Source organism: Sceloporus occidentalis, unplaced genomic scaffold, assembly GCF_023333645.1.
Source record: "Sceloporus occidentalis isolate IW3139 unplaced genomic scaffold, rSceOcc1.0.p SCAF_43, whole genome shotgun sequence".
NCBI classification, from domain to species: Eukaryota; Metazoa; Chordata; class Lepidosauria; order Squamata; family Phrynosomatidae; genus Sceloporus; species Sceloporus occidentalis.
Window position 1 is genome coordinate 3,973,744 of NW_028317023.1, and position 72,089 is coordinate 4,045,832.

Below are 72,089 nucleotides of genomic sequence, written 5' to 3' on the forward strand. Positions count from 1 at the left end.
ACTGAAAGCTATTTAATAAACTCACTTAAAACATCTTGAATCCATTATCATTTCATGATTCCCCATTTTGATCTTATACCATGACACACTATTCCAATTTAAAAATGTGTTTAGCTAAACACAATGGAATCTCTTCTGAACTATAGTCATGCTTGATTTACATTATAACTAAATATCTACTCGCATTTAACAATCAAGCCTTTCAAGTGGTGATGAGATCTGTTTTATTTTACAAAATGGCACATTAAGCCATACTTCTAGATTGACTACTGAATTATTCGGAGTACATTTAACCACTCAGTGCTGTTTCAAGGTCCAATCTTTCTAGCTTCCATACCATAGAGCACCAGAGGTCACCATACTGATCATTTTACAATGTTTACTTTAAAATGCAGTCATATAAACCTGACTTTAAAAGTCTTAGTTGGATACTGTACCTAGAGGCTTCAGCCCTGGAAACAAACCCATAACCCAATGGAACACCAAGCTGCATCATTTAATACACAGGCAGTATGACCAAAACCTTTTTCCCACCTAGACCAGGATATTTCACAGTTGGTTGGGCTTCTAGCTAATAGTTAGAATATCAACAAAGAGGGTGAGATCGAAAGGAATGTAAATATTGATTCTGCATCCTCCCAGTTTCCCAGTTGCGCCTCATCATTAGTCTTTGTATCACTTCCTGATGACAAAACAATGCAAAGAAAAAGTGAACAAGAACATGTTGTATGCCACTCTACTGATAAAGTCCATTACCATTCGATAAACACTCCAGTATCAAGGTGTGTAAAAATGTAGTTCTGATTGCCAAGTTGTTCTGAGGGTTCTTAGATATCAAAAAACATAATAGATTTTCAGATTATTATCCTAATGTGGATTTATATATTTTCTGTGCTGGTCCTATACAGATCATGATTGAGTGCATTTTTTGTACAAAGTATGTGCTACCTGGATACAATTTTGCTGTTTATGTGTTAAAGGTGACTTTCTTTTTTTTTTAAGTTTGGCTGCGTCCTCCATATGGAATGGCTCCAATTCATGTTTGTTCTGTGTGTCTGACTGGCTGTGTCATATGAATATGCACTGGGGTGTCTACTAATTGACCCTAAATTCATATTTGTAATAAAACAGAGTCCACCACTCTCCTGCAGTCTGAATGTTGCCAGCCCCCTGTTGGCTCGTACTCAAACCCTGGCTAGGCCTGGCCCAGCGAAAGTAGAGAGAAAAAATTGCAAGCTGGAGAAGAGTCAGCTGAAACTCTTCCTTCTCCACTCATGTGCAGTTCAATGACTCAAGCTCACAATCTGACTTAACCTCAGCTGAGTTCCCGCAGCATAAACAGCTGGCTTTCTCACTCTCTCCAGGGTATGCAGGAGACTTATGTCCCTGTGTGGTGCTTATAAAATGTCTCTGCCCCTCTCATATTTCAGCTCTCCACTAGTAATTCCATAAGACCATAAGTTGCTGCCAGCACAATTAGCACAAGGACAGAGAAAATGAGGTTAAATAAGGATGCTTAAGTAGAAAGCTATCCTATACTTACTGGATACACATGTAACTGCGGCATAACAGCGAAAACAGTCATGTTTTTACTTTAATATGTACTTTTTTTTACTTCTTGTCACCATGGTCAACAAATCAGACTGTGCTCTATGTATAAAATCCATTTTTTATTCATACCTCTCATTCAAACCTCTCAGCCAGGATATATTCATTACCCATCATACCTTATGCAGTGTTGCACTGATAGGACATCTGCACACTAAGTATTCCCTTTAATTTGTATTTGTGTGCATTTGCCAAATGTGTTTGCTTCTTGCCACACACACATAAAAAAATGAATACTAAAGACACTAGACTATCAATTTAACATGAAATGCTAACCTATGTGGTACATGATGATTCTCTGATGATTAGTATTTATATAGTGCTATCATACACCAATCAGCCATAACATTATGACCACCTACCTAGAATTGTGTAAGTCCCCCTTTTGCCGCCAGAATAGCCCTGACCTGTCGAGGCATGGACTCCACTTGACCTATGGTATCATGTGTTCTCCAGGTAAGCGACGCACACACACCACATCATCCACGTGTTTTAAAAGAAAATGTGATTCATCGGACCAGACCACCTTCTTCCATTGCTCTGTGGTCCCATTCTTATGCTCACATGCCCATTGTAGGCACTTTCGGGAGTGGCCAGAGATCATCTCCCGTTTTGGAGATGCTCTGACCCAGTTGTCTGGCCATAACAATTTTGGCCCTTGTCAAAGTCACTCAGATCCTTATGCTTGCCCATTTTTCCTGCTTGTGAAACATCAACTTTGAGGACAAAATGTTCACTTGCTGCCTAATATATCCCAGGCTCTGACAGGGGCCATGATAACAAGATTATCGGTGTTATTCCCTTCACCTGTCAGTGGTCATAATGTTATGGCTGATCAGTATATTCCATAGGGCTGTACAAGGGATCAGGCTCTATTTGCCTTACTTTATAATTTTTACTCCCTTCCCTAGTGGTGTTTTCAACCGAGACATACAGCCTCAAAAGCTGCCAAGTGAGTTGAAAGCACAAGATACATTAACCCTTTGAGTGCCAGTGAGCTGCATAGCAATGCAGACAAATAAATACCACACATTTCCAGAACAGAAGTAGCCGAGAAGTTTCACTTCAGCAGTTGGTTACCTACATACAACTCCTACCGCCCTGACCCAGTCTTTATCTGTTCAGTCGGAAAAACTGCGCTGAGGCATATACAATCAACCATTATCTAGATTTACACCCTAAAAAAGCATGAATTGTCCATTTTTAGTGTATTGGAAAACCACACATAGAAAATTACATTTTGGGGCTGGGAGGGCATTAAGTATAAAAAGTATTTCTAGTGAAATGCTTGAAAAGTGGTCTTATCACCATAGCAACAAACAGAATGAACAAACTAGCACAAACAATTGGTTGCTATGGCGACAGAAGCACTTTTCACACGAGGATCACTTTTTATTTATAACCCCCTATGTTGTTATCAGGAAGTAATACTGTAATACCAGCCCTTCATATTTGACTTTCTTTTTAAAAGAAAGAGGACAAAATATCCGTATAACTACATGTTTAACTATTGTCACTTCTACAAATATTTGTCACGCTAAAGGTTTAATGAATTAAAAATATTTCAAATGATGTAATGTGAACATTTTTTTTAATCATTTACTATTTTTTTCTGATAGTGTAGGTAAGATATATACTTGGAAAATGTTAATTATTTATAAGTGGAGGTTAGGTGGGTTAATGTGTTGTAGTTATGGCATCTAGGAAGGTGTCTTTTTTTTTTTTGTACATGTTTTTATTCTGACACTGCTGCTTTAAGAATTTCCCTTCCCCTCGGGTGCTGTGACATCAGCTGCACCTGATTCAGATATAAAGGACAGGTTTCAGGATCCGTTACACACCTGCTACTCCGCATAAAGCAGCTCGCAGGCAAACTAGGTCCGCCTACTCATTACCTGAAGGATATTAAATACAAGCTAATCTAGGCAATCATCCAGAAAGAGCTTTCAACTCAAAGAACCAACAGGTACTGGGGAGGTACATAAGAAATAATTGCAACGCTGAGAGAGCCACTGGAAAGGGAAAAGAAGACAAGGCATCTTACAGACAAAGCAAACTTTTCTCTGGAAAAGAACACATTTCCTCTACTTAGACCATTCAAAGAGGACATTCCAAAGAGAGGATTTTTATCTAGACCAACCTACACGACCAGAGATCTAAAGTGATTTCCGTTCCAGATTTTATCACCCTTCAGAAAAATATTTCTTCACCAACATGTCTATGGGACTTGAGATCCTTGGTGTGGCCCTATCAGTTCTTGGATGGTTGGGTGCTGTTGTCTGCTGTGCTCTTCCTATGTGGAGGGTAACTGCCTTCATTGGTAACAGTATTGTGGTGGCTCAGATCATCTGGGAAGGACTATGGATGAACTGTGTGGTGCAGAGCACTGGGCAGATGCAGTGCAAAGTATATGATTCTCTGCTGGCTCTTCCCCAGGACCTGCAGGCAGCTCGTGCTCTTATAGTCATATCCATAGTAATAGCTGTTCTGGGAGTCCTCATCTCCATCATCGGAGCCAAGTGCACCAACTGCGTCCAGGATGAGTCGGCCAAGGCCAAGATCATGATTGTGTCTGGGGTTATTTTTATCCTTTCTGGTTTGATGACTCTCATTCCTGTTTCTTGGTCAGCCAACACTGTTATCCGAGATTTCTACAACCCTTTGGTGGTAGATGCTCAAAAGAGGGAGCTTGGAGCTTCCATGTACATTGGGTGGGCAGCTTCGGCACTCCTTATGCTAGGAGGTGCCATGCTCTGCTGTTCTTGCCCTCCCAAACAAGAAAAATACCCTGCATCACGAGTGGCTTACTCAGCTGCCAGGTCTACAAACCCTGGTTATGACAGAAAAGACTATGTTTGAAGCAGAAAGGTGTGTCTCCACAAAAGGACTCCCTGGCTCACATGAGGAGACTTAAAACTAAATAGGACATCATGTCCTATAGCATAACACAAACGTTCTTCTTGATGTTGAAATTGTGTATGTGTTATATATTATATATTTTAGTCAACATTGCTCTTTTTAAAGTCACCATGTATTTCTGTTCCGTGTGTGTGAGTACGTGAGTATAAATGTAACGGAGATGGACGCTTTCTATTTGTCTTTGCATTGGTAGAATATTCTTGAACTGGGAGGGGCAGATTCTGGCAGAGATGATGTGGCTTTAGCAATGTAACCCTTTCTATGCTGGACAGGCATCATGTTTCCCCCAGGTAACAAAGGAACACCTTGTATATCTATAGAAGAATATGAGCTACTGCAGCACGGTTCTCTAGGGGAATTCCCTCCTCTTTGCATCTAGCTTCCTGCTCCTCGCATGAAAGGCTACCATCAGGTGGAGAAAGTAATGACTTATAGATAAATGTGAAAATGTATATAAAACTTTAGCTATATGATGCCGAACGTTCGTGCAGTTAGTCTGGGACAAATCCATGGCATAGAAAAATGTAGTATCAAAGTAAAAAAAAATAAAAATCTATAGTACCTTACTACTGTAAATGCAAGACAGCTGAAAAATATGTAAAATTCTATTACAAACTAAGCAAAGCATTGAAATAAAAAACATGACAAACAGTTTACAGGTATTTATAAGGCTCTTTTGTTTTTGATCCGCTTTTGATATTACTTTTGATCCGTCCAATGCTATGGTTTAGTAGTAACTAGTAGGCGCTCCTGACTGTGCGTCATGGGAGTGGTAAATCAACAACAGTTGGAGTGTTACAGATTTGCCACCCCTGTTCTTACCCTACCCTAAGACCAAATCCTTAACATTTGAATGACGCTTTCTCTGTACTTCTCAACAAAGACCATGCACCTGTAGACTACCTTGCATAATGGCATAGCTCTTAAGCACACAAGGGACAAAAAATATATTTTAATTACAAACTGTATCCATTTTTTTTATACTTTACGTCTGAACAGTGGAACTTGGTGCATTATTTAAAATTTTGAACAGCAACATGTTTTGTCCTTTGTCCTCCTGACATCTCCCCCTCCTCCTTCCTTTCTTCCTAATACCCTCTTGCCAGGCTGGAATTTGACCCATTTCATCTTGTTTTTCACATTTTTTTTTAATTCCTCTTTTGTTTACCGGTTTCTATCAGTATATTGCATGGAAACATTGTGTTCTCACAGTAACTTCCTCCCCCTTAATATAAAATGTGCACAAAGTTTTTTTCCGCTTCATTGTAAACTCAATGTTAGTGTTCTTGTTATTTAGAAACCGTATGTGGCATGGTAGCAGTATTTTTGTTAAAATGTAACAGTCACAATTCCCCCCCCCCCCCTCCACTCCCAAGGGCATGTGAAACAGATGAAGCTGGGGAAAAAAGTTCAGAAACATTAAACTATTTTAACCTGTGCACTGCCTGGACGACCTGCAGAAATCAAGGTCCATGACACGTCTGAATGGATCTACTTAGCGAAGCCTGGTTTGGCATTTTCTTTCTTAATTAACGGAGTTAACCTTGATCCTTATAATGTGTGACCTGGAGTCGTGCGTTTTCTGTTTGAATGGAGAATTTCCCTTAGTAATACACGGTAGAAATATAAATAGATGTGTACATTTTCTGCTGTGTTACTTTGAACACAAGGGGATAGGTGATATCCTGTATAATGCAATATTTTCTTTTATAATATTGTGTGGCGTATAATCAATCGTTATAAGGTGGAGATATACAAAAACCTGGTGTAGGTAAGATAAGATACCAGGTCTCCTGGTTTGAGGAATACATAAAAACAACTGGCTTGCTGGGAAAATATTGTTGTATGTCAAGTTTAACACTTGCCATGTTGTCCTGATAAAGAACTGGACTGTCAGCTTGGCATGACCCTTCTAAAAATTGATAATACTTTTTTTTTTTTAAATAAATATTTCAATGTTGTATGACTATTAAGTAGAAAAAGTAAAAATGAGCAGCTTTTCATAGTTTATAAAGTAACATCATATATATTTGCACTTTGTCTTGGATTTGGATTTTTATGTAATTATGTACTTTCTATATGTGATTGCTCTCTGAATGGAGAATTGGATTATGCGGCAATACATTTTCAATTGCATGATTACCATGGCTGGTCAACGGCGTATTGAAGCCAGACATTTTGCTCTGTTACCAAATTGCTGCATTTTGATAAGAGTAATGTTCTCTAAACCTGGTTGCTTTATACTTTGAGCTTCCATCTTATTGACCCTGAAAGGGTTAACAAATCCTCTAAAACTAAAATTTTCCAATTAATTTTGACACTAACATTCATAGTTTATTGAATTTTTCCCTGGCCAATTGGAGGTTGATTTACAATCCACTTAAGGGCACAAAGTCCAAAATAAGGCAAACATTGGATATTAGTACCCTTGCGCTGTTTGTAAACTCCCATCACCCCCATCGCATTGTAACATTATGCAGGCATCTCCACTCATGCCCTAACATGTAACAGGTTGCAATGATATATAGCCCACTATGTAAGATTTTTTGTACTTGTTTATATAGATGCTTAAGTATTGAAATTGTGTGTAACTCATTGATTAATCAAGCCAAGAAGCAACTGTAAAATCGCATGAACACCTGCTTTGTACACCATGTTGTGAAACCAGTTTGCTTTAACTTACACTCTTCAATAAAATGTGTTATACTACACACTTGTTATACCGATATTTTCCAGTTGTACATTTCTTAAAGGTAATCATGAAAGGAGAGAATAGGTAATGAAAGATATATGAGCCTGACAACTCAATGTGTACTAATTCAGTACACAGGAAAATAAAGTAGCCTTAACAATTCATACTCCAGAACGAAACTTCTGTTAAAGCAACAGTCAATTTCTTCTTGACATTTCTGTTCCTTGACTAAAGCCTAGCAGTCCCGCACCTTCCCTGTTCACTCTTCTGCATGAAATACTCTGCAGAACTTGGCTTCTGACATTTTGACTTATTATTATCTTTCATTTATATCAGGCATGTCCAAACTTTTTTCGAAGAGTGCCAGATTTGATGACGTGAACATGTGCGAGGGCCGACCATTTTGCCTGACATTCTTTGAACCATTAAAATTAAATGCAAATTAACTATTTTATGCAAAGTTTATTGAAAACGGCATACTTTTCATTTTGTGACTTGGATGACAAATCTAAACAGATGTTAAATCACTCTGCCTTTAATATAAAAAAAAACGATCTATATTTGGGCAACTTATCTGGGGGGCCTTATCAGTCCGGAACGCGGGCCGCAATTGGCCCTCGGGCCGGACTTTGGACATGCCTGATTTATATAGTACCAACACTTTATGCAGCGCTTCTTACAATACAACAATTAAAGGGTTATGACAAGACTAGAATTGACAGACTTAGACTTCACGACACATTAACCTGTTAAGCATGTAGTGCGGCGCATGCATGATTCTGAGCACAGACACTAGTGGAAGATTTATCATGATCACAAGGATTAAAAAAACATCACTGTCCCTTTTAAAGGAATTGCATGGGGTTAATTTTACAAGGTCAAGACCAATTGAAGACTTATCTATAGTACTTTCTGTCCCCAAGCAGATTTATTGTGTATAATATACAAGTTATGACCTGTGAGCCATAAATTACCAACTCTCCATTGTTAAGCAAGGTAGTGGATCATATAAACCGAATTACAGACATATCAAACAATAGCACACCAAACCTTCCCATCTCTCGTGCCATATCCAGGCCTTTAGTCTACAGCAGTGGTTTCCAGTCCGTTTCTATAAAGGGATCAAAGTGGGGGTACGTGTAATACTGGATTTAGACTTAACTGGACCTAGCCTTGGTAATACTATAGGATTTAGATAAACAACACATTTATTTCAAATGTTTATTCCCACATTAAATATTCCGACAGCCATGTTTACTTTAGGAGATGCAATACTCCATTGGAATCCAGATAAAATGTTATGAAGGCAAAATTAATGCATGCATGAAATCATTTAAGAAATAACAAAACCTGGATTTTATACCACATTACCGAAAGAATATAAAGAAACAAAGAAAAACAGAATACCAGGAGAAAAAAATAGACCCAACTATATTAAACATTAGTGACCCATCTGGACCTGGAAAAAGCAATGGAACCAACAATAAATGGAGGAGATAAACATGCAAGGCCGAAGCATCAACCCTAAGCATCCAGCGGCAGCATATAAAGATCCTCATATATATACAAACATTGTTTTCCGTTTGTATGGAAAATCCTGTCTATTCTATTTTTTTAGTGTGGAATATCTTGGACCTGTTTTAATAGTTTATGTAGAAGGAGTCCTAACGCCACTATATCTCTTGCTGCTGCTGTCTGAGGTATATTACTATTAAACGTTTCTCGTGTATGCTGTTGCCTCTATAGCAGTATAGTAAAAATACCACAGTCTCTATTGATCAGAATATATTAACCGAAACGGCTGCTAGGTTTGCATCTTTCAAACATGTGACATGTTTTTAACCTATATGGGGCAGAAATCAAGAGATAAAAGGGAGTTAAGATAAGAGATAAGTGTATTTTTATGATTACCATTATGAGGTTAATGGTGGTGGTTGGATTGGAATCTGTCATTAAAAACAAGATAAAAACAGGTAACAGCCTATAAACGGTTTCCTTGCCAATGGCACATATATGTACATATTATGGAATGTATTATGGAAAATTTTAATGGCAAAGTTCTCTATGGACTTTGACTAAACCATGTTCCTTGGCATTGGTCTGCATTCTCCCCTATGGACAGGCTTGGGATTGAACCCTGTTATAAAACATCCACATACCCCCGAACATGTGTAATGACCAAAGAGAAAGAGCCATGGCACGAGCCAGGGCTTTACTAAGACTTTTGTATGTGACATTGTGCAAGACATAAGCAAGAGCAATAATTAAACTGCAAACCCATGTCCTGCTCTTTTTATACTCATTATTGTGACCTGTGATACCCTTATTCCCAGCAAATATTCTGAGGTCCTAAAAACAGGGATATCAGGGAAGTTAAAAAGGATAGGGAGATTTGGTCCTGAAGAGGGACTGTCCTTCCTGAATAGAGACACCTGGGAGGTATGCTAGATCAGTCATATTATATCTGCCAACACAGACCTCTACACTATTGATTCTTTGCAGCATTTCACCATCTGAGTATTAGAATATGACCTCATATCAAATCCACATTTATGTTCAAAAGACTTAAGACTCTATGTCATATACAAATGTATAGAAATATTAATGATTAATACTTAAAGTTTTTCCTTAATTTAGTACACAGACATGTAGATGGAAAAGATGCCTGTTTTAATAAACCAAAAAGGTTAACACTTACACGGAGCGGATTTACCGCTTGCTAGAGAATCAGTGGGAATTTTGACGGAGCTGTTAGACGTTTAATAAGTAACTAACAGATAAACCTACACACAAATAGACATATTACCCAACTCATGCTAATAGTACATCTCCATCATGGTCAGACCAGAAATGGAAGCACACTGTTATATCTCACAATATGTAATCTTAGCAACTCTCCGTAACTTTTTCCACTGAACAGATATAAAAAGCGTGCATGTTGTTTATCAACAAGGAAGTTGTCACGTCTCACCTATGCCAATCGAACTTAAATACGATTGATCTCAAAGGAAAACAGGAAATGATGGGTTTTATCATTGATTAAAGTCAAAGATATGCAGTAGAATAACTTATGGTAGTACAAACGAGCCTGGTATCATTTATAGGGTGATGATGACATTGTTATTAAGAGTATTAGGGAACTAATACAGAGCTTGCTATCTGTGTTAACCCCTTAATGACAAAGCCCGTACATGTAAGGGCTTAAAATGCATTGTTTTCAATGGGTTTAGGGACCGCCCATTGTCCTTAAGGGGTTAAATCCTGTAAACATTAAACTTTGACAATAACTGCATTATTTGGCATTTGCTGGTTGACCTTTTGGGGAAACGAGGTACATCTATGATACAAGACATTTTCTGTAGCTGTCTAATTGACAGATGACAGGTGAGTCAGCTGAGACAAGATGCCAACTCTCTATAGTCACTGTAATAGACTTTTGTTTGAACTTCAAATAGGTAGATGCAATACGGTTAGAATCCCCTTTGGCAATCTAGACCACAATAGTGTCCTCCACTGTATTTTTTTGCCAGAGGTGACATACTGGTTCTTTAATTTAGTAGTAATTGTTCTACACGTGGGCAAATATATGCAAGACTATCTCTATTTTTGTAAAAGCAATCATTTCTCACAGGGATTAATTTAAATGGCATTATCAATACTTCCAAAAGATTAACGTAGAAGAAAAACACCCTACTTATGTTTTTAACTAAAGTAAAGTGATTTCAGATAAACTCTTAATGCTTATGACTAAAGGAGAGATAAGAAATGCAAACTTAGTCGCATGGAAAACTTTATCGCAGATATAATTGTTATGGACATAGGAAAAGTAGTGGCAGTACTCTAATGCGGACTAAAATGTCACGCAAAAGTAAATTAGATACAGTGATGAATAAACAATCAGTAGTAAAAAACTAGAACTGTCACCTAAGATAATTATAAAATGAATATGTTGTTGTGTCTATCAAAGAGGCAGTAATGCTTTTTCTAGGCAAACAGTAGTTTGTCGTGTTATTTCCAATATATTATCTCCAGAAGGAGAGATCAAGAGACCAGAGTTCAAGTATTGCATACTACATACACAAATATATACACGTGAACACACAGACACATACATACACTACCATACCTTTGGTATAGGGCCTGCAAATTTTACATTTTGAACGGTACCCTAAGAAGAATGGCAGCCAGCTAACAGTCAAGAGCCCCACCAATACAATAAGCATGCTCGCACTTGGCCACACACACGTAGGTAAGTCGGGTTACCTCACATAGTGTAAGCTGTCGTTCTCCTGCTGTTGTGTGAAATAATGCCTGCCCCTGCCTCCACTACTGCTACTGTTCCAATTAGAAAAAATATGTTTAAATGCCCATACAGTACATACCATTGACCTCTTCCCCTGAGACTGGAAATATTGAAAACACATAAAATGCTGATATTAAAATTGTATGTATATATATATATATCCCACGCGATGGTCATGGGATGCATATTAGCAGATGAGTGTGGAATATCTTGGAACTGTTTTAATAGTTTATGTAGAAGGAGTCCTAACGCCACTATATCTCTTGCTGCTGCTGTCTGAGGTATATTACTATTAAACGTTTCTCGTGTATGCTATTGCCCCAGTAGCAGTATAGTAAAAATACCACAGTCTCTATTGATCAGAATATATTAACCGAAATGGCTGATAGGTTTGCATCTTTCAAACGGGGCAGAAATCAAGAGATAAAAGGGAGTTACTGTAAGAGATAAGTGTTTTTTTATGATTACTATTATGAGGTTAATGGCGGTGGTTGGATTGGAATCTGTCATTAAAAACAGGTAACAGCCTATAAACTTTCATTGTCAACTGCAATGTACATATTACAGAATGTAATATGGAAATTTTTCCTATGGACTTTGACTTAACCATGCTCCTTGGTGTAGGTCAGTAAGACAAAAATAAAAAACACAAATGACAATTATTTATTAAAACAAAAGCAGAGCAGGGGTGCTTAACATGGAGGAATCAGCATGAAATCACATTGGTGAGCCTTAAAAAACTGCAGTTTAGACTGGATAAGTATCATGCCCACACCTGGGAACTCTCCAAGTTTGACCTGGAGTCTCCAGACAAAGCCCTGCTTCCCAGGGATCTCAGGGTCAGTTTCTTCTTTGGCTAGCCATCTCCCTACACAAAAGCAATTCTTCCACAATGTGTAGCCTACCCAGGGAAATTCCCAGGTAAGATCATGGATTTTAATAAAATATTTACATACTGGATGCAATTATATTCTACTCAAAGCACTTTATATTTGTTCAGTAAGGCTAAGGAAAATTAAAGAACATAATAGTGATTCTTTTACCAGCCTTCTGTTTGACAACATCATACAAGGTTTACTATTTTATTCTTTGTCTTGAATGGATCTGCAAAATGCCAACAGACAGGCACTCCAGGTTAACTAGTTGGCAGAGTCTTTTGTGTACAAAGCAATGTGTTTGCATTAGCCCATTAGCTTTATCATTTCCTCCTACAATCGCTTAGGTGTTTGCTGTGAAAGATGAGGAATGGAAGGGATACGTTGATGGCAAGCAGTAGGTTCTGCTTTAAAGGGCAATGTTGCCATATCTGAGCACTTTACGAGCTGATCCAGACGCTGTTTCACGTATCAACTATTTAACAGCCCATTACAAAGAAAATATTGTAGTGGCTTGTTGATTGTGCCAACCATTATGACAGAGGCCCATGTCATGTAGTAAAGATCTTCTGAATTAAATGAGTATTTAAGTGAGATGCTCAGTTAAATCAAAATAAAACACAAAGAAGTCAGCGCCAGACCATGAGAAACTGCCCATTGACCCTTTGTTATTGGGGGAACCATGAGAATCATTGGTAAACCTTAAGTGGTCCAAGGCATTGGGTCTACTATTAATAAAAACACTTTATTTGGGTGCTATTACACTTTGACAAAACATTAAGCTCTATAGCAAGTTAAGCAAATAAACTTTAGCAAGCAGCGGTATATTTTGCAGTGTTGCCCCAGGCCTGACTGAGGGCAGTGCACCCCCTACGAAAGAGATCTCTGATCTTCTCAACGAGCCAATGGAGTCCCGACACCGACACAGAAGGAAGCCAAGGTGATCTGCCCCATTTATGCACCGGAAGAATTGCTGCTCCCCTGGACTTCCTGGTCTGGGCATGGTCGACCTGTGTTGTTTTGTTATTATCTTGTTTAATGCAACACATAACCTTTTTAGAACATTTTTATATTATTATTTATGTTATTATTTAGCAACCTTTATTTATTAAGTGCTAACATCAGTCCCAACAATATATCAGTGCAAGAAAAAATATTAATGAGAAAACTTTGCACAATTAAAGAATTATTTCTGCGAAGGGAGTGGATACGTAACAGTACCAGAAATATTGTTTTGTAATGTTTTATAAAGCAGAGTATGAATCTTAAAACATGAAAACACACAAACATGTGAAAACAAATATTTTCTACAACTCTTTCCAGCTCTTGGAAAACAACTGTGTATAATCTTACACCGTATTTCTCCCCCACTCAGATGACTTCTGCCAAGAGCAAATTCTTGACATCTTTGCTTCTTCTTCTTCAAGACTATGGAAAAGAATAACCAAATAAATCATATTTTTTATTTTCCAACTATCCTTATGGAAGAAAAGTAGATGTGTAATCTAGATTAAAGCTTACTACAGAATGAGTAGTACAATTAAGGGTTAACCAACAACTCATTTGCTCCCTGGCTCTGGGAACTAAGGTGGACTCAAGTTTCTTCTGTTAGGGTCTTTTGTCCCTAGGAACCACCCCGCAGCAAACAATGTCAACGTCAAGACGAGACTAAGGAACTGCATTACATGGAGTCTGTAACAGTAAACTCAACGTAGTTAAAAGGGTCGGTAAATGACTACTGAACAACTTTTTATTTTGCTTGTCAAGAAAAGCTAAATTTGAATTCAGAATGCGGGGAGGGGCAGTTATAGAGGTGTAACTGCAATTTGTGTTATTTATTGCAGAACAAAGGTCTTGAGGTGCTACTAGGAGTGAAACATGTTAGTTCAGTTACTAAAACCAGTGGCAATTAACTTTTGTCAATTGTTTACAGCAAAGCACACTTTCTACTTTGCTTGTGCTTATAAGCATACTCTGCAAAGGAAAATATTTAAGTAAAAAACATATATTGTAACTACATTTATATCCTGTCCACAAATTTCCTTGGTTAGAATCCATATATTTCCAACTGATGGTCCGCAGCCCAGATGTGACATTGCTATTTTTGTTTATACGCCTGGCATCTTGCTTGATAATCATTTTTTATTATGAAGCACGATTGATGTCTGGAACTGCAGCCTATAGTTTTTACGGGTATTGGACACCACTGATCATTAGGTATGGACACTGCTGAAGAGCTGTGGTGTGCACGCGTGTGCAGAGATCTGGTTCTAGCTAATTCAGGATAAGTAACCAAGCAGTGTATCTCAGGGAATAGCTGACCATGTACATACAGGGGAACTCTCAGGGTTTTGCCCAGAGACTCCAGGTGAAGAGCTGCTTCTCTGGGTCACTAAGGAGAAAATTAGTTGCGGGAGTGGCGTTGCTGAATGCCCCACACCCGCCCACTTCCCCATTAAAAATAACGCGCCCCCTGCTATGTCAGCGGGACCGCCCACCGACAACCATGAGACCTCCTACCTGCATCCCGCAAGAGCGGCTCTGGGTGGCCGGAGGCAGAAAGTTCCCAGGTACGGCCATGTAGCAGGGGGAGATGGACAATAAAGCAAACATGGGCATTTATGTTCAAAATGTAGTTACAGTCATAAAATATATATATTTATTATTCTATTGGTTGGTAAAAATCCCCTACCACCATAATTTTATTTACAGTTCCTGAAATAATGGCCTAGTTTTGCCCTTAAAGTGACCTTTTTTATTCCTGATTCACCACTAAGCCACACAGACTTTCACAATATTTTCTGCCTCGTTTCTGTTCAATTTTTCTTTTTGCGAACTTGCTTTTCTCTATCTATAGATACGGTATCTATATCATTACTTCCACAGTCTTACAAATCATATCTGTTAACACAATTGCTAAGTAAAAGGTTTCCCTAAAATATATTAATTGATCCCTGAAATTATATTAATATGCACTTCATCTATTCGACAGGAGTTCCTTTTTGCAGTTAAGACCACTGAACCTGTGCATTAATCTTTACCCACTCTATGTGTAATAGAAAACAAAAAAAACCACCTTCACGTGTAGATAGTAAAAATATATATATATACCCTACACGTTCTGCTGCTCCCAAACTCTGTGTAGGAAGGTCCCATTAACGCGGTTGTTTTTGTACATAAAATGCTAACTTTGAAAAGTAGTCTTAACTAATGGAATGGTCCAATCAGTAGGCACAAGTTTCTAAACTCAATGCAAGAAACAAAACTCAATGATTTCATGCAAATGAAACATTTTGACTCTGGTGTGCGACTTTCAGCTTTCAACTGTGTATTACATTTGCGAGGATGCGTCTTGTGAATTCTAGTATGCATCCTGTGCACCCCATTGAATTGCTTAATAAACATAGTAACATAGTTCATAAGGTTGAAAAAAGACCAAAGTCCATCAAGTTCAACCTATATACATATTGTTTTCTATTGCTTTTTTTGAACTTACAATCCACGCCCCGAGTTAAATCATAAACCATTCATGTTCAACCACCATTAAGACCAATTAAGGTTTAGATGGCCATTCAATTGAGCCCCGTAAGACTCCTTTCCAAAGCTGATTTACTATAAGAACAGTGAGCCATGACTTGTTTGACAGGAGCATTAGCAGGGTTTCCAGGATACTAACGGATAAACTTACGTAGACATCCTGCTTATTTGCATCTTCTGCGTGGGGCGAGGTACGGCATCACAAAAGAAAGAGCAACACTTACTGGACATGTCATGGCCCTTGTGCAGTGGCGCCTATTAATCCTCATTTTTACCGTCCTCCACAGAACCAAGTATATCAGTTTTAGGCTGCCGACATCTTATATTTTCAATAACTGCCACGGATTACGAGGAAACGGTAGTCACCCTATTCTAAACTGTTTCCTGCTGTAGAGAAAAAAATGCTGATTATAAAGTATGACTCCACGAGTAGTGTTTATTTCACGAATAAATGACTCACTTAGAAAGAAATTTACTTTAATCTACATAAGTAGTAACTTCTTTTTGTATATATAATCTAAAAATATATTCCAAAATATCATTAACTGTGGGTTCACTTACTGATTATAGTTTCTCAACTAAATTCCCAGCATGCCCCTTTGTCTCGGCTCTTTCTGTTTTGTGTAATTGCAAAGTGTGACCACCCTCCCCCATCTTCTCCGTCTTGCCAAGAGTCCCTCTGGATTATGATCCTCGCTGTGTAGCCAGGTGAAACTGTCATATCACGTGACCGATACTTCAGCAGGTGCAAGAGGGGAGGGGGGAAAACACAGAGGGTTAACCTCTTCTTTCTCTTTTGGTCAACAAAGTATATCGGACGTACAACAGCTTCATAAATCATATCCCTTATGTGCTTTAGGTGGACAGGTGGCAATGTATACCGGTAGAAACCGGAAGAGAAAAACAGTATCAGCAACCCACAATATTGGCGGAATTAGTAATTAAAGGAAAGGTGTGTATTTCGCAGCTTCTGTTTCGGTTTGGTCTGTGTGGCAGCTCGTTTCCACCATGTTGTATTGTATAGCAGTAATAGAGATCAAAGAAAGGTGTCTATGACCCACAACCAAAACGGACAATGGTATACGTTGTTCCGTAAAACACATTTTGTATTGTTAATTATCTGAGGGAGAAAAAAAAACTTGAATAAGCTTAGAACGCTCACTCAGACATTCAGGAACCACTCGGTTTAACTGTATTGTCATCGTGGTAAACGAATGATGATTGTCCTCACACCATAACCTCTAATTGTCCATATGGTGAGTCTTGTATTGTAAAGGGATGTAAAATTTGAAAAGTACAGATCCAGGACTATGATAATGAAACTTTTTTTTTTCCTTATCATAGTCCTTCTGGATCTGCTTTTTCAAACAAAATACGTTGGACACGGTGCCCCTAGGAAGGCCAGAGAAGGTACTACAGCCCACTGGTTTTCATGGAATTTAGCCAATGGCAGACATGCCACTCCATACTCCTGGGCCATACTCCATTTTAAGCCAGAATGAAGTAGTTGGGTTGTTTAGGAAAGTTTACAAAATTATGAGGATTGAGAAGTAGAAATAAATAAAGGTGTGAGGCTGGAAAAGGAGTGACACACAAAAGGTCTGAGTAGCACAATGGACACAGAGGGGAGTGAAGGTGGAAAAAAAGGGAATACGGTATCTCTCAGCCTAATTTGGTTATATACCCCATGCAGGGTCAATAGGGAAGTGGGACAGTCACCCCGGGCTGTGCAACAAGGAAAGTACTCAGGTGCTGACGTTTCATGACCTTTTATTGAGATAGTTCTTTGTTTTAGACAATTCTGCTTTGCATGCCTTTCATAAACCTTTCATTTTATGGTGAATTTGCTTTAGCTCATGTCATGGCAATCTCTAGGAAACACATTATCATGCAGTTATATCATGTAACAAGGACGCTATTTAAATTTTAAACAAACAGTACATTCAGCAGTGTAATTCAGCACAATGCATTTGGCATGGTTACTTCACCTTAATCTGTCACCCCAATACATTGCTTAATAGGAGGGGGAGTGAGCATGTCTAACACAACACCATCACTGGTTTATTGACTGCCTATAAAAGAACTGCGACATTGAAACATGCAGGTGATAGGCATAAGGCTAATCTGAGTCAAGACCAAGGACCAGATACGTTTTGAGTCTTTATAGTAGGAAAAAATGCATAGAGTAGATGGGAAGAATGTTTGTATGTTTTGTGATGACGCATGTTAACAAGAATGCTCTAGTTTCGAAGAAACCTGAATATTAACCCTCTGCTGGTTAGAAAAAAACTCCCCTTAATTTTTTTTTTTTTTTCACATTGTAAATGCATGGAGGGATGCCTCAGAATCCCCCCCCCCCATGTTCCCTTTCTCCGTCAGCCGGTTTGCCACAAATATATTGGGCTGAACACATCTCCAGCTTGCCAGTAAGTTCATGCGCTATACTCACTGCCAGCCAGCTACAGTGCTGGTTCACACAACAGTTCCAGGAGATCTAAAAAGAACCCTCTAGCCCATGCGCAGAAAGCGCTCATAATGTAAAGAACAGACCCTGGGCTCAGCATTTTAAACATTTTTATAATTATTTGCAACTATTTTGGACAAACATCTCCATAAGAATAGAATATTGGATTAGACCCATTATTATTATTCTTTTTTTTATATAGCGCCAACAATTTACGCAGCGCTTAATACAATACATATCTTCAAGAGGTCTGACAAGACGAGACCTGACAGACTAAGTCAAACCATAAGAACAGTCCATGATTTTCTTTCTGGACAAGCAAGCCTGAATGGGCAACTTTACACTCCCAACATTACCATGGGTGTACACAGCCATACAGCAAGGGTTCATATTTGGCATATTTACCTTGGGCTCCGTCTTATAATTCTTTCCCACATAGTTTCATTCAATCCTTCTCTTTCTTTGCTGCTTGGGTTTTGAACCTTGCTTTACACTTAACGTTTTATCTTGAGGATCGTCACCTTCAATGGAAAAAAATTGTATGTGTCTTTTGAACACTGCTGATACCCACAAAACAACTGTTGATAGTGTTTCTCAACCCTTATCTTTCAACCCAAGATAAGGTTTGGGTTAGCACATTTTTATCTATATGTACCAATAGATTTTCTCCATCAAAAAGTTATTATTTGGACCTACTCAGGAATATGAAACTTCTACTGAGTTTCCTGTCTCCTTTTTGAATCTACGGATCCAAACCATTCTGTTGCACCTTTTTTGTGTTCCATAAATAGTATGTACAAGGATTCAAGAACAACACAACAAAGAGCAAATACTTTTAGCACCCATTCTGCAAAATGCCACAAAAGATTAAAAAATTAAATGTGGACATCCACTACGAACACAACAGCAACCCCCATAAAGTATTGTCAGAAACAACAAGTAGAATTTATATTATTTGTAGACCAATAATCACTAGTGGCCTGAACCTGACACACATTTCCAAGCATTAATATAATGCCAAGTAAGACAAACTTGATTTCTCCTGGTGCTAGATGTCCTGACTCTAACTGGGAAACAGTAATAACATCTCTGGAAAATATGAACAGCAGCAATACATAAAGTTGTGTAATTATTTTATTGATGCACTCCTATGAAACAATACATTTTGGTATGAACTTTGTTAAATCTGTTAACATTTGACACTTTTGTTTTTTTAACAATAATGTAATTTATCAGTATTTTATAGAAAAGGGCATAATATTTAGAAAATAGTTATTTTCACAACTGGGAAAGGTACTTGTTCTGCAGAATCCCCTCATTTGTCCCTTTCCCCATCTCCTAGTTTGTCCAAACACATTTGCCAATTAATGGCAAGAATCCTCAAACCATGGAGGAGGAGGGCAGCTGGAGGGCTGCAGCTTCTACCTCATATAAGTCTTTTATTTTTTATTTTCTGTTTTAAAGAACGCGTATTTAAATACTCACAAAATACTTTAATATGCAGTTCCTTAAGGAATCAGTGGGTGCTAGAAGGGGGATCTTGTGAATTATAGTGAAGATTTTGAATCTAATAAATATAAAAATATATATATATATATAATTTTCTTGTCACTAAACAACTGTGTGTTAAAAAATGAATAATAAATATACAGAAAGTGAACAGGCACCATAGTGAATACATACAATTTACCAATTACCAGGGAAAAATAAACAGGATTTTTTTAATTTATTTTTTTTAGATTGGATTATGAAATATTGTATAGTACAATCCCAGTTGCATGTTTTCATTAAAAATAAAAAAAGCTTATAATTATAGGAATTCTCTCAATTTGGAAGTCCAAAACCTTCCAACATCTGTATTAGGGTCATCTAGTTTTCTCTTTAGCCATTTTTTTCTTCTATATCATATTGAAATTCATATTATAATTGGGATTCTGTGCCTTTCAGTGTCAGTTAAACTTCTAACACAGACTGCGGGCTGCGATAATGCCTAAGAATTGTGAGATAATGCCTAAGAGCGATTTGGTTAGTATCATCCAGAATATATATGATAATTAAATATATATATACGGCTACCAACTCATATTGTACCAATGGGATATCATGCCTCTGCTCCTTTTTTTTATTTGCAGTGCCGTGTCAGACAGCTGAGACATAAGGCTACATGTCAGGCTTCATGACTGTTAGCACCTATGATAGATATGTCCATAGCATGCCCTGTGTTTTATGGATGTCTACTGTATACATAGATCTTGCATGCCTATGCTTAGGCGTAAACATTCTTAAAACACAGAACATGCTATGAACACTTTTGGATTCCTTAGCCACATGGAAAAAAAATAGACCTTCATAAGCAGTGACACATTTTATATTAATGCCAACAGTGCCTCCTTGTGGACATATCTTGCAACTAACAACTTTATCATGATAAAAATGTAAAAGAATTGTTGGTAGTCAATAATCACGAAAGCTGTAATAATGATTCGGCATTATTTATGTAAATATACCTGTATAAATATGTATAACGAGGTGCCAACTCAACCCTTTTCACAGGTGAAACCCAACAGGGTTGGCATCTTACAAGGCAGAGATACTCCTACAACCCAATCTAAATAAGCCCTATGCCAATCTAATGACGTGATACTCATCTGGGTTACCTTTGAATCTTACAGTGAAAGTTTTCAATAACGCAACATAATTTATTTAGCCGTTTATTATGACTCAGTATCAGAGTGGTTATTGTTTTCAGCATTGGTTTTACAGAACAAATAAAAATACCCGCTCTTAGCCTTGCAACAGAGGTAAAGATACATCAGTATAATCTTTCAACATGCCGACCCGGTCGAGATTTGGTTAAATATAATATTGCCAGCAATATAACTGGTTGCTACAATGCATTCGTTTTTAGCCATCAATTGCAGAACACAAATTGCAGAACCGGGCGAGTGGGGCAGTCCTGTGAGAAATATGTTTTATTGTGCGAAAAAAACGTACCATAGAGTGGACTTCTGCCAATGAAGGGCCTCTGAATGTTTTCATTGTTTAGCTAGAATCTTTTTTTTTCACCTTTTAGAAAGTTATGTAGTAATGGAGGCAGCAGGTTTCCGTTAAAACATGACAATGTTTCATTGTTTATTAGAAATGTGCAAATGGGCCAAAAAGTTTCAGATACATTTTACGGTTTGTTTTAGGCCCATTCGTTTTTAGGCAACACAACCGGTGCCCACGTTCACTCTCACTCACTCTAAATGTTTTCCTATCTTCTTTGCTGACCACTTCCGCATCTTTTCCCTTCTCTTCTATCTGCTGAGTTCAACTTAGAGCAAAATGACAGCCCTTTTATCGACATCCTCTCCACCGATTGGCGGATGAGAAAGAGGATTTCACCATTTTGGCAGAAGTTCTCATGGGGTTATGTCCTCGGAGATGTGGATGAAGACAGTACACTGAAGATAGCCGATTGAAGATGGAAGAGAGAAGAGAAGTGAGAAAGTAAAATATGAAGATGCACAAAGTAATAGCAAAAGTGGTTGGCAGAGAAGGTAGGGAAACATTTAGAGTGTGTGAGAAAATGTGTGTGAATGTGGGCCCACATATTTCGGATGGAGATTTTTGCTTCATTTTGATCTGATTTGCGTGTGTGTGTGGGGGGGGGGGGTCTGGCCTCATTTTTGTGGCTTTGTACAAATTGCAGAATTTACCAAAATTCTGTAACTTTGCAATTCAAACAAATTCAAATGTACAAGTCTATTGTTTATTCATGGGTCAACTTTGGCTGTTGGTATTGCCCTGTTTTACTATGAGCCACAACTGAACATTGCACAGGAACACATTCATTGGACATTGTTGGCCCATTATCCGTAACAATCAAGTAGGATTTGACTTGATTTTCCTGACACTAGCTTCCTCTAATGCCCCATTGATTTACTTCTCTGTACTTATCTACTGCAAGCTATGATCATTCTGATGATCCCAATGCTCTAGCTGTGTGGGACTGTGTACCATTAATGGAAAGAGTAAAAATAAGGTAAATATCTTTAAAAGCTCTGTTTTGAAGGACAAGGTAAATTCATTTTTGTTACCATTATCCTGTCGAGAATGTATTTCTGAGCAAGGCTGCCAATGCCACAAACTAGCCTATCTGGAGCGGTCAGCTGGAACTCCATGTACCAGATTCCCATGCGCAGCGCGCTAAAACAATACAGAGCGGGCAGTTCATTCTGATCCATTCTCCATGCATGAGGGATCATGAGAAAAAGATGTAATATCAGAGTTGGAAAATATAAATGTGAGTGACTTAAAAAACAGAACACTCCAAAAAGTAACACTTACCCAAGTGATTTATGGTTTTCTGCAATGGGTTGTTTCATTATTAATGGAAGATGTGACAGTTCCCTTTAATAAAGACAAATACACAAAGCATCATGTTCCTATGACATCTGATGGTCTTGGTTATCAGAACAGCCTGGCTCCAGTTTGTCAGTTTCTTTTTGATGTTTATCTGGTTTGAGCACATCTTTGTGTACTAAGCAAGCACAGCATACAGTCCATTTACAGTCTTTTTATATGTGTGTGACATCCTGGACTGGCCACCTGTCACGGGCAAATGACTTGTGGGCCACTGGCCAACAGTGCTTCATCCAATTAACTATTAATTTGCGTCTCAGTAGTGTATTAGCCTTACAGCCAGCAGATGGTAGCTGCTATTATTTAACCATCTTGAAAGAACTAGACCGTCAATGGCGTCTTTCAAACATATCTAGTTAAGCAAGTTCCATGCTAGAAAACAGTATTGTTTACACTTTTTAACTTCCTGATGGGGGACAACTGACCATCCTACTCACGGAAGTAGTTGTTCAGAGGGGTCATCTATTGCAAAATTAAGTGACCCCATGGTAATAGAGTGGCCACCTTCACAGCATGTGAGCAGCTATAACGGAAACGCTAATGTATAGGCGTAATATATGTGAGGAGTGGTGTGAAATGTGTGAGGTGTAGTAGAGTTACTATGTTTTAGCGTGAGTACATGTTTGCTTTAGTGCATATGCTACTCAGGAAGGGGGGCATGAGCCGGTAGCTACTCAGCTTTACCTGTCACCTTGGAACCAGCCCTCCAGTGCTTCTGAAGTATTAACAGGGTGGGGTCCTGAAATAAACAATATGTATTGTATGTTTGTTTTGTCACTAACCCAGAAAATAGATAAAAAAATACAATTTGTGTCAGTTTATTAGACCAATAACAATAATAAAGCACAAACAAGTAACCAGATTATGTCATCTTGGCTTGAACATCCCTGTATTTTTGGTTCACAAAGCCCTGTGACTGGCGGAGCCATAAAGAAATAAACTTACACTGGGCTATTCCCCTAAGCGGAGCAGGTGTGGTTATAATGAGACATTTTACCTCAAGCAGAGGAGTCATGGTGATTGTATCTTTTGTTTGGTAAATATGACATCACAGTTGCTTCAAATAGACGATTTACTGTCCTTGGCAGTTCTCCTTGTGAGCAATTTAATATGAACTAGGACTGAAATAAACTGACTTATATGGGTGCAAAGATGCATATCTGCAGCTGCCCTCCTGTGGTCTGGCATGGCTAGCAACTGATTGGCTGCTTGAAGCAGCTAAATAAGTGAGAGGAAAGCGTTCCCTTTGAAACCAATTAAATCTCATTGAACCCTCCGTCTGTTGGATTTGAGCACCCTGTTGCCGGTTCACCGCTTTTCCTTCCTTGGGCCACTTTTGACAGGTACTGATCACTGCAGCCCGGGAACACCTCACAAGAGCTGCAGTTTTGGAGATGCTCTGACCCAGTCGTCTAGCCATCACAATTTGCCCTTGTCAAAGTCGCTTCTAACACATCAACTTTGAGGACGAAATGTTCCCTTGCGGCCGAATATATCCCAGCCTCTGACAGGTGCCATGATACCAAGATTATCAGTGTTATTCACTTCACCTATCAATAGTCATAATGTTATGGCCAATCAGTGTATAAATATACGTATAACACAATGATTGTGGGGTATTTATGATGATGCAGTACTGTATCGTGTCATATGCAATTTTGTACATCAGCATGCGTGTTTGTATATGGTTAAACTGGGAAATGATCCACAATCCGTTTGAACGCCCAGCCTCACTGAGCTTCCGCTACCCAGAGCCTTCAATTGTGGGACAGGGCCAGGACTGCCCAATGACGTCGGTGGACGGTCCCGCTAACGTTAGCTGCCCTAGTTGCGCACATCGTATTAGTAAAACGTTTTTATTGTGTAATCAACTATAAAACAGCAGATTACAGTTGCATAAACACAACATCAAAATCTCTCGTCAGTAAGGGATTAATAACACAAATTTCTGGTGATCGCTTTACTTTGTCGTAAAAACAAGGGTTGGCTCACAAGTGGAGACCTAAATAATAGAGCTTAGCGTCACAAAAATGCTGCACGTAATACGGACATACCAGTACCGTTGTGCTGTCTCTATGCTTAGAACTCTAGCGCACAAGGAAGCCATCTTTTGTGAGGGCATTATAGTAATAGAAGGAGCCACTATACGCAGCCGTATCATTGTCAAAAGCGAAACAATAATTTGCGTGTGTGGACTTATGAAGAAATAAAAACTTACTAAATATTTCAAGCGAATATGTGCAGCTTCACCGGCTGACAGAAGCACGTATACCACGTAGCTCCGCCCCGAAGAGGCAAGTGCCGGCTGCAGCCGCGGTGAAAGACTTCGAGACGCGTGCGTTTTAGACTGTGGAATGCCCCCTCTGCTGCTCTCACTCTATGCACGGCGTACCTGGACACCGAGCCTACTGGGGCGACACTTTCCGACAACTACATCGCGATTGCACAGCTATACGCATCGACAAAACCACAACGGGTAAGGACGTGGTGACGTAGTGCAGCCGTAATTGGCGTCTTTGGCCACGCCCTTTTTATAACGCCACAAGGTACCACATGGTCTTAGCGTGAAGTTGGGACGGCTATGTGTATTGAACTATTGCTGCTGTAACGAAAGCAAGAGTAATGTTATATAAAAGTCTCAAAACACTTCTGTGACACCAAAGCAAATCTAGTAGTTTATACGAGCTTTACCCTAAGGTGTTTTAGGTAAATAAAGCAGCTCACAACAAATATTATACTGTAGTGACTAGCTAATGATATTAAGTAACACCCCTTATGAAAACCATTACCCAGTAGGAGGTAGTATCCTAAATAGTCACCTGTATTCAAGCAGGGATTTCAGATTTAATTTGTCATTAGGAAAGCCAATAAACCAGATGTGAAGATATTAAAGCAAGGTTTGGGCAAGAAAAACCTTAGCCTACCTGCTTAATGTCATGTCTGCCCTCGCCTTACTCTTTTATAGACAAGCTGGTCATTGACAGTGCCGGAGCTGTCTATACGGCACAGTTGGATCATCCCAGTGTAATCGGGTGCAAACTTTGTGATCTTTAGAATATATCCCTTCTCATTGAGGAAAAAAAAGACTTTCAGATTTCTATTTGAAAAATATTTAGCTGATCTAGAAAAGCTAATAAAAAACTGCTAGATAAAGAGTAGTATTTGTCCTGAGAAATACCTAATGTTTTTATTTGTTCATGTTATAGGGCAATAGGTACACATAGTGTATTCCTATTTCAAAACCCTTTATTTGTCATATTTAAAGCTGGTCAGTTTAATTGACCCCATCAAATATATGTTTGAAAACTACACACCCCAGGGAATGTGCGCATTTCAATTTAACAACTTGGAATTTTGACATTTTGAAAATTCTGCTCCCATGTCCTATTTGGGACATCTTTGAAGCCAGTCAGTTCAATTTACCCCCACCAGGCCGTATGTTTGAAAGCTAGACACCCCAGGGTATTTTAAATGCTAATATTTTAACTCTTTCCATTCTACTACCAGCCTTGTCAAACTTTGTGGCAGTACTTTTAACTTTAGGTATTAATTTACAGCACCTGGTACATGTCACGGTCAAACACCCCAATATATAGTAAAAAAGGTATTGCAAGAACCCAGCGCCCAGTGAAACAGACCAGCTGCTATAGGAACTAGTGTACAAATCCCCATAACACACTTATAGAATACAAATGGATACAGATACAATTGTCCACATGCAGAAAAATGTTAAAACTAAAATTAATTTATAATAATGTCAGAGACTGGGTCCATACAGACGACTAAGGACCCAGAGCACCTAATGATCGCATGCAGGAGGTAATACGCAGTAGCGGAGTTAGACAGGGCCTGGAGCAGGGCAACCACACTCCCCCGAGTGTTGAGCACCTAGAGTTGTGCAGCCACATACCAGGGCCCTGACATAGCAGCAGATATTTGCCAGAGCTAAACAGAACCTGGTGATATCCTGTAGGCACCCTGGAGCAGGCATGAGACATAGCTCTACAAAGAAAAGAGCAGGATGCTGCAGGCTGGGAGTAGGGAAGCTAAACATAGCAATAGCAGAAACAGAAGCAAGCAAGGGGGGCAGAGCAAGGAACAGGGAGACCGAGCAAGAAACATAGCCAGACAAGACATACATACATGGTACATGACACGAGGACAGGGAACAAGGCAAGGAACACAGGGGATGGAGTGAGGAGCTGAGATCCTCAGACGCTTCTCCTTTAAGCAAGGATAGGATAGCTTAACTGGGACATGGGCAGAGGAGAGAGGAAAAGAGATCCTCAGATGATTAAGGGAAAAGAGGGCAAAGGTACATAAAAGACAGACACACATAAATACAGGACTAGCCTAGGACTATACGATAACAATTGGATATTCAGTCACATCTTATGGCCATAGTATGCTTAGCCTACCACTACGCCAAAGTACTCCAATATTCGGTGGGTCCTAGCACTTAACACTCCCTACTGAATTTCTAAAGCTCAAACTAAACATTGAATCTAAACAAAGAACAGAGAAGGACATACCTATAGACTGCTGACTGAAACAAACATAACAAATGGTGGGGCACACCTTATAAAGTAAACAGAAGCTGAAGCTAAGAGCACGACTGAAACAAAGTATCAGAAATAAACGGCAGAGCACAAGGAAATCCAGGAATGGGTTATAGCAAAGGGGGAACTGTAGCGAGACAGGGGAACCTAGAGATAAGCAGCTCCGCAGCCTGAATGGGGCCTGGCAAATAACCTGATATTTCAGATGGTAATCTCCAGATATGTAAAAAAGAAAGACAAACAAAAATCATAGTGTATATTGTGTTGAAAAATGTGCCCTAAACTGTTTATTAGTTGCACTCATAAATTCAGGGTAAGAAATGGCTCATTATAATGTTATCACACTGTTTGGATCCAAGTGGTTTCAGATATATAATAAGTAAATCATCATTTCCGTCACGGTGCAGAAAAAAAGCAAAAGAAATAATCACATTGTCCACTGTGTTTAGTAACGGTTTTACCGTCAGCACAGTCCTTTCACAGGTAGTCAGCCCGTGTATGTCTTTTTTTTCACTAGATGAGGCAATCTGTTTTCGTTAACTTGTCCCCAGTACAGCTAAGGTAGTAATCCACTAACGCGTTTTGCCCAATGGGGGTTCCTCAGAGTGGGTGTTTTAACTCTACTGCTGTTTCTTTCTTTTATTCAGTCCTAATCTCAATATTGCGGCAACTTTAATTACCTCCAGTTTTGAAGAATGCTGCAACGTAAAACTGGAAAGAAGCCCCCCAAATTTCTGTTATTTGTCGTGTTTTACCAGGGATGTCTACCCTATTGCAGACGTTTGTAGCATCTGCAATAAAGACATATCATGCCAATTAGACATTTTGTAAAAAAAATTAAAAAAATCATATCTCATTGCTTTATTAATGCGATAAAAAACATTGCATGGATGGATATCGGGGAATGGTCTCTGTGCCCATAATTTGATTGCATAATGTATCTGGTTTCGCTTATTGTCCAGATTGTTGACCTCCACTGATTGTTCTATCTTCAGGGTGGTGACTCTTTCCTATGACATATTTGAAGGAACAGCACCTGAGCCTCCTCTGGTCTTATTGCATGGTCTGTTTGGAAGCAAGTTAAACTTTCAGTCTATTGCTCGGGCCTTGGTACGCAAGACAAGGAGAAAGGTGAGTTACAATGATGACCATATCAGTTCACATTTCCAAATGGACAAAGACAGATAAATTTACGGCTGTGAATAGAGGCGTGGGTAGGTGACACAGCTTTACGAGTATTTTAACGCATATTAAAATCCATCCATACTTAAGTATGTTTCAGTAAAGACAGCCAAGGGGAATAGGAAAGTGAGACAGAAGTCTAATTTTCTAACTCTAATGGCAAAAGAATGAATGCACCAATTTGCAAGCAGTAAAATGCATTGGTGTCCAGAGAAGGCTTTATATATAGCTAAATGCACCATTAGGAAGAGCATCTTAGGTCTTTAAATGTAATGGTGTCCCTTATCTGTTTTCTTACACAGGTGGTGACACTAGATGCCCGTAATCACGGCAGCAGTCCACATACGGATAACATCACCTACTTTGTGATGAGCGCTGATGTGCGGCAAATTCTACAGCAGCTTTGCATTCCCCGTTGTGTTCTTATTGGACACAGTATGGGTGGAAAAACCGCAATGACCGTGGCACTGCAGGAGGTAAGGGTTCCTTAGGATGTGATGGTGCTGCCACAAGAGACAGGGACACAGTAAAAATAGATGATGGATAGAACTTGAAATGCTGTTATTTAAACCCTTTGGACTAAAAGTTTTGGGACTAAAAGTCCCAGGAGTTTTCAGAACCCAACGACCAGATTTTTTTGGTAATTTTCACCATATGTTTGTTAAGCCGTGATTCCCCTTTTCCATAATGATGAACCTGCACAAATTACAAAAACAATACACCATTAATACATTTGTTCAGGAGAAGTAAGTTTTTATTTAAAATCATAAAATGTCTTCTATACTATAGGTGCCACAGCTAAACTATGGCCCAATTCAAGTTCAGAAACACCTCCTAATTACAGTCATATCCCACATACATATTTTTCTACATTCAACAGGGCCACATCTATGCTTTACATATTACCCTATATCACACATTTGTTTAATAATATTGGGTTTGGGGGATAGTGTTTTTTTTATATATTTTGTACCTACAGTTGTTGGGCTAAGGGGCACTTCAAAAAAATATTTTTATTTTTTATTTTTCCTTTTTTGCTCTGTTCCTGGTGTCATATGCTTGAGATCTCTTTGGGGACCTCTTATACATTTTTCATCCCAGTGATGTCAGTGAGCTTATGACAAGCACTGTTACACTTGAAAGGTCAGTAGGAAGGCAGTAATGATGGCTTCTGACACATAGTAGAGTCCAGGTTGTCAAAGCAAGATCCAAAAAGACATGGTTGGATGAGTTTGGTGTGGAAGAACTTGACCTCAACCCCATCAAACATCTTTGGGATGGACTGGAATGGAGATTGCGAACAAACGCTCTACTCGATGAATGGGCAAAACTTCCCACAGAAACACTCCAAAAACTTGTGGAAAATCTACCCAGAAGAGTGGAAGCTGTTATAGCTGCAAAGGGGGGAACAACTTCATAGTAATGTCTGTATTTAGAATGCAATGTCACCAAAACATGTTGTTTATATAGTGTATGTATGCATGAGTGTGCATGGTTTCTTTATTATTATTGGTATTTCTAAAAAGCTATTTTTGTATGCATTCTTCTCAATCTCACAGCCTCAGCTGGTTGAGTGCTTGGTATCTGTGGACATCAGCCCCTCTCCTACTACTCCACAGTCCGGTTTCCCAGAATATATTAAAGCCATGCAGAATGTGCGTCTGGAAGGGAAGATGCCTCGCTCTACTGCACGAAGGTTAGCAGAGGAGCAGCTTAGTCTTACCGTGAAGGTATATACTGTGCAGTTGTGGACGTTTTGCTCTATTTAGGTGATATGTTATGTATTTAGCTGTGTCTTGGAACTTTAAATTCACCAACTCAGACTTCCATGACTAATCTAGAAGCTTGAACTTAAATTAGTAATGTTCTGTGTGCAACTCACAATGTTGTTTGCTTAATTTAAACCAAAAGTGCATTGGTACCATTTTTTTCTCCTTTGAGTTTCGGGGTGGTACCTTGGCAAACTAATAGGTTTGTCTTTGCCTACAGGAACAAGCAGTTCGCCAGTTCTTGCTCACTAACTTAGTTCAAGAGAATGAGCAATTCAGATGGAGAGTGAACCTGGAAGCCATCTCTCGTCACCTACAGGACCTTCTTGACTTCCCAGACTTCCATGATCCATATCCTGGACCTGCACTGTTCTTGGGAGGAGCGAATTCTCCATACATCAGGTGAGTAGAAACTCCTAAGACACAACATGCATGAGTACTGAGGCTGTATAGCACAGGCTTTATACTGAATGCATATGTGTCATTAGATGAGCCTGTTCTGTGTAACTGTTGCGGGGAGAGTGGTTTTATGATCCCAGACATTCACATTCTGGTTAGAACCAAAAAGTAATAAAATAATGTTTAAAATTTAAGGTTTTTTTACTCTTTGATTTTTTCCCTTCCACAGCTCAGAGAATTTTCCTGAAATAGAACGACTATTTCCTTATTCAACTGTTGAATATATTCAAGGTGCTGGACACTGGGTACATGCTGAGCAGACACAGGAGTTCCTCAATGCCATTTGTAACTTTCTGCAGATGCCTTAATTCAACCATGGCAAATGGTCGTCTTGGAACAAATTGTGATCTGTAGAATCACCTCACTCGTAACAGTGACGGCATGAGTCAGATAAATACAGCCTTTGGGAAAATGGTACTACTAGAGACATAAGGGGAATTTCTCTACCAATGTATGAATGCATTTACCTTTTCTGCCAGTTAGTTATTTCAGTAGATGTTAAAGATTCTTATACTTTTAGTATTTGTACCTATATTTATTAAACATGTTTAACACACATAGGTGTTGTTTGGAACTGTGCAAAAAAATTAAAAAAACACGTACTTTAGCCCCTCAGTCCCAGAGCTGTTTTGCCATTTTTACCATATGTGGGTTTAACTAAGATTCCCCTTTTCAATGTTTGTTGTACCCACACAAATTACATGTCTGTTTTTTTTCAAAACAAATAGGGGTTTCATTTGAAACCATAGAAACATGAAAAATAATTGTGGGCGAAAGTATGTTAAAAACCCTATAAAAAAATAGCAGCAGTGTCTCAGGGAGCCCCTAAATATATATATATATATATAGGTAACTTTCTACAATAATAATAGATTTCTCCTTATTATTATTATGCCTGTTTACCCATTGTATGGCACTGCGAAAATGCTATTGTGCTATGAAAATCAATAAATATCAATAACCCATGCTTTTCTTGATAACATATTGCCTCTGTCACCGATGGGTACATAAAAATAAATACGGTAAGATCACCTTCCAGATTTGGCAGCACAGCCTCCTGATTTGAGTCCTTATTAAAATCAATAGGCCTTTAGAAGCCAGAGCTCCCACTCACAGAACCCAAGTTACCACAAATTACCTGCAAACTTATATATGCGTATAGCATGTACAATAATTAATAATTAGGGGTCGCAAAATATTTTAGATTTCTATAGTCATATACTGTAGATCAGTGCTGCAACTTTGTGGATATGCAGGTCCGGACCCATGAGTACAACAAATTCACATACACATTTACAAACTAACACACACACAACATGCTCACACACTCACGTTAATGCACACACCCATAGAAACTGTCACAGCCCCGTCACTGACGTGCAGGCAGCTGCCAGCCGGTGCCTGGGGCTTTGCCGTGGGGTTTCCATCCGCTGATCTCTCTGGGGGTCCCCCTACAGGCAGGGAAACATATACTTACCCGTTTCCGGTTCGCTGTAGTATGTATGGCAGCGGGACCATGGGGGGCGCGGCTAGAGGTGTGGCTGTGATGTAGGGTAAGGGGGTGGGTCTAGAGCTGGCGCCGGATTTAAAAATCCAGAAATGCTCTTCTCTGGCTTCCTGTTGGGGTCCTTATACAGTGTATTGTAGCCTGTGTTCCTGGTCCCTGCATTATTGACCTTTTGCCTGCCTGAATATTCGATTGCCTGGTGCTTTTGTACTTCTGCCTGATCTCTACGTGTACCAGTTTGGCTTGTCTGACTACCTGACTCGTGTACGGACCCTTGACTTGTTTGACTGCCCACTACGTGAACTGATCCAGCTATCTTGACTATCCTGTTCGTTTTAACCCTTGGTTTGCTGAGTTACCAGTTGTAAATCCTGTCCTGAGCTGGCACCCGAACCTTCCTGTATCTACTCGGTACTGATACTTACCTGCTTGCTGTTGGGATCCTCTTAGCCCTGGTTTACTCCCACCGAGTGCTTCTCCCTTGATAGTTGTATTCTGGGCAGAAGAATTTCCACGGTAAGTGCCTCTGATGTAGGCAGACGCGACAGAAACATATTTTACTGCAGATAGAAACCATTTGACCCATTTAGTCTGCCCATTTCTTCCTGATGTAAAGACCTTAATCAGTCATTGATTTTGTCACTATATTAGCCAATACAACTTTTGATGGGAGGCTGTTCCATTTTGATAAAACACTAATAGACACACTAATACACAAACACACTCATAGTAACACACTTGCACACTCACGCTAATGCAGCTATACATATACGGACTCACACACGTATATATATACCTTCCTCTATGCTTGCTTCCAAACTGTGGATTACTATTTTCACAGCAAGCAAAATTGATTCGTTTGGTTTTCTGCATTTGGGCAACACCTTCTGGACTCACCTTTCACCTACAGGAGCACACATCTCAAGGTTTAGGAAGAGATCCAGACTCGACCACCAGCAATAGCAGCACGCTATGGGACTGAATTTCTCCAAACATTGTAACTTTTTTGATTAATTGATCCCTTGAAGGAATGTGATACGCCAATGCCAGCAACAGCAGTAGTAGGGCACTGAAAATACAGTGGCGGGTAGACACACCCAGCCCCAGACAGAAGCTTCCTCCTGCAGCTTCCTTTTATGCAGGACTGAATATCCACAATATCCAGAAAATTTAAAGAATCCTCCAGAGTAAGGAAGGAGACAGGGGAGCAGCAGCAGCAGGTCACTGGACTGGGGCAGGCAGGTGCCTCCAGCCCAGGGGAGGGCTGGCAGCCTAAGGCCTGGGGGGCAAGTCTAGTAAAGTGGCCCATTGTGTCACGGAATCAGCCCACCATCCATGCCCATATTTTCCTGATTTTCTAAAGCATATTGATGTAATGTGATGAGATTGGGAGTATATCGGTACACTGAAAAAAAAAGCCATCATAAATGGGATGCCTGGAGCCACTAATCCTTTTTAATAAGCTATGCAGATTGAAATAAAGTAAATATCTCTACTATTTCAGGAGGGTGTTTTATCTATGGATAAGTAAAATTAAATAGTTCAATTTATTCCTACAGTAAGTAAAGTGCCAGAAAACAGATGACCAAACATACACACACATACCAGGACAGGCTCTGACACCCACATCTGGATGTGCTAAGCTACAACAATAAAAAAAAAAAAGTATTTTCCACATTGCTTTGTCATTGAACCCTCACTTTGTTTTTTTGCCTACTTGTGTATCCCCCCAGTCATCACTATGTGTATTAATGCCCTCAGCCTGGCCATCCCTTTAGAATTGTATGTATGTAATGGCCCCAGCTGCCTCCCTTGTGAATTGATGCTGCCAGCACAGATAAAATGCTGCAAGTGTATATCTGACAAGCTGGTTTCTAACACGAGTCTATACATCCCCCATACTGCAGGGCAACATTTTATCTGGGCTGGTCAGCAATATGTAAAAGTTATATGTGTCCTGGAAAACATGGCCGATGTGGTCACCCTAATGCTACCATATCCTTGTGTATTGCCCCTAGTTAGCCCCACGTTGTATATTTATCCCACCACCCAGCCCCCCCTTTAGTATTCATTTATGTATTGCCCCAGCCAGCACCCCCTTGTGAATTAATGCCCCCCCCCTCTTAGTATCATGTCAGCCCTGTCACCCTGGTTGTATCCACAGTATCTGCCCAATGCTCAGATTGGAAGCATAGTACTTCCCACCTTTGCCCCCATACAGCCTGTCTGTGGCATCCTAGCCTCAAACAGCCTCCATGTGATATCCTAGCCTCATACAGCCTCCCTGTGCCATGCTTTCCCCCACTTAAACATCAATGTTATCACACACACAATCATTCATTTACTCATTCACAAACTAATTCACTCATTCAGATACTCATCCATTTACAGATACTTATTTATTCCCTCATTCACAGATACTCATTCATTCCCTCAATCATGCATACTCGTTCATACACCCACCCCTTTACCTGAACTTGATCTCTCGTTGCCCCTCGCAGAATCCCGCAGGGGCCGCTGCTTTCCTCTGCATTGCATTGCTTGCACTCTGTGCGAACAACTTCTCTTGTTCCACTGAGGGGAAGCAGGAACGGCGCAGGGTCATGTGACGCGATTTAAATTCACTTGACTCTGCTGGGTTCCTGCTACCCCTTGGCCATACCAAGTCAAGGCACAGTCAACAGCAGGGCCCCTGCAATAGCGGTTGCTGCAGGCTTATGCCCCGCATTAAAGATGGTCATGGCGGTAAACTAAATGGCCATGCAGCCGCGCACTGAAGTGGCTGATGCGGCCGCATGGCCATTTAGTTTATATTTAGGGTGGCCTGGAGGGCAGTTGCTTAATCAATTACTAGTCACACCTTATAGACAAGCATTAAAATTATTTTTAAGGGAAACCAGATGTAGTATATGCGCCGTGCAATACAAACCCCCATCTCTAACCACTTTTTACCATGTTTTCTGCCTCATTAGACCAAAATAGGTGGTTATAAGCTAGCACTAGAGTACAATACCACAATGTCTACTCTAAAGTAAGTTTTATGGTCAATTACGTAGCACTGTCTAATGTAGCAATATAGGCCTGTCAATATTTGGTTATTTCTACACCCAAACGGCGTTACTGTAATGCCTCAATGTCGAGGCATTCAGCAACACAGAGATAGGCATCAATGGCCCCTCCCCGGGGGGTACACTGAATGGTGGTGGACGCCCGTTTTAAAAGTGTTTAGTTTTAATCATTGGTCACCTCCTAAACTTCAATGTTGTCACTGAAATGCCTCAATTTCAAGGGATTCAGCAACACCGAACACCCAGACCCTATCTCCAGACCCTCCTGAGAACTCTGGCTCCCCTTGCAGGTTGAATATAGGTACTGCATTCAACCATGCAAGTCAATGGAGTTTAGCTTTTTAATCCCAATGTGATTAGTAAAATAAATTAAAAAAAATAAGAAAAAAAAGTAAAAAATATAGTAATTAAAAAAAAATATTTTCCACTGATGTCACCATCAGGGGAACCTTCCAGTTCAACAAAAAGTAAAATGTCCCAAATTGGCCTTTTAGCCCCCAACTTTACAAACCCATGCATTGGTACTCAGGAGATGTTGCTGAACATATATCTGGGTGTTGTGTGACAGTGACATATACCATGAGCTGTAAATTAATACCTAAAGTACAACATATGTGGGAAAATACACACAAAAAATACTACTGCATTTGAAATACCCTGGGGTTTTGGTTTAGTTTGGTTTTATAGGGCAAATTAGCCAGGCTGAAACATGTTCTTCCCGGCGTTCCCGCTGACGTTGGGGGAGTTCCCGTTGATGTCGTGGGTGTTCCTGCCGACGGCAGCGGGAAATATCCCCATTTAAAGGGGAATTGCACTCGGAGGATTTGGGTCTTGACCCAGAGAAGCGGTGCTTCACCCGCCAATCTCCGGGCAACAAGTCTAACATTGGAAAATGCGCATGCCCCATCACTGTACTCGGGAGATGTTGCTGAACACATATAGGGGTGTGACATAAACCAGGACCTGTAAATTTATACCTAAAGTCAAATGTGTGTGGGAAAAAAACCACAAAAAAATGACTACCACAAAGTTTGGCAAAGGCTGGTGGTAGAATAAGTGCATGGAAAGAGTTAAAATTCTAGCATTTGAAATACTCTGTGGTGTCTGGTCTTCAAAAATCTATGGTTTGATGGAGTAAATTGCATTGGCCAGCTTCAAAGATACTCCGAATCACACATGGGGAAGAATTACCAGATTTCAAAAAATGGTTTTGAAATAGCAAAACGCTACCTGCACTTATTGCCCCATAGTATGCCGAAAAAAGCAAAAAACATACAGACATTGGGTATTTCTAAACTCAAGACATATAGGTTGTTTCATTAGTTTTTATAGATGAGTAAGAGATTTTTCAAGTAAAAGTCAGAAAAAGTCCTTTTTGGTCTCAATTTTTTATATAGTAAATTATATGATACATCTAAAGAAAGCCCTGAAAAAAACAATATATAACGTCTGTGGGTTCAGTAAACAGGAAAGAAGAAAATTACAGCTAAACACGAGCACCGCAGAAATGTCAAAACAGCCATTGTCACAAAGGATACAAAAAATCAGCTATTGCCACGAAGGGGTTAATAGAGCTACGGGCATTATTATCCAGCATAATTGTGTCCATGTACTTATCTATGAATATTGGAAGACAATACCTAAGCTACAATACCTATGCTTGTTTGTGGCATAAACAGTTTACAACTACAACTTTCTTCATGCTCAACCAACACATCGGCATATAGAAGTTGTCATTTATAAACAGTGACGGAAGTTGACCTATACCTGTTGGCTGCCCCCTGCCTATAGAATGAAGTTATAGCGTGTCACTGGGTGTATAGATATTTAACAGCCAATCAGGGGAAACCTTAGCTTTTTTTCTTTTTAGAGGGTTTATACTTCCTGTAGATAACAGTCTTCAGCTTTAACTATTCCTGAGCCTGAGCTGCTCTGTGGATTCCTGAGCGCGTTTCTCTGTCTGGAATCTAAAACATGTCAAGTAAGTAACAAAACACCTATAAATTACTTATTAATCTTGCTTTTTTGGAAGCGCAGTCTTTTAAATTACCTGGCGTAATAAGTTCCACATTCGTTTGACACGCCAGTTTGAAACTTTTGTCTCAGGACATTGCACATGCCTTATCTTTTCTGATCTGTATAAACCTTTAACAAAGTACAGGAAGGAAGTTTATTTCAAATGTGGAGAAATGTTAGAGCAAGAGGTGATAATCTAAAAGAGGCTATAGTCTAAAACTAAAGGGTCAGAGGTTTCGCTGTAATTACTTTACTGAGAGGGTAGTAGATAAGTGGAAGCCTTCCAATCTGACCTTATTCTACCTATTGTAAAACTTAAAGGATTACTTGCTCTTTGCTATTGTATTGTGTGTAAGATTGCGTTATACCATAACTATATTACCTAATATTATGACAACATAAACCATTTTTCCTGGATGCATATATGTTTCAGATTATGCTAGCCAGTATATGGTTGTGCTGTCCTTCAATATGTGAGATGTATAAACTCACAAAAGGCAGTCGCTTATACTTGGCGAAACATCCCGGATTACATGTGAATGTCCTGCATAATAACGTGGTCACCCTAGTATTATCCCTTTCTACTCCAGCTTGTAAACTATTTTTGGTGTACACTACCCTTTCAACTTTCTCACAATTCTCCCAATACACTTAAAATCGTGACCCTCAAGTATCAGATGATCATCTCTTGCCCTAACAATTATTTTTCTTCCGAATAAAAGAAGCTATAGTATTAATTAAAAAAACCAACAAGATATAACAGGCAATAGATCGGCTAAAATCCCACTCCTGGCCCAGATGGGTTCTCTAATTTATATTTATGTTATAAAACCTTCGCAGGAGACAAATTGCCCTATCTGCAAATGTTATTTAATGAAAATGTAAAACCACAAATAGTCAGCCTCCAGGGTGACTAAATCCTAAATCCAGGGGAGACTCCTGATGTTTGCCTGAATTATTAACCTATATAACTACTAAATAATGATATAAAAATTACACTAAATACGGTACTAGCTGGAAATTTGTTAATGTCATTTGAAGGTCCCATAAAGTTTAAACCCCATATTTGTTAATATTGTTCAATAAAGAGATGGCATTCCTCATACTTCATTGGCCATTACTTTTTAAAGTACTTTAAAATTTCTGCTTTTCACCAAATTACCAGAGCACTCTATAGCTCTCCTTCACTAATGACATTTTATCCAAAACATTTAACATTTCCAAAGTCACATGTCAGGGTTGCCCCCTTTCCCCCTTACTTAACACATTAGCGTTAGAACCTCTGGCTATTAACATCTGTTGAGACCCACAAATTAAGAATTAAGAATATGAGAGAAGTCATCACTATAAGTGTGTTCACAGACCCAGGTGTGCTGGGCTCTTGGTAGAAAGTAAATAATCCTTTCGCCACATACAGCCAATGTTTAGTAATCTTTTACAGAGGAACTTCTACGAGTCAGAGGCCAGCTAGTGAAAAGTTGTAACAAAACATTGATAGACGGCCTACTTGATGACCTACTGGACGCTGAGTTTTTCAAGTCCTCAGAGGTGGAAGACGTACGGGAGAGACATGCAGTGTGCGGGGACAGATGCCGTGCCATGGTTGACATGGTGAAAAATAAGGGAGACCTTTGTTGCAACTTCCTGCTCCAAAAAGTGTCAGAGAGGGATGCATACCTCAGTGATCACCTGAACATAACAGGTAAACACAATATCATATAAACAACTCAATTTCAGGACTCCTCCACCTACCGTTTCCTGAGATCTATTCTGTCTATACCACCACTGAACCTTGTAAAGTCTTCTTGCTTTCAGGGTTTGTGCTGCGACAGAGTTTTCTCTTTCATACTGGGCTGACTATACGATATTGGTGAACTAGGCACTTGTCCAGGAACCCAAGATGGTGGGAACAGCTGGTTTCTGCTGTGTTAGCAAGACAGTGCATGCATGAGGGGAGGCATCAAAGTCCTAGCCAGGGTCATCTTTAGGCTAGGTTTCCACTTTTTTTTTTTTTGCTAAAAACGCCCATAAAAACGCCAATAGCGCCACCTGGCGTTTTTTTGTGAAAAAACGCTGCAGCCAGATGTTAGCTGTTCTTCAATAGGAAATCGCACAATGCCATATCCATTTGGCGTTTTTCTGTTCGGCGTTTTTTCAGTCCTCTTTGGCGTTTTTCTGCTTTTTTGGGCTCTGTGGCAGTTTTTCAGAATCGCAGCATGTTGACACTCTGGCGTTTTTTGCAAGGAAATCTTGCCGTTTTTCTCCAATAGAAGTCAATGGGAGAGAAAAAACGCCATGAAAAAGCCATGTGGGTTTATTGCCTTGGCGTTTTTTATGGCGTTTTTTCCACAGTTACAATGCAGAGGATGGACCCAGTATCTGTGTGTCCTACTAGAAATAGGCTGGAAACAAACAGTTTCACACAAAACAAAGTTCATATTGAATTCTACACCATTTGGAACAAACATGCCATTACAAACAAACCAACGGGATCCTGCGTGCCAAAAGCAACAGCAAACAATTTGCACCATCATTTGGGGCCAATCTTCCTAGAGGAGCAGACATTCGGAATAAAGCATGCCTTACAAACCACAGAAAAGAGACAAAAGGGTCCGCCGGGGCGTTTAAGTAGAACTCTACCAAGGAAATTACATCAGGAGGGGGCAGATACTTGTTTATCCTAATCCCTTTTAGCTGGGTGAAAATTCCAACGTGTAAAGGCTGGAAAAACTGCCTAAAGTCAAAAAAAGCAATTTCCATAGAAACGCGGGACAAAAACCCAAGTGGAAACCTAGCCTTAGTGGAGAGGTCTGTGCTGGGGGTTGCAGAGACATTAATTTCATTATAAATCTTTGATTTTGTGTAGGTGTCTGGTTATTGTGATGGTCCTGTCTTTTCATTTATTCAACTATTGGTTTATTTCTTAGGTAATATTTCTATTAAAAAAAGAATGTTCCCAATAACACGCCAAATATATTTCATAGTTTCAGGTCATGCGGACAAAAAGACAGCAGAAACACCCAACAATTCAGGTACTAGAATTTTTTCAGATGGTCAAAGAGGGAAGCTTTTGCTAGCACTTTTAATGGATCTTTTAGAACGAAAAATAAACATTTTTTTTTATTCAGAATTGAAATAACACTTTACAATGCATGCACATCCATTCAGGATTGTTCTTAATTAGTGTGATACACTCCAAGCAATTATTCCTGTAAGAACACAAAAAATAAATAAGGCAGAGTAAATATTTCACAAAGAGAAATTTATCATGCCAAATTCAACATTTTAACTCGCTCAGGATGACTTTCTCGGGCAAAATGACATACAAAATCTTCGAAGATCTGCATATAACTGCATTGTAATATATCAGAGAACTACCTGTACTGCCTGTTATAATAGTATCATTTAAGTAGATTCTTCTAGGACAATCACAGGAAAAAATAACACAAAAGCAAAACCTCTTAGTTCTACCAGGTTAAAGTGTGTTAAGTATTGTTAGTTTTACTTTTAAACCTTATCTTTTAAGAAAAGATTTGGGCGATTACTTTCAATTACTAAAATCATATAATAGGTTTTTAGGTGTGGCATTAAAGTACTGCCTGTGGATATTCCTTAACAAGTTATAGTAAATGTAGAAATAAAGACACTTATTTCCTAAACGGGGGAGTCAGCAGGTGGGTTTGCAGCTGACATAATGTCAACATCACTATGCATTAGAAAGAGTCAACCCGGGCGATTTTCTGTTGTTCAAAGTGGCGACCTGGTCCTGTATAGTATGCTGCTCAATCTCACTATAATAGCAATGTTTCTTCTTCCAGAAGAAGCTCAATCAAATTGAGTAAGAAGAAAAAAGCTAATGATGTGTCTTTTCTCCCTAGAAATCACTAAAGTTACCTTATGCTCAGAGGAAGAAATACAGAGAATTTTAAAGTTAGAAGGTTCTAAGGTACTTTCCTTTATTGTAGAGGTGGGAAAGATGGCCATACTATGAAAAGCCGAGCCAGACCCTGGCCAGTTTACATAGCCCACAAGCAATCTTACGGGACCTGCTCGCCATGCACAAAGGCACCAACACCGAACAGAACACCACAAGCAGAGATCTTCTCAAATGGCCCATTTATGGGCTCTCCATTGGCTCCTGTCCCTGTACCTGTTGCCCAAGTCACCCTAGGCCTTGGTTTAGCAGAACACAATCTCTTATTAGAATAACTGAAAAAGCAACATCTTAATAGATTATAAGCACAGCGTTTGTCGATGACTTACATTGATTTCTTTGTAACCCAAGGGTGCCCAAGCTGGCCTCTTAGAACTGCTAGAGATATTATTCTGAAAGGCTTAGGTTTTTCACACATGCATAAAAAATCCTAAATATACACATTTCTGTTAATACATTGACTAATACCATTAGAAATGTTGGGCAGACTTTCAATGTTGGCCCTTGTGGACTCGCACCATACAATAGATCATTGTATCCTCCACACAGAAATATGGCAAACAGAATACATTGTTTAATCGGAGTAATAACAAAACATGCACCTCTCATTCCGAAGTACAGGTACCCATTGCATTGAGCAGGGAAAATGGCAAATACTTTAGCTATTAATCTTGTAGTACCATAAACCATGACTATAGGTACTGTAACTCTAGGTCCCCGATTAATAGGATGCTACGTCTCCAACTGGAATCAAATGCCCTTGGTGTTCTAAAGCATAATTGGTCCTTGTGTTCCACTTGGCTTAGTAAACCTATTCACACTACCACATTGTGATACCTTTCCATCCACTTACAAAGAGACCATCAGTTTTCATAGTGGTAACCCAAACACATTTCTCATGAATTTCTATCACTTTCTTAACATTTCATTTAGAGTTGAATCACATACTTGTCTTCTTAGATGTATCCCATGCTACCTCGTGGACAACGAAAGCGTCAGGCTTTGATAATCTGCAATATAAAATTCAAAGCTATGCCAGAACGCACAGGAGCTGAGCATGATGTGACCGGGATGACCAACCTGCTAGAGGTCTTTGGGTACCAAGTTACGTCTTTAGTAAATCTCACATCAGAGGTAATGGAGTGCGCTAGTAAACTGTTAACTGTGTTATCACTAAAAGCATTTTTTGTAACATAGCTTTTTCTAACAATCGATAATTATGCCCCTTTTCTCCACGTTGATGTGTTTCAGCTGAAAACAATAATTAAAGTAATTACTAAACATATAAGTATGTATATATAATATACTATGTCCTCTTGTGTACTCATTTTTTGTTACCTGATTTTGCCGTTGATGTACCTGCCAGGAAATGCTGAAGGCCATGGAGAGATTTGCAGATCTGGAGGAACATAAATATTCAGATAGTACCTTTATAGTTCTCATGTCTCATGGAGTGAGAGATGGTGTTGGTGGAGTTAACAGTGATCACAAACAACAAAATGGACAGATATCTGACCTTCTTAAGACCGATGATATTTTTAAGATTTTCAACAATGTGAACTGTCCAAAACTACAGGGAAAACCCAAGGTCATCATTATCCAGGCTTGTCGTGGAGGTAAGTTGCAGGAAATTCACTTTTTTTAAGAAAACAAAAAGGTTTTCAGTGAAGTTATTTGAAAAACTAAATTGATATGTTATGAAGAGGCCTAATCAGAAAACATGTTTTTGTTTCACCGAAAGCTATGACAATAATATAAGGTACTTATGTTACAGAGAGGGTGTTAGATAAATGGAACAGCCTCCCATTAGAAGTGGTAGAGGCTAATACAGTAAGGGAAGTTAAACATGCATGGAATAGACATAAAGCTATCCTGAATCTAAGAAAAGACGAAGGTCTCGCCGAATGGTTATCTGACGTCAAATTTTTATTATCTTTGATTTACATAGCGCTAAGAATGTACGCAGAGCTACTTACAATAGACACATTTAAAAGCTATAACAAAACTAGAACTGACTCATTAACACAAACCGATACATTAGGTAAAGAGGGCCCTGCTTGCAATTATATGTTTTTATGGTAATTTATGTAATGGCATACATGTATGGGGGCAGTTGTTGATGATAATGCAGGATCATGGTCATATTGTTTCTTACAGTGGAGAAAGGGTGCGTATGGGCCAGTGACTCTATTCTAAATCACCCCAGTGGCGAGTTTGAGAGTGATGTAATGGTACAGAAAGAATCTGACTTTATCTGCTTCTGCTCTTCAACCCCAGGTACATGTAGAAATCCAATACTTGGCAAATAAACTATGTTAGAAACTACCTTGTCTTGCCTGGTTACCCAATCTGAGTTACCCAAGCTTCTATCTATTTCACCAAAGGCATGGGGTATTTACAGAATTTACTTTCTGTCTGATCTGTCCAAAAATACATGAAAGAAAAAGAATATTGCACTTATGACATTATTTCTGGAATAGATTTTGAGTAGATAATAACACTCCTATGTCTTCTTCAGAATCTTAGATGTCTCTATTCTAATAGACAGCATAACCAAGGCCAGCGCTACCTGCAGGCAAGTTAGGCACAGGGCAAGGGTGCAGATCTACATGGGGGCACCTCTGCTGCTGCAGAATGGACGGGCAGTCCTATGTGTGCAATATGGGTGCCAGGGCTGGCTGTTGGGAAGAGTGACCTATGATCTATGCCTGCAATTTAGGGTTTCCATGCAATATTTATTTGATCTATACCTTTAATGCTGAGTTTGCTTGTGGTTTTCAGCTGATCTATACCTGCAGAGCTAGGTTTATATATTATTCAGTTGCTCTATACCTGCACTGCTATGTTACCCTGTACTCTTCACCTGCACATCCAGGGCTTGTATGTCTTATTCAGTTGCTCTATACCTGCAATGATGTGTTTCCATATGTTTATTTGATCTATACTTGAATTACATAAGGGAACAAAAGAGTGAAGGAGGGGACAGAGTCACTCTGGGGGTGATGATGGGGGGCCTGGGCACCTAAGGCCATCCCTGTCTGCGGTTGCTGTGTCGCAACAATGAGAGAGGGGGTCCTGCCACCCAAAACTACCAAAGCAGCAATATATATATATATATATATATATATATATATATATATATATATATATATATACACACAGCGAAGGGAAAAAAATATTTGATCCCCTGCTGATTTTGTACGTTTGCCCACTGACATAGACCTGATCAGTCTATGTAGTAGGTTTATTTGAACAGTGAGAGAGAGAATAGCAACAAAAAATCCAGAATAATGCACTTCAAATAAATTATAAAATTAATTAATTTGCAAAAAATGATTTAGGGTGGCAAAACCCTTGTTGGATGATGTTTCTTGTAATTGGCCACCAAGTTTGAACACATCTCAGGAGGGATTTTGTCCCACTACTCTTTCCTCTCTAGATCCTCTCCAAGCCATTAAGGTTTTGAGGCTGATGTTTGGCAACTCGAACCTTCAGCTCCCTCCGAAGATATTCTATGGGATTAATGTCTGGAGGCTGGCTAGGCCACTACTTTTTTGCCTTGGCCGTGTGTTTTGGGTCGTTGTCATGCTGGAATACCCATCCACGACCCTATTTTAAATGCCCTGGCTGAGAGGAGGAGGTTCTCACCCAAGGTTTGACGGTACATGGCCCCATCCATCGTCCTTTTGATGTGGTGAAGTTGTCCTGTCCCCTTAGCAGAAAAACACTCCCAAAGCGTAATGTTTCCACCTCTATGTTTGATGGTGGGGATGATGTTCTTGGGGTCATAGGCAGCATTCCTCCTCCTCCAAACACGGCGAGTTGAGTTGATAGCTTGATTGTGGTCTCATCTGACCACAACACTCATCTGACCACAACACTTTCATTCATTGGCAAACTTCAGCCCGGCTGTACATGTGCTTTCTTAAGCATAGTGTGTTACCAATTGTTTTCTTGGTGACCATGGTCCCAGCTGCCTTGATATCATTGACAAGATCCTTCTGTGTAGTTCTGGACTGATTTCTCACCGTTCTCATGATTATTGAAACTCCACAAGCTGAGATCTTGCATGGAGTCCCAGACCGAGGGAGATTGACAGTTATTTTGTGTTTCTTCCATTTGCAAATAATGTCACCTGTTGTCACCTTCTCACCAAGCTGCTTGGCTATGGTCTTGTAGCCCATTCCAGACTTGTGTAGGTCTACAATCTTGTCCCTGACATCCTTGGACAGCTCTTTGGCCTTGGCCATGGTGGAGAGTTTGGAATCTGATTGATTGCCTCTGTGGACAGGTGTCTTTTATACAGGTAAAAAAAAAAGATGAGAGTAGGAGCACTACCTTTAAGAGAGTGCTTCTAATCTCAGCTCGTTACCTGTATAAAAGACACCTGGGAGCCAGACATCTTGCTGATTGATAGGGGATCAAATACTTATTTCACGGAGTAAAATGCAAATCAATTTATAACTTATTCTGCATTTTTTGTTGTTGTTCTGTCTCTCACTGTTCAAATAAACCTATCATTAAAATTATAGACTGATCATGTCTTTGACAGTGGGCAAACGTACAAAAGCAGCAAATATTTGTTTTCCTTCACTGTATATATATATAATAGAATATAATCCAGCTCCTCCATTTGGTAACAGAGGTGGACTGGAGATTTAGGCGCAGTTAATGCAGAGGGGACGGGTCATTTATATAATGAGCTCACATAACTCCGCCTCCAAGGAGCAGGATACAGGAGACAGAGCCCAGGTCGCAGCAAAATGAGGTTTTGCTTAAGGTGGCAAAAATCCTTGCATCACCCCTGAGCATAACACGGGGTAAGCAGTTTAACTGAGGAACATGTTTTCTCAGTTGCTGATGTTCAGCTCAGTCTATTCTGAATATCCTTATGTTGAGGCCTTGCTCATTTTCACAACATAATTTCAAGGACATTATTTTACCTGTTGCCTCCAGTCCTTTTGTCTCCTATCAATTCTCTTCTCACCAGGGGTATGTCCTGAACAACCCCGCTATTGCTTTGAAGCTTCATCAAACTTTCATTACCTGAAAATGTTTTTCTCAAACCAGTCGTCTGCAATTGTTTCACATATAATTAACATACACAAACACATTCATAAATACATATCAGTAAATGCATAATCTTACTCTTCTACATGGATGTTTTTTGGCAGTTCCATACCTCCTATACACCCCCCCCCCGGTAAGATCATTGATCCTAGGTACTGTCCCAAGGTTCTTAATAAGGTAATAGATTTATATAAATGTATGTGCAAATGTATGATGAAGATTTTTGACACTCTGTTCTGGGCAGAAATGGTCATATTTTGTGTACATGCAGATATCGAGTTTGTATATGCAGAAACTGTCTTTATACATATTTGATGGAATTAAAAAAAAAAAAAAAAAAATGTTTTAAAAAAATCTGTCAGTATATGATAATGCAAAATCTGTGTCTTCTTCCTGCAGACACAGTATCTTGGAGAAACAAAATGACTGGTTCACTGTTCATCACTCAACTGATTGAAATCATCAAAAGAGAAGCTCACTGCTCTTCACTGGAGGACATCTTCCGTGATGTAAGTAACCTTTTCGCATTTAACTTTTTCCCATTGGATCAATGTTGTTTTACTTAAATGTTTTTTTTTTTTGTTTTTAAGTTTTATTTATGTGCTCACTTTTCATTCAGGAGATGTTAGCATCCCATATGTTCTAACCAACGTTAAAAAGTTGAAATTATGGCTGCAACAACTAATCGATATAATCGATAATGAAAATCGTTGCCAACGAATTTTGTTATCGATTAGTTGAATCGATTTTATCGAATATAAGATGAGGGTTTTAAGGGTTTTATAGGGGTATAAGGCATATTTTGGGGGGGCACAGTGGCATATTTGGTGGTATGAGTCATATCTGGGGGCACAGTGGCATATAGGGGGTTATAAGGCATATCAGGGGGACACAGTGGCATATAAGGGGTATAAGGCATATCAGACGGGCACTATGGCATATGGGGGGGTGGCATATCGGGGGGCAGAGTGGCATATCAGGGGGTATAAGGCATATCAGGTGGGTATAAGGCATATCTGGGCTCTGATGTGCATAACTGGGGGTGGCAGGTTGGGAAACAAAAACAAGGAATGCATTTTTCTCAAAGTTTTTTGATTCTGCTGTTTGTTTTTAACATCCTGTTTGTTTATTAAATTATTTTAAATAAACTAAAAATTTACATTTATTTTTTATCCGATTAATGAAAATAATCATTAGTTGCAGCCTTAGTTGAAATCTTTATATATTTACAGTGTCATGGGGTAAATTGACAATTCGGAAGCCTTTCTTGCCTACCACTTTTTGGATGATGAAAGACCCATTAGCCACTACAAGGGTACAGGAATATACAGGGCCGGCCCAAGGCAAAATGCCGCCTGGGACGAATTTTAAAATGCCGCCCCCCCCCCTTATCTACCCTTCCTCTCCCTCCGTCCCTGCCGCCCCCCCATGGTACTTACCTTTCAGCAGTACACCAGAAATCTTCCGGCACTCAGCATTACAAGCCGGCACCGAGACCGAACAGGGAGACTCGCAGCAGAGGAGAGAGAGAGGGGCGCCGAGCGGGTACTGACAGCTTGGTAAGCAAAAACCACTCTGCGCCCCTTTCTCTCTCTTTCGCTTTAAAAAAAAAAAAAGAGCTTGGGGCGGCAAAGTGCATGTATTATTTCACTCTCACCATAAAATGCATATTATAATTTTAGTTTGTACTGTACAGACATTACATTTCTGAGTACAATTCCTGTGATATTTATCAGGAAAACATAGTATAAAATTGTATTTAATATGTGTAAAACCTTTCTTGTCTCAGGTTCAGTTGCATTTTAAGGACAGCATTCAAATGCCTACACAGGAGAGGAAGACACTGTTGAAAAAAGTTTACTTGCTGCCAGGCTACTGATTTACACATTGAGCAATGGGAGAACTCAGTCAACATGTTAAATTGTACTCTTAAATAATGTTAGTACTATTGATGTTATAGCTGATTTGTGTTTTCACTTGTATCCTTATTATGGTTTAATGTATTTTTTACATTTATGGTGGGTTTACTTTAGAGTCATTGAATTGGCAAATAATTAGTCCAAAGACCTCCAATGTATATTGGGTTAGAAAAGTCTACTTGAAAGTCTCTTGGTTTTTTTGTTTACTTGTGCCATTACAGAAGGAAATGTAACATAAAATTTTTTTTTTCCATTACTGTTATATTTCATGTGGAGGGAGCAAGTAATCTCCAATTCTGATTGTATGTTTTTTTGAAACCCAAGGTGCATGGTCTAATATACAGGAGCAGTTAAGTGCAGGGTTAAGTGCAGCTGGCAAAACCTATAGTGGCCACTAAATTCATAGTCTTCATCTTCAATGTGAAGCTTCATGCAAGAAGGCTGATCGGCCCATTTACTCCATTCTTCAGCCAGGAGGGCCAGGTCTTCTGTTCGCTAGTTGGCGGCCAAAAGGACAACACATGCCTTCCTCATCAAGAAGCTGAAGCTTTGCGAACCTGGTAACATGAAAGTATGTTTTGATTAGCCTAATTTATTACCAAAGTCATATTTACCTGAGAAGCACAGCGAGTATCCACATCTGGACGCCCTTTTTACTTTTCATGAAGAGACCTACAAGTCCTCAAAATCATGTAAATGGTTCTGAGTGTAAAAAGAATGGGCAACGGTGGAGACCTGTAATGTAAGGCAATTTTCCTAACTGGGAGAGAACCAATGACCTCAGAAGTATATTTCAGACATCAACTTTGCAAATCAACAGTAACATGTTTTTTTTTTTGTGTGTTTTTCAAGACATAGTGAGGTTCCCTTCTTAATCTTTACTCTTGGAAGAGCACCTAGAGCAGGCATGTCCAAAGTCCGTTCCGGACTGATAAGACCCCCCACAGATAAGTTGCCCAAATATAGATCTTATGGCCCCCAGTGAGTCCCTGAGCGCCGCTCAGGACTCCTGGGATCTCTCGCTGCGGGACTTGACATCATCAGCCAGCGCAGGGAGAAGGAAAGCCCAAATCTCGGAAGATCTCGGACGTTGTGAGATTTGGGCTTTCCTTCTCTCTGCGCCTCCACACACAGCCACAAGGGCGACCATTAAGGGCTATTGCAGAAGAAAAAAAACTTCTGCCTATCAAACACCTTGACAACACACTGACAGGCAGACAGGGCTGTACACTCAGGATACACGTATAAAGCAGACAAGGGAGCATATAGGAATCTGTGGTAGCAAGCTGTCATACCCTTCATTAACCCCTGACTGCCCGTGACTGTGCTATAATTCCATAATTCCATTAATTTGCATTTCATTTTAATGGTTCAAAGAATGTCAGGCAAAATGGTCGGCCCTCGCACTTCACTTCATCAAATCTGGCACTCTTCGAAAAAAGTTTAGACATGCCTGACCTAGAGCAAAGTAAGTCTGAGACTAGTTTGTCCTACAGCATGTCTCTGCTCAGAAGTGTCTTCATCTTGGGCTGTCTTTCATTCAGACCAAGTAGTCGAGCTCTGACATCTAAAGCAGAGTTCTTCTCCATATGAAAACCATACCCATATTGATACACATATTGGCCTTTGTGAGTCGGGTTGCCACCTTTTGCTGAGCCATCTCCAAGACATTCTTTTAAGTGGTTGTGACCGGGGCTGTGGCCAACAGTTTGGTTCTACAGGTTACATCAAACATGTTTGGTTTATCATTTTTTATTACTAGATTAAAGTGATGTTTTCAGAAGTCTTGTGCAGTTTTATCTACTAGAAGCAGCCGCTAGAAAGGAAGTGATGTTGTTGAAATCAGTGGCAAGACTTTCTGCATATTTGCACCAGGGGTTTTATTAGACCCCTGTAACAGCACTGGAGCTGCCAGGCAGTGACTATCCTGTCCATGCACACTGGGAATTTTTCTCAGTTTTACCAAACTTTCCATGTAGCTTCTCTGCCTCTTATCACTGTCCAACATGGGCATTGACATACAGTCAGTGGGGAAAGACTTTGGAGGGGGCATCAGAGCATGTCTGGGCCCTGGGCAGCTGCCACTTTTGCTTTATTGTAAAGACAGCCCTGAGCTCCCCATGAGAATGAAAACTGAGTCCAAAGGTGGCCCATTGCTTACTTAGAGAGTTGTGGCTTAATCTTTTGGGAGTGGGAGAATCACTTGGACATCTGGGTAGTGAGCTGAGGCAGCCACATTGAATCGTCCTGTTGTGTGTTGCACTAAAGCATGTTTCTGTTGTTTAAAAAAAATACCTACAAAATGTAACCACATATCTATACTGACCTTCTCAAAGATCACTTTATTGATTTTTTTCCCCCAGTAAATTACTGTAAATAAAGATCTGACCCCTATGAAGGGGTGATATTCTGCACAAGAAACAAAAGAAGTAAAAAGATATCTGCTAACCTAGAAACTGACAATGCAGTACTTAATAAAAATGACATTATAACTAAAATTTGTGAAATTGAATTTGCTGTGTAATTTTACAAAATGTCATGTAACAAATCAATCAAATTCTTAAAGTTAACATTATCATGGCAGAAATAATCCATGGCGCATTCTTGGCTAATCTCTGAACCACAAACACTGAGGAATACTATTCCCGTGGACCTCAGCAAGGGATGGGGCCTCATAGAATTGGTAGCCCACAGCAACAGCATAGCCAAAGGTTATATCTATGTTTCACGAGGAAGTTTTAGAAAATGTGCGAAAGTGGGGTAGCTAAATGATTACATTGTTACTAAACTGTCTTTATGGCGTGCACTGCAACCACTTCTTCAGTGTATTTCACTGGAAAGTCAAGGTCAGGGTGACCTCCCACCAACGTCACGGGACCGCCCCCCCCTGACGTCAGTGGGTAGTTCTGGAAAAGTCTCCCAAAATACAACATGACTGACAACCATGGCCGTCTGCAGATAATAGAACTGTATTGGAACAAAATTAGTTAAAAACAGATTTTTGGGGGGTAATGCCAACCTTTATACAGTACAAGATTCTATGCTCAAGGAGATTTTTTTTTTATCATAGGGCTTTTCCCTTTAGGTCAGATGCACATAGATATGCAGAAATCAGATCTGTAGCACTGGATGTATGTCTAATTTAGTATTTAGGATATGAAAAGATAAGAATTGGCAGACTAAGACAAAACGATACATTAGGTGGAGAGAGCCCTGCTCGCAAGTTTACAATCTATATACCGTATGTAAGGCAATATAGACTTTCTTTTAAATCTTGTTTAATTGGATTAAAGATGGGGGAACAGTTAAGCACGATGTTCTATTAAGCTTTTTTTTTCACATAAACCCTGTGCCTGTGGATTGTGTTATTTAATGTATTATGTATATTTATACCCAGCGCAGATGGAACCTCCTGTTTTGGTTAGCCATTCCCTTCATCCAGCTTTCCAGCCATTGTGAACCCTATTATAGTCGCGTTCATCAATGAGCTGCATGTTATTCCATTCTCACTGATTATTAACTATGCTGTTTCTTCTTTTAAATGCACTCTGATATTAAACTATCAAACAGACATTGGACTTTGAAATACGTACACCATATAAAGTGGTATAATTAAGCTTTAGATTTTGATAACACTTATTTATTACATAGCAAATAGTTTAATTTCATGCCTACCCACGATTTACTAGGGAACAGCATTGAAAACCCTCTGACAAAAGAAAGATAATTATGTTTTATGAGGTGCAGCTAGGGATGTAGCTGTGGGGACAAGAACGACTTTTTTGGTATATTTTTACAGTTTATACATATAATATATAATATATATAAAATATATATATATTATATATTTAAAATAAGATGCAAATCCAAGGCTCCAAAGCTAACACCCAGTGCCATTAGACACTTTATGTGAGTGTGTGGCCCCTCCCTTACCTATGCCATTTATGTGAGTGAGTGGGGCACTTAGAGTAAGAAGAATAAGAACCGTGTGATACCCAGCACTAACACAAGCACATTTTTCCCATAGTCTCTATCCCGCCAAGCAGGTTAGGGTGCCAAAAAGAACTAGGGGTGTGGGTTATACTATGGAAAGCACAGGGAAGGGGTGCGCATCAATATTTTGGACCGCAAATAGACAATGCAATATTATTACGGGTCAAACCTCGCAACAGTTAAGAATACAAGGCGTTCCCGCTGTCGCGGGGGGTTGTGGGTAGGGACATGCAAATAAGCACCCACTGCGATAGCTTCCAGGCAGCTTATTGGAAGCAGGCGGCTACGTGCGCGGTGTCACGAAAAGGGCACGGGGTTTGGCAGCTGTGACAAGACTGACGTCACTACAGAGCGACGCAGGACCAGGAAGTGGCTAGCGGCAGATAGACAAGTATGCTGAACCATCACAGATACAAATAGGGGAAATAATAACACAAAACACCCGGGACCTTCCGTTGGATTACGGTACGTGAGCGTCTTTAATTATAATATTATTATGGCACTGAATGGTAATAATAATAATAATACATGCGAGGTTACAGAGATCGTGTCTGGCGTTGTCAGTCTCTGGGGTTCCGGGAGGGTCACTACACATATGATTGTTAAATCTATGTGAACATTAAAAATAGATTTTATTTGTCCAGCTTCTCCTGTGGTATCGGTACCTGGACATAATCACAACGCATTACTTTAATTGCATTAATAATCGAACACTAGAGGGCCAGGGACTAAGATCTAACATAAGGAAGGTTTACTTTACTGAGAGGGTGGTGGATCAATGGGATAGCCTCCCAGTAGAAGTGGTAGAGGTCAATACACTTAGGCAATTTAATGAATGGCAGAGACTTGAAACTATCCGGAATCTACAATAATACAAAGGACTGATTAGGGTGCTGCATCAGGAAAAATAGGCAGACTACATGGGCCAAATAGTTCTTATCTGCCGTCAAATGTTATGTTTCTAAATCGTGTTAACTATGAGTGGGCGTAAAAATATGAAATAAGCGTATTTCAGCTAAATGTTTATGAATATATCACATATTGTCTTTGTTATTTGGTAAAATGATATTAAATACAATAGGCAGCTTCTTGAATAAAAATGGCATCCTTGTTTCAAAGTAATTATATTGATAAACGGTTATCTGGTCTATTAGGCAACAAGACAACCCCTTTAAAGTAAAATACATTATAGAAACATCCGAAATATCCGGTCGTATATGGAATATAAGCGGCGTCTGGGAGCAGCGCTCTCTTGCCGTGGTCCATAACTGCTGAACGCACCATGGATTTATAGCTTGGTGCGTAGGACGTTGTTCAGAGGTTCGCTATGTGTGGCCGTACCCGTGTGTCATGCGGTTTCTGCAGCAGCAGGGACGCCCAAAGACACTGCTACGCACCCCAAGCTCCCTGGAAGGGAGTAGAGACTCGGCCGTGTGTTATTTTTATTTATTTTTAATTAAATATCAGTAAAAATGAAAACTTAAATAGAAACATTAATGGGCTCGATGATGTCATTGTGACATCACTGGCATACTTAAGATGTACGATAGATCCTTAAAGAGATCTCCGCCCATATTGCACTAATACTGCAAATAATAAAAAAGCCAGTTGCCCTAGCACTACATGGAAAAACTTTAACTCATTTCCCCCAAACTATCCCCAAACCCCCTTAAGCCAGACGTATTAAAAATACCGCATGAAAGGGTACTATGTAAGTACATACATGCAGGGCATGTTGCTGAACATAAATCGGATCGTTGTTCGTCAGTGAATTCATCAAGTAATTATAAGAATAACTGCAAAGATAATGTAATATTTTAGTATAGTTTTTTTACATCCTAGCCCTCACAATTATTATTTCTTTGGAGAAAAAAGGGATGTATAACATATGGTAAAAACGTACAGCATGTAGGGTGCTAAAAAAAACAACCTTATTTTATTGCTTGTTTAAAATAAATTATGGCTATTTATAATATATATATATATATAATTATACATATCTTACAACTTTAGCTCTGGAGGACACGCTTGTTAACTACATTGTGCTAAAATAGCAAATGGCTACGCGTTGTGTATTGGACACACAATGCTAAATGTATACATGCCAGTCCAATGATGTATAAATATGTTAATGTTACATTATTGCAGTTTTAGGGAGAACATGCTTTGGAATGGTCCCAACATGAAGAACACCCTAAGCAAACATTTACCTCGCTTTTATTTACAGATTGCACCGACGTATCTGCATGACCCAGAGACTGAAAGAGTAGTAGAGCAGCCTAAGAGCGTAATGTTTGTCTTGGGACAGCTAACCCTTGTGTCAATAGCATCGCTATAGTCATGTGAATCCAAGGTTTTAGGAGTTCAACTTTTTATGTTTAGTTTGTGCTTAACGTGAGCCCCCAAAAAAAGCCATTTATGTGTTCTAATATGTTGGAGGCAAGAAGACCCTTGCGAGCTCTTGGCTGCAGATGATGGGACTTTCTGGAAGCAATCAACTTCTGCTTTGGTGTAAACCACCCTTGGCTTCTGCTCTCATAGTAGCTTGAAAGCTTATGATATGTGTGCTGTCGGTGATATTGAATGTGTCGTGTAAAGCCAAAGGATGATATATATATATATATATATATATATATATATATATATATATATATATATATATATATATATATTATATAATGTGTTATTATATATATATATATAAATTATACCTTTTGTGTTCCTGTTCTTATGGAAGTGCCCTTATAGCCTGGCCGTAGCATTTTGCACTTGGCATGCATGTTCTTTGTTAGTTTGGGTGAGCAGACGGTCGCTGGGGGAAGCATGCAGGTCAGAAGTGCTTTTAATGCAGTCGTGTTAAATACATTTGCCAGAAGTGAAACCCAGCATTAGTGGGAAAATTCAGTGCAAACGAGTTGGATTTCCTTTGTATTCTAAACCAAGATTTATTTTTTATTTATTTATTTTAACCTTTTGTAGATTTTACATTTTATTCAACGGTGCTAATGCAGATTACGCTATGAATGATGACCTGTTCCTTGAATTATATTGTATTAGTGAGACAAGTACTTTTTTTTTTTTTTTTTTTTTTTTTTTTAAATCTTATTTATTATCCCCCCCCCTCCATAATTCAAGAGAGAGAGATATGTAATATGCTTATTAGATGTACAAAGAGCTGTCATTAGATGGCAAACTTCTTATTCTTGTCAATAAATTGCTTTAAAGGGATTGTTACTACTAAAATTACCAGCCAACTGTGTTGTTGACTTCTAAAGATGAGACCAACGAGGTCTTGTGTAAGGATTTCTTACTGTAGTATCGCTGGTCCCTTAACATGTATCGCACGCATATTGGGGCGCGTTCAAATGAAACGAGTTCTCAATGTATTTTTTTTTTTATTCTCTCTGTCACCCGATTGTTACTCTTCCATATTGTCCGGCGAGAATTATGTGTTGATTACCTATGCATTTGCATGTCTCCTGGCACAATATATGGCAAAAAATCTATATACTCGCATCATATGGTCTCGGCTGTGTCTTATTCTGGCACACCGGCCTGCGCTTTTATACTCTCTGTACGAAGCTATCGTGTGCAGGTTATAACCCTTGGGCGTAGCAAGTCATGCCCCCCCTCGTATATTCGTAAGATTGATGCCGTCTGTGTATCTATAAAACTGCTCCTGCGCCCCCCCCCCTGTGTATACAAGGTTCTTTTTGGCATGTCTTGTCTCCCAGGTGTATATGGAGCTGACGCTACTGCTTTGCTCTGTTTGCCGCTGACATGGCAACCATTACGTGTGTACGATGCCTGCATCTCACCGAGAGTTTTGTGGCTGGCGCCGCTTGGTATTAGAATGCTCTTTTAACGTATTTCTCATAATCGGGTAAAACTTTAGTGCGGGATGGGCTGTGACTCTCCTCTATTGGTGCCCGGAGAGTAAATGTTTGTTTAGTCACATGCTCTGTACGTATACAGATCTGTGTATTGCTTTTGTAATTTCTTTTTTTCTTCTTTTCAACGCTAGATTCGACTTCGATGAAAAAGGAGCCAAGTATGGTGAGTATTTATGAAGCCTTTAACATTTGTACGTCTGTTGCTTGTGACGTTAAGCGAGCCTTCGGAAGAGTCCGTGCTTTGTGATTCTTCGGGTGGCTGAACCCTACAGAACTGATCTTGTCCCCTTTAAGGTTTGTTGTCAAAAGTAAGAAAGCGGTTGAGTGTTCCTGCCCTTTGGGTTATTCAGCCGCTTATGGTAAAGCTGATATTTATCTGGATCTGAAATGCAATAATTGTTGTGTCTGCTTTGTCTTAATGTAATTGTAATTCAGCGGTAACCGAATCCTCCTGTGTAAATGTGTGGATAGCGCAGATGGGCAGCACCCCCACGTTTACACAGAAGATGGGTCCAGTTTCCTCCAAAAAGCAAAATGATTATTTAGGGTAATTAAGCTGTTGTTTGTACCGGGGGTATTCTTTAAGGACTGTTTGGAAAAAGCATTGATGCAGGACAGGGCGAGGGAGTTCTATTTGCGCTCTTGGGGTCTGAAATTGTAGTTTGTTTTTTTTAGTTGTTTTTTTTTTTGTCATATGAACATATGTTTGGGGTTATTGTTAAGTATGCCATTATGTTTATACTATTAAAGTATTCTTGGTACTCCAGCTTTCTGGCATTCTGCATTCGTATGCACATAAATACACCTGGTAGCTGCATTTAAGTTCTCATGGTGTCCCCTTTGCAAATGCATGGGGTGGGGGGGATTCTGCAGAATCCTCCCATATGCAGTGACCTTGCCTGCCCCATCTATCTTCCATGCAGTGGCAAGAAGTGATGGACCACAGAGGAAGGTAGCTGCAGTGCTGCAGCTTCTACATTGGGTAAGTTTGGGGGGTTTTGTCCCCCCCCTCTCCTTTTTTGGAAGAATGCATATTAAGGTACTTTTAATATGAATTCTTTACTGGGACTGTTGGGGGCCATCAACTGTCCCTTTTAATCAAGTGAACTTTTGTCTCATTAATATATTTTGCCGTGTGACACAGAAACAGGCACTGATAAATAGTAAACCTTCAGAGGAAACTAAAAAGGACCGATCCGCTAGGGTTTATTTACTTAAAATGCTAGAGATCACAATTCATGTTTATCTAAGTGTAGCATCACCCTTAATGGCTCATTAAAAGAATGCATGCTATGGGTCTTTTATTGGTTTAAATCCTCCCCTTGTGGACAACATCCATCTTACAGGGTTAGCATGATTATTACTCTTGATTTATCAAGGTCAAGTGAGTGAATAATTACAGGGCTTGCACAAAGCACCACTCATTAAAGAGATAGCAAACCTTTTATGACACACTCCAGAGAGTTTAATGGCTACCATGAGAAACAAACCTTGTTTGGGCCAACTCTTCGGAGCCCGACAGGCTTAATTTTACCTTATCAGGTCTCGACATATGAAGGAATTTGCCCATTTATTGTTCAAGACCTTGAAACTCTGCTGTCCCTAGTAGATTATGTAGGATATTTCTGAATTAAAAGGAGACCTAATGCTCTACCCCCCCCCCCCAAACACACACTTACCTTTAACATAACAGCAGCTTCCAACAGAGCTGGCAAAGTACAATGTTTGAGGTTTGGGCCAAGTTGGAGAGAAATTAACCTGATTGCAAAGACAAATAATTCTAATCTCTGAGTATTTAGTGTAGGCTCTTGAACACTTTCTTACAGTAGTACGTTGAAATAGGCTTGTGTATCGCAAGCAGTATATGTATTCAGCTCTGGGTTAATCAAAAAAAATGTAACTGCACCAGTGCCTCTCTAGAATACCCAAGCCCTTCTTAGAAACGGTTCTTAAATTATACATGATTAAGCCTCACTTGTTTTTGTGTTCATGAAAACTTGCTTTCAGATTTTTCTTTTGGTTAAACAACATTGGAGACATTGGTTTTGACAGTGATTGTTCTACAGAGATTGATCCCTGCACGTTCTAAAAAAAGATGGCCGTATGAAAAGAAGGTATTGGGATTCCTCCTGATGCATTTCATGATTATCATTGAACTTAATCATAAGCTTCAGAAAGTACAAAACCCCAGTGCTGCAGCTTCCACGCGTGTTTTAATGCAAGAAGCCTCTTTGCTTTTCATGGAAGCTAGACGGGCAAAATCCCATTCTGGTAGCCAAAAGTCTGTTTTGCTGTTGAGTACTTAATATTATTAATAATAATAATATTACTATTTCAGTTTTCAGATGTCCATAGTCCTAATTCTCATATTTAACAATTTTTCACTTAAATATTCCTTAAGAGCTGCTATATCTCATGTTTAGAATCCTTTCACCCCTCATGTAGTCAAGAGAATAACGTCACAGATGGTCCATGAGCAGAGGGACTCGGATTGTGTTTCCGACCAGTGAGTAAAGTAAAAAGCCAAGAGACGTAAGCATGAAAAAATATAATAACAATCCCACATTGTAGTTGGCTTTCAGTACCTGTTTCACTTACAGGTTTATCTCCGACGGGCCAGTTCCCCTTTCACTGAATGGCTGGTACTTTCCAACTTCCAGCATATACCGATTAAATCGGCGCATTCATAGGACTGGCGACAGTCATATATTTATTGCTTTTATACAGTCCCATCATATTCTGCAACACAATGGAATATTGTAACAGGTTATTCTAGGTCAGCAGCAGTAGAATAGCTGGGTTGTATTAATCAGGAACTGTGTCGGAGGTGGTTTGGGCTGTTCTGCCGATTTGGTGGAATGTTTTGGCAGACACTTTGTAACGAATACCCAGTCAAAGCACACAGATTGTGAAGGACAGGAGATAATAGAAAACACACGAGACTTTGAATTAAAAAGGCTAATCGTCTACAGGAGACGACTACTGTAAAATATTAATCTTGCGGAAGCCTTCATATGTCAATCATTACCCACCACCCTCCGTTCCGCTTTAATATTCGTTTTATCTGACAGATACGTTAAGTGATAAATCACTGTATTTACATAGATTGTATAAAAAATACTTTAAAGTGTTACTGTGCAAGTTGGATAATTATCTGGAACTGACCCCTATACACACAGAGGTTAGATTCCATTTATTTCTGCGGTAACTGCATTAGGCTAGACACATGTAACTAACTTTGTCCTGCAGAGTGGCTTCATCGCGTCTGGTGCCATGATGTCAGGTTAAGTGATATAACTACAGGCACTCAACGGTCAACATTCAAAACCTATGTTTATAATGGTAGCTTTAACATCGAACTTTAGTAATCTTCTAAGTTTTGGAAAGCACCGCAGTTTAAATTAATGACTAATGTTAGAAAAGAAGAAGTTTCCCACTAAATAGCAAAGGTGATTTCCATTCAGGCCAATTATTGGCATTTTTAGCACACAAAAAAAAGGAATTAAGGTGACCTTCACCAATTTTCCATTGATTGTTTTCTAATCTGCACCACAATCGCGACACGTGCGACACAATTCTCTGGGAACACGCTGGGTGTTTTTTTTTTTATTATTATTATTTATTGTTTTATATAGCGCCATCAAATTCCGTAGCGCTGTACAATGGGTAGACAGGACATAACAAGTAGTATGTAACATAACAAATTGACTAACAGAGACAACAGGTGAGGAGGGCCCTGCTCAAACGAGCTTACAGTCCTGTGCCTTTCCGTTACTTCTTGTATGGAGATCTTGTAGTAATATCATACTAATAATTTTATTACACTGCAAAATGCATGTCAAGAATAAATGGTAATGTACTTATACAGAAATGTGATTCTGGGTTTATCTTGCAATCCATTTTGTAATGTAATAATGCATTCATGTTTAAATGTAACCTTGTCTGTCTTGATTTTGCAATTCTTACCTTTGGCCAGAATAACTTTCTTTATTTACTTTACTCTATTCCCAAACAGAAGAATTTTCTAACATGCACTCTATTGTATATGAATGCTGGGTAGTCCCCTATAGCATTTCCCCTTTTGCAAAAGACAAGTGGAGTTTGAATGATACCTTTTATTGGCTAACTGAGTAAATATAGATTGCAAATGCATACAGGGATACTGTGGAACACCCCCCCCCCTCACATATTTGCCTCTTTGCACCCCCACCCCCACCCCCCCATGCTCCTTGGCGAGCAGGAGATACCTTTCCTGCTGCACTCCAGCAGTGTACGTCCCACCAGCAGAAGCTCATACAAGAGTTTATTGGGACCTCCCGCGGGCATAGGCTAGTGCTCCATTTCAATGGGAGAGATTTACTGCAGCTTAAACAGGAAATCAGAAGGGGGCACGTGTGCTGCAGCTCTAGAGCTGCAGCTTCTTCCTAAGGCAAGTACTTTATTTCTGTTTTACACATTAAATAGTGCAGTATGCATTATTTGTTGGTGAAGGTGCACTCAGCAAAGCTTGATGCTGGCATGCAGGGCAAGCAGGCGCTCAACAGGAACCCAAAAGCGCCTGTCCTCTAAGAAGGGAGAGCCTGCTCATGAATAATGCTGGACGTTTCTTGGATCCCTCATAGTAGTCATAAAATTGTTTAAATAACAGAATGATAGAAGTTAATGTCTTCTGAAATATAAGATTTTTCCCTTTAAAGAAGAACACTGGCATGTCTGCTTACTGTCGGCGTCTGTGTGCATCTGATTCTGTGCTTTTAGGGCATACTTACAGATTGGCTCTAGAATTCACCTGCCTTAACCCTTGAACTCAACAAAAGTGATGGGGAAAATGGTTTGAACAGCATACGTAACATATACACACATGGTATTCCTTACTTTAGGTTTTATGTATCTGATGCGTATAAACAGAAGTTATGTAACATAGTTACATTCACTGTATGTCGCGACATGCTATCTTGATATGATTGGGTTTTCTTTACATTTAATTAACACGCGGTGACACTTGCTCGCCACGAAGCTGTGTTTCTAATGGTAGCTGAGAATCTCGGGAGAGTCGGTGTGAAAGCCAAGTGTATTTTCAGAGTGAAAAGTTATTCTGTAGCTATTTATACCCAGAGAAATGCCCTTTCACTGAAGACAAAATGTGACGATTATTACTTTTCATGTTCACCTATCTAAAAATACTGCTGCATTGCCAAGTGGAACATAACTTTTTGTAGCCCACTTCAGGAATCCTGCCTGGAGACTTTTTTTTTGTAGTTTTTGGGACAGCAGCAGTTTCATCTTGTGTGTTTGTTTTTTTTTTCCTCCCCGTTTCTATGTGAAACCCTCTGCAAACCCTCCCTCCTTTCCATGATGCGGTGCTCTAATTTGTTTAAGGGACCCTCCAGCCATCATCATCCTCATTATTTGAATTTTTAGCTTTTATTTCTATAGTGCCAGAAAGTTGAGCAGTGCTTCTTAAAAACATATATTCAAGGGGTATGATAAATAGTATATTAGTATATCAACCATGCCTTATATAGTACCCTACAGTGTGGTATGGATAGGGGGAGTGAGCATGGGTTTTACTTTTTTTTTTACATGTAGCACTAGGTCAGTTTTACCTTTTTCTTGCACTATTAGTTAATACGGATAGTGTTGTATATGCCAGTGTTATCACATGTTGCGGATGGGACTGCGCAGACCAGCAGGCGTGTGTGTATATATATTAGATTTTCTAAAAGAGATAATGTTCTACCAAAAACAAAGAAGATAAAAGGAAAAACAGTCCTTTTTTCTGCCTGGAGAATTTCCTGATTAACTTAAGACTGAATGATGTTTCCCATCTTCCAGATTTATTAATAATTCACATTCTTGTAACTGCTGCATGATGTCGGACTTGACTGTGACATCTGTTCAAAAATACTTTTTCAGACGCTTTGTTCTTCAAGGATTCCCTTGAAACGGTCTCAGAAACTTCCAGATTGCTGGAGGTGGCCGTCTGGATCAGTACCGCTTACTGTTTGTTTGAGATGCTACAGAATCTTATAGAGACAGGAGGTTTTCTGTACTTTGTAGGCTAGTCCAGTGGCAAATATATACCATTGAGAACATCTTTATACTGTAGTGTGTGTGTGTGTGTGTGTGTATAGAGCCGGAGTCAGTGTGTGTGTTTGTGTAGTACCAGAGTCAGTGTGTGTGTGTATGTGTAGTGCCGGAATCAGTGTGTGTGTGTGTGTATGTGTAGTACCGGAGTCAGTGTGTGTGTGTATAGTGCCGGAGTCAGTGTGTGTGTGTATGTGTAGTACCAGAGTCAGTGTGTGTGTGTGTGTATAGTGCCGGAGTCAGTGTGTGTGTATGTGTAGTACCGGAGTCAGTGTGTGTGTATAGTGCCGGAGTCAGTGTGTGTGTGTATGTGTAGTACCGGAGTCAGTGTGTGTGTATAGTGCCGGAGTCAGTGTGTGTGTATGTGTAGTACCGGAGTCAGTGTGTGTGTGTATGTGTAGTACCGGAGTCAGTGTGTGTGTATAGTGCCGGAGTCAGTGTGTGTGTATGTGTAGTACCGGAGTCAGTGTGTGTGTGTATAGTGCCGGAGTCAGTGTGTGTGTGTATGTGTAGTACCAGAGTCAGTGTGTGTGTGTGTATAGTGCCGGAGTCAGTGTGTGTGTATGTGTAGTACCGGAGTCAGTGTGTGTGTATAGTGCCGGAGTCAGTGTGTGTGTGTATGTGTAGTGCCGGAGTCAGTGTGTGTGTATAGTGCCGGAGTCAGTGTGTGTGTATGTGTAGTACCGGAGTCAGTGTGTGTGTGTATGTGTAGTACCGGAGTCAGTGTGTGTGTATAGTGCCGGAGTCAGTGTGTGTGTATGTGTAGTACCGGAGTCAGTGTGTGTGTATAGTGCCGGAGTCAGTGTGTGTGTGTGTATAGTGCCGGAGTCAGTGTGTGTGTATGTGTAGTACCGGAGTCAGTATGTGTGTGTATGTGTAGTACCGGAGTCAGTGTGTGTGTGTATAGTGCCGGAGTCAGTGTGTGTGTGTGTGTGTTTGTATAGTACCGGAGTCAGTGTGTGTGTGTATAGTGCCGGAGTCAGTGTGTGTGTGTGTGTGTGTGTGTGTGTATAGTGCCGGAGTCAGTGTGTGTGTTTTGTATAGTACCGGAGTCAGTGTGTATGTGTAGTACCGGAGTCAGTGTGTGTGTTTTGTGTAGTACCGGAGTCAGTGTGTGTGTGTGTGTATAGTACCGGAGTCAGTGTGTGTGTGTGTGTGTGTATAGTACCGGAGTCAGTGTGTGTGTAGTGCCAAAGTCAGTGTGCGCATAGTGTTAGTGTGTATTTTTAGATATGTATAGTGTTGGCCTGTGTGTGCATGTTTATAAGCGTGTGCTGTGTGTTACAGTGTGGCATTAGCATGAGTGTATATGTTAATATATAGTGTTATGTTCTGGGACTCGGTCATTTCCGTGACCTTCAGCCCCCTCTTGTTGTGTCTCGGACTCGCAGGCTGTTAGCGCCCGATACAGTATGAAGCCACGCTATCTGCCGCAGAGAAATGGTTTGTAACCCCTGCCCTGGGTATCGGTGTGTCGGCTGCTCTGTGCGTGTCTGTCAGGCCTGCATCAGCACTGGGGGCAGGTAAGGTGCCCGGTGCTGCTGGCATCGAGCGGGCTGCTCATCCGGCAGATGGGCGGGGGGCGTGTGAATCCCAGCCAGGGGAGGAGGCATCACACAGGCCGCTGGGCCAGCTGCTCCTCCTCCGCCTCCTCCCTCCTTTGCCGAGGGATGGAGCGGCTGCAGTGAGCTGGTTCTGGCTGCGGGAGCCGTGATGGTGACACCGGCCCGGCCCTTGTGCGAGAGCTGCGGCCGGTCCCGGCGGCCCTTGTCAGCATGACCGTGCCCCCGCCGCGCCCCCACTGCTCGGTGCTCAGCTGCTTCGTGAGTACGGGGGGGGGCAATGGTACCGGGCAGGGTGTATGCCGGGGCATTGCCAGGGTGATGGAGAGCCATGCCAAATGCACCGGGGCTGGCGGGCACCTCTGCTCCATAATTCGGGTACTATATGCGGGTGGGGTGGGTTCGGGTAATTGTATCGCTCTGGATGGGGGGGGCGTGTGCACGACTGTATATATTATATGTGTATATAATTATAAAATGACTGTATATATGTGTAGTGTGTGTGATATGAAATGACTGTGTAATATAATATATTTCTAGTTATACACTGTGCACATTCGGGCTTTGTTCAGAAACTGCTGGCCAATCCTTGTAGCCCACTTCAGGAATCCTGCCTGGAGATGTGCTTTTTTGGCTGCTGCGCATGTTGCAGGGACTCCGGATGATCCCATTTGTGGGGTTCCCCCATGGCCTGGGCTGGGTTTTGGTGAAGTGCGGTGGGCTGCGAGGACACCCCGCTAATCGCACACAGTTTAAAATCCACCCCCCTTTTAGCTGTTTGTTTATATCCGCATATGGACGGTCCATCAGTCCTTGAGGGGTCACTTGTCTCTTACTGCAAGATCAGCTCGGAAGTCCTTTATCATCCTCTTTATTACTTGCGTTACATTTATATAGCGCCAGCAGATTCCGTAGCAGAGTCGGTAAAATAAATGAGGAATGAACAAAGTGGTACAAAAGGAGACGAGGGCCCTGCTCCTGTGAGCTTACAATCTAGCACTGAAGCCGGATTCCATGACAAGTAGCCGGTTTAACTCTTTATGTACAGAAGCCCCAGCAGTCTCACGTGATATGCCGTCGCACTGGCTGAACACATTAATGAATGTTTTCTGCTATTTCCGTGCGTGGATGAGCTGCGGGATGGAGTGTGATTTAGGCGACGTAGCCCCCTTACCCACCCAGACCCGGTGACCGGGCGTTCCTGTAATTCTTCCAAGTGCAGCGTTACTCTTGGCTTGCGCAATGTTCTGTTTGATTATTCTCAGGACAGAAGTTGCTGTACTGGAAGCGGACAGCCTCGTTCACGGTCTGGCATCTGCTCCGGTACCTGACGTTCCAGAATATGGAAATACCGGCGTTCACGTATCTGGCCCTTCTAATATTTTCCTTGGCTCTGCAGTCGCACCCAAAGTTGCATTACGGCCAAAAGACCGCTACAACTGGTCATTTTTTATAAAAATAAATAAATAATAATAATAATTGGGCACTACCAGAAACTGCAACTAATGATGCACAGGCTCTGAACTTTTCTTTTAAAATTGGATCCTTTAGTGTATTTTTTTTTTGGGGGGGGGTGGGGGGGGACTAACTACTATTTGTTTTTGTTTACAATCCGTTCAGCAGGAAAACTGCCCCCAGCACAGTGAATATATTTTATTATTATTATTATTATTATTATTTTATTGTCTTATTATCCGGGAACAATGTACGCAGCAGTTCCTACAGTCTATACACTCAAAGTATTTGACTAAACTAGAATCGGCGTACTGCCTGCCACCTACTGCTGTTACGGTGTTTAGCAGACTTGCCCCACTTTATATTGATATAAAAACCCTTTAGTAGTAGTAGTGGTGATATAGGTGACACTGCCCTGCTATATAAAGGTAATGACGACTGCTGGACTTTTATTATGAGAGTTTATTTTTCATGTAAATGTGCTTTTAACAAACCGTCGTGAGTCACGAGTTTAGTACATTAGATCCACAAGCCACAGAGACGTGTTTTCCGTGTTGATTTATTTATCGTGTTGTGCAATAGGGTGAAGAGCCTCCCAGTCTGGAATACATCCAAGCCAAGGATCTCTTTCCACCCAGGGAGCTGGTGAAGGAGGAGGAGAAGCTGCAGGTAAGGTTCAGAGATAATAGTATATGGCATACGCAAGTGGTCGACTCCATCAGTGCAATGTGTGCAACGTAAAATCATTCCGGAAAAAGTGTCAAAGCACAGAATGCGTGTTAAAGTACTTTGCTAGTATTAAGCTGCCTAGGTTTATGAGAAGTGGCTGAGTTTTTGCATTTCTAAAGCTGCCAATCGGTGCTGGGAAAATACAAAAGGCAAAAGAGGTAGATGAACAAAGTCATCCGAAGAGGGTAGGACCTGTGGGGTTTGTGTATTGATAAGGCAAAAAAAGGCGTCAGAACTTATCAATGACCTTTTTTATAAAGCTTATTCAGCCATTCACAAATATTTTGCTTCTTATCAAAACTTTATTTAAAAAAAAAAAAAAAGTGTTTTATACACATGTTCCTGAACACGGGAGCTTTTTTGCATGTCATCTGGTTCCGGTTTGCCTGTGTGTGTGGTGTAGATAGAGCTGTCTGATGGACTTTGAGCATGAGAAGACCCCGTGACGTGGCTTTGACCTTTCATTGTGCCCCCCCCCCCCCCGGCACAGATACTACAAGGGGTAGCGTGGGAAAAATCCCCGTGCAGTAACCAGTAACTTATCATAATAATAGACTATTTGAGGGTTTTTTCCCCTCATATATATATATATATATATATATATATATATATATATATATATATATATATATATATATATATATAATATATGCACAGGCGCGATCTCCATTGCATTGCTTTTTGCATAGACAATTTTTGTATGGACTTCCTCAATTTGTCAGCGCAATCTTCATGCTGTTATATATATATATATATATATATATATATATATATATATATATATATATATATATATATATATATATATATATATATATATAATATGTGTGTGTGTGTCACAATATGTTTTTGCACAACCTATATGATGCTGACAGGGGTCTACGGTTGCCTCATAAGGAGTATTTAACAGCATCTGATTTTCAGCTATAATTAGCTGCTGCCGATTGGAAAGGTCGGGACGTGTAAGCGGGAACGGCAGCGCATGAAGTGACTATATTAAACTAGTTAGAAGACCGTAGGGTCTTGGGGTATATTTGGGGTCATTACGGAAACAAATAGACGTTTTGCCCCAAAACGTCTTCTCGTCTACCTCTTTTAAAGGCACGTTCCAGCCACCGTATGCAGAATCCTCCTATATGCCATTATCTATTTTATATGCGATGCTAAACACCTGTCTGATTCCAGTACTCGCTCCGCAGACATTGCTGGGGTCGCCTATGCGCATGCCCAAATCATTTCAATGGAAGTGCTTTTAACAAACCGTCGCAAATCTGTAGCAAGAATCGTTGGACCACGGAGGAGGCAGCAGCTGCAGCTCCAGAGCCTCTATCTAAAGAATACTTCCCTTTTTTTTTTCTCTGAAATATGCTTAATATTCTTCTTTTCTGTGGCTGTGATCTGTCCGTTTAACATGAATGTCCATGTTTGCCCTTCACACCCTACCTGGACATAACAAGTCCTGATTCCGAATGAATTCACAAGACGGAAGTTGGGAATCCGAGTATTTAACTGTATAAGGATAACCGTTCATTTCCTAGGCAAACACATGAGCCGTCATGCACACCCATGATCCTTTGTGCACATGGTATCTGCGACTGTTTTGGAGCTGCTACATGTATGTTTTAAATGCCATTTCATGTAGCAGCCACCCGGCCCTCCGTTATCGTTTTCTCATTCCGCTGGGCTGCTTTGATGGTGATATTTTTCTAGTACTCTGTGAAGCGTGCGGACGGGTTACATGGTGTTCCGGCGTACCTGCCGCCTAATGATCTGCGGAAGGCTTGTGGATAGGGAATCTCCGCGTACAGCGAATGCAGACCGTCTCGCGGGGCGGCCTCCCTGCCGTGCGGCCTGATCTTTTGCTCAAAGGAATATACGATTCTTTTGTGTTTCGGCTCCTCTGACCGCCACGGAATTTTATCACGCTTGTTATTTGCACCGCCGCCAATTGCTTTATATTATTTAAACCAATTTCTATACGGAGCTGAGACTGTCTGAAATGTATTTTCTGATCTTTAAAGCTCACTTTTCGTTTTATTGGAGGAAAACATTTCTTCTTCATTTTTTTTTTTTTTTAAATCACTTGGACAAGCATGGACTAAAACGTGAATAAAATGAAAACCGCCTAATTCAGAACTTCAAAGAAAAGTTTATTCTCATTGTTAGAGTTTCAGATGTGATGAAACATTTGACTTATCCATTCCCTGCAGCCTTGGTAAATTGAATATAAGGGGACATCACCCATATCTGTTTCTAATTTGTTCATCCCTCCCCACCCCTGATTAGTGTGAATGGTGAGAGCCGGACACACAAACACAGCTTTTAACTGTAAGATCATAAGAGCTGCTCCGATTACTGACTCGCCCTGCAAAATACATTAATATTCCAGTCGGCGGACAGCTGGGAGGACGCAGGATGCTCTCGGTGGTTTATCTGTCTTAGTCAGCATTACGCATCTGCTCTGTAATATAACATTTGGCCGAGTATAATGGATAACATATATACACGAACATGTACCAGAGCATTTGTGGAAACGACAGCCGTGCGTTCAGGACGTTTGGGCTGAATGGATCGTTCGCATGTGATGTCAAATGGCAACTACATCAAGAAACTGGGATGCAAATGGCTAAACTGGGATGCAAATGGACCCTCCGTGCTCCAGCCTCCAGCTGCGGTGACATGGCCACCATGGAGCAGTAGGTCGTTTAACATGCAGAATCTGATATTATATCGCCAACAATGCTAACGGGATCTCCGCTTGGAGGACGTTCCTATGTGTTAGACAGTAAAAGCACACTTTTAACTCGTGAGCCAATTTTCTCTGGAATCTACATAGTTTAAGGTTTTTTCAGATTGCGTAAAGGGTGATGTGCAGTCTTCTCCCTGGGATCAGCGAAGGAAAACAAACATCTACTATTTGCTTCGCTGTTCCTTTTTGAAATGCAAACTGCACTCTTTTGGTTCGCTCGCCAATGGAGGAGTTTGCAGGTGAGTTCCCTCGATATTCATAAAGAAGGACCGACGCTGGCAGGCTTCCCCCGGCAAGAAGGACTGAGGTGTCCCTGCAAAGTTCATTATATTGAGTACAGCTCAAAGGGTCGGCTTCTGGACAAAGAATGTGCTAGAAGGTTTCCAGAAGGTTTTTGGAGGAACCTCTTTAAGACGCTGAGGTGTTGCATTCGTTTTTGTAGGAAGAACTTTCAGTCTTTGGAAAGCACTAGACTCGCCACGGGGCTCAGCATGAAGCACATGAGGTTCCAGGAGAGAGAGCCTGGGTGCACATGGAGGACATGTCCCAAATTTTATGTCAAGATGGTGGTTGTACTTTTTACTATTTAATCTCAGGATCATAAGAAAATCTTGCTGATTTAGCTATACATTATACAGGGCCGGCCAAGCTCTTCACAATTCTCCATTGAGACTTCTATTATTCCCTTATTCCTTGGGTACCAAACTCATTCATGTGACTAAATTAATTTGCACTGTTGGGTATCGGAACATGCTTGCGCGTACTAGCACTCGTCTTCTAGTCCATGATGCCATGGCCTGTTTACCTGCCAGAGAATTAAGATCTCATTGATTAGCATCAAGTATACTGTGCTAGTTCCTGAAACCTGGTGTATCTGCAGCCCCTAATTATTACGATGCACTAACATTTTAAAAATTCCTTGTTGGGCATTAAAACTGTTCAGCGGCTGAATAAATATAATATAGACACATACAAAATACAAATCTATTAATATTTCCAAATATCAGTGGGAAAAATCTGCATAGGGTTGCTGAGTAAATTTAGTTCATTACCCTCCCGATGGCAACGTCTGTGCCGTGGAAATATTAGCGGCACCGTTTTCATTCTGTTTTGGACAACATATTTCATTATCTGATCCGAAGTCAGCATTTTATTATCATCATAATCTTTTATTTAATATGGCGCTTCTTCAATACGTTTGCCAAGCATATCTTCATGCAAGCTTCAGATACACGAAGGGACCGGTGGATGGGACTATCCTCTACAGAAGTCTTACGGATCCTCGGCTTACTGGAACACCCAAGATGTTTAACAGGAAAACTCTCTTGCTTGGAGTCCTGCATGAGCGTTTTGTTAAAGCAGATCCATTACTTTCTCCAAAAACTACAATTAGTTAAATACACTAAGAAACCAATCTACAGATTAAAAAAAAGCAGTATCTTTTGTTTCAAACTCATGTGTATTCCATGGAAGCCGCATGCTGACTTCATGTTCCCAGGAACCCTATGATTATTCCATGCCATTAAGTCGCCCCCCCCCCATTCATAAGTTGCTTATTGTTCACGGGTGTAGAAAAAAACATTTGACTTGTCCAATCCTTCAAAGCATAGTATAGAGAAGTTAGAAACATGCGTTTGCTGTGTTCGGGGTTCCTGTATTTATAACGGCGTTTATCAGGCCACCTGCAGACGGGTTATCAGCCTCTTATACTGAATGTGTCCTTCTGTGGGGTGGAAACAGAAATCTACTGTAACGGCTTTGGATTATTGGGGAAAGATGTGTTTGTAAAGGTCAAGTAGTGTTAAATAAGCGTGATGTAAATGAATTCATAAATATGAATGAACTCTCTGTATGATGCGGTAATTGTCCGTATATTTTGTTTTCGTCCATCCTTAGGTACCGTTCCAGGTGCTGCCGGGTGAAAGCGTGGAGTATTTAGGGAGTGCGAATGATGCGGTCATAGCGATTTCCAACTACAGACTGCACATCAAGTTTAAGGATTCTGTCATCAATGTGAGTGCAAGAACCGTATGCTTGCGGGGGTAACAAGGCTGATGAAGCTGCTGCACGTTCTTGATCAGTCGGATTACCTGGCAATGATTCGATGATGAAGACTCCGTAGTGTGAATATGTTTAAACTTGTTGACTTGTTGCAGGTGCCTTTAAGGATGATCGAGACCGCGGAGAGTCGAGACATGTTCCAGTTGCAGATAATCTGCAAAGACTCCAAAGTAGTAAGGTAATGGCTGCTGCTTTGCAATGAGTTAAACTCTATTACAGTGTCCTGTTTTCTACATTTGTATTGCTGGATCCTGCACCTAAGTGGTTAAAGCAACCCTTCCAAAATAAAACAGTTCACTTAATAGAATGTCTTCCCCTCTGTGTAGTATCCGGCGGATCTCATTTGTTTTCAGAGGCCTTGTCCGTGAAAGCTGCGCATTCTTTTGTTCAGACAATTCCAGTCGGGCGAGAATGCCATGTCTGCCTGCTGTGCCATCAGGGAAACCGGTGCGGTGCGGTAATAGATCTGTACCGGGTGAAAGGCAGCACGAGTGGAGCATTTATTATGCTTTTACCTTTTTTAATAAGAAACTGTAAGCTGGTATTGGTTAGAGCAGGCCCAGACGCCCCACTACAGAGAAAATACAGGATTTTTTTTGTGTAAGAGAATAATGAACACACCCAGCGCTGCATTTCGCAATGTTTAGTTCATACTGTGAAAATGTTAGATGTAATAGAAATTGTATCCTTGGTTAAGCTCTAGATGTATCAAGTCACGATCGCACCAAACCAAAGGTTTATGTCGGCTTGCGCTGTTGAGTTTATTTAATGAGGAGTCCGTACCGTCATTCTTTGTTTTCTGACATGGGCCACAAGTCATGAAGGTTCCTGTAAGTTCTCGTACTATTTCAATGTTGGATGTTTACTGCGATTCTGTTGCAGGTGCCACTTCTCCACATTTAAGCAATGCCAGGAATGGTTGACAAGATTAAGTAGGGCCGTTGTACGTCCGACCAAACAAGAAGATCTGTTTGCGTTTGCCTATCACGCCTGGTGCCAGGGAGTCTGCACCGATGAGGAGGAGCACCATGTCCACCTTTGCCGTCCAGGTAGGCTTTGACCCAATGTAATCAAGATCCAGTCTCTATTTAGCCTCCTTTAGCACTTCTGGTTTTGAGTCTTAAATGAAAACTTAATTGTTGGGCCTACATCTGGAAATTAAAAAGCCATGTCAAGGATCGCACACATAGCTGTTCCATTTATGAACAGTTGTTCCCTACATCACATGTTTTTAGCGGTTTGTTTTTGGGGGGTGTTTTTTCTGTGTTATGA

General features: G+C 40.2%; 4 protein-coding genes across 4 annotated transcripts in view; all 4 read left to right on the forward strand.

Annotated features, from left to right (window-relative positions):
• The first annotated feature begins 3,822 nt into the window (after positions 1-3,822).
• On the forward strand, positions 3,823-4,467 carry LOC149289721 (claudin-3-like). Its single transcript, XM_089490292.1, has one exon. The coding sequence runs from the start codon at positions 3,823-3,825 to the stop codon at positions 4,465-4,467; it is 645 nt and encodes a 214-aa protein (XP_089346418.1).
• Positions 4,468-25,184: 20,717 nt separating this feature from the next.
• On the forward strand, positions 25,185-31,082 carry LOC149289722 (sn-1-specific diacylglycerol lipase ABHD11-like). Its single transcript, XM_089490241.1, has 7 exons — positions 25,185-25,281; positions 25,771-25,837; positions 28,360-28,495; positions 28,849-29,022; positions 30,106-30,276; positions 30,536-30,717; positions 30,944-31,082. Exons 1-7 carry the CDS (start codon positions 25,185-25,187, stop codon positions 31,080-31,082), a joined length of 966 nt encoding a protein of 321 aa, XP_089346367.1.
• Positions 31,083-38,964: 7,882 nt separating this feature from the next.
• LOC149289723 (caspase-1-A-like) lies at positions 38,965-48,248 on the forward strand. The gene is made up of 7 exons (XM_089490242.1): positions 38,965-39,067; positions 41,244-41,311; positions 42,260-42,433; positions 42,666-42,915; positions 43,457-43,576; positions 46,769-46,878; positions 48,159-48,248. Exons 1-7 carry the CDS (start codon positions 38,965-38,967, stop codon positions 48,246-48,248), a joined length of 915 nt encoding a protein of 304 aa, XP_089346368.1.
• Positions 48,249-64,036: 15,788 nt separating this feature from the next.
• The window catches only part of LOC149289724 (phosphatidylinositol-3,5-bisphosphate 3-phosphatase MTMR4-like), a 23,176-nt gene continuing 15,123 nt past the window's right edge, over positions 64,037-72,089 (forward strand). Inside the window, exons 1-5 of the mRNA XM_089490243.1 lie at positions 64,037-64,084; positions 65,861-65,947; positions 70,653-70,769; positions 70,913-70,995; positions 71,700-71,866. Coding sequence (XP_089346369.1) covers positions 64,037-64,084; positions 65,861-65,947; positions 70,653-70,769; positions 70,913-70,995; positions 71,700-71,866 — 502 coding nt within the window. The remainder of the gene's footprint in view (positions 64,085-65,860; positions 65,948-70,652; positions 70,770-70,912; positions 70,996-71,699; positions 71,867-72,089) is intronic.

Excerpts from the sequence above, each read along its gene's own strand:
- LOC149289721 (XM_089490292.1), top strand. The coding sequence starts at position 3,823 with ATGTCTATGGGACTTGAGATCCTTGGTGTGGCCCTATCAGTTCTTGGA.
- LOC149289722 (XM_089490241.1), top strand. The coding sequence starts at position 25,185 with ATGCACGGCGTACCTGGACACCGAGCCTACTGGGGCGACACTTTCCGA. Across the intron at positions 28,496-28,848 it reads TACGCAAGACAAGGAGAAAG|GTGGTGACACTAGATGCCCG; the intron begins GTGAGTTACAAT and ends TTTCTTACACAG. Across the intron at positions 29,023-30,105 it reads TGACCGTGGCACTGCAGGAG|CCTCAGCTGGTTGAGTGCTT; the intron begins GTAAGGGTTCCT and ends TCAATCTCACAG.
- LOC149289723 (XM_089490242.1), top strand. The coding sequence starts at position 38,965 with ATGGTTGACATGGTGAAAAATAAGGGAGACCTTTGTTGCAACTTCCTG. Across the intron at positions 42,434-42,665 it reads TAGTAAATCTCACATCAGAG|GAAATGCTGAAGGCCATGGA; the intron begins GTAATGGAGTGC and ends TGTACCTGCCAG. Across the intron at positions 46,879-48,158 it reads TGGAGGACATCTTCCGTGAT|GTTCAGTTGCATTTTAAGGA; the intron begins GTAAGTAACCTT and ends TTCTTGTCTCAG.